Raw genomic sequence first — 72,089 nt, forward strand, 5'->3', positions numbered from 1 at the left:
GGGGTGGGCTGCCCTGAGGAGAGAGGACTGCCCCAGCTCTCTCTTACCGCAGCAGCTTGGGGCCAGATGGAAGATTCCTCTTCATGGCTGCTGCATGTCCAGAGTGCACAGCCAGGGGAGGGGCGTATGTCTCCCAGCTCGAGCAGTTCCAGGTTCATCTGCCCCTCCCTGCCCAGCCAGAGTGAGAACTGCAGCAAACGGTGCACTTTCTCCTTGTTTCCTGGCACAGGGGAGCAGCCTGCAATGGCCCAATGTGAATGGGGTGGGAAGCTTCACCCTCTTCCCTTAGAGGGTGCTTTGGGGCTGGAAGGGTTGGGGCTGGGGCAGGCCTGGAGGAGGGGGTGCACCCCAGCCAGTCCCTTTCACCTGCCTAGTGAGTCCATCTCTTTTTGTATGTTTTTATGAACAGCAATCCCATTGCAGGCATTCCACATTTTCCTGGGGCAACCAAACGCCAGCCTTGCTTTAATTATGGAAGAGGAAGCTGTGTACTGAATGTGGTGGTTCCAGCTCTTAGTGTTTAGGAGTTCTTGAATAAGCATAAAGACAGACAGACAAACTCTCTCAAATATATAGCAGATACTGTGTTTGTCAGGCAGTGTGTAAGCCTTGCCTGTCTTCAACAAAGGAGAACTCCTTCTCAGGCTTGACTGTACCTCCAGTCTAAGTTAAACAAAGTGAAACCAAAGACAATGAAAAGCTTATTTACAAGCGAGCTAAACACAGCCCCCAGGGGAGCAAGTGGAGAAGAGGGCCACTCAACAGTCTTGATGGGGAGTTGAGCCTCGTCTCCAGACTTCCTGCATCTTGGAACAAGGGTCACTTCAGGAAGATAAAAGCAAAGGCAAAAAGCCATTTTTGCCATCCATCACTAGATGTGGACAAGGGGGAGAACTCTGTACTGTAACCCAAAAAACTAGATCCTTCAGCCCAACAGGTTTGGAGTCTCTGAGAACTGACATAGGCGAGGAACCTGCTTAAAAAAGACTGTAAGTTTTAGTCCTTAGAAAGAGTGTTTTGTTTAATTTTTCTTGTAACCATATCTGCGACTTCTATTCTTATATGTTATCATGTAAATATCTGTTCTCAGTTGACAGACTTAGGGTTGTTTTATTACAAGACCATCTCAGTCGTAGATATCAACTGAAGACTCAAATCCTCAGTCAAATTAACAGGCTTGTGCATCTTCTGTCTTGTGAAGGCAGTGAATGCAGTAACTTCTGTGAGGGTCCAGAGAGAAGGGCTGGGCACTGCAGAAGGATGTCCTGGGGAACCTGGGAATTGGGGTTTGCTAATACTGGGAAGGCAGGCTTTGGACTGGCAGAGTCCCAAGGAGTTTGCTAGCATAGCAGACAAGCTGGTGTGTCAGGGAGCTGACTCATAGCTTAGTGGCAGCAAAGCTCAGTTCACTGAGCAACACAGTGTCTCACTGTTCTGGTTGACCTCCTAATGATGGTCCTTGATTCAAGCCCAGAAAGGACCAATGTGATGATCACATCCAACGTTCTGTATAGCAAAGTTGATACAATGGCCCAAAATAATTCCTAGAGAAGCTCTTTTAGGAAAAGCTACAAAACTTGATTAAAAAATTGCCAGTCATCCATCACTAACCTTGATTAATGGTTCTCCCTCTAGGTGGGCTTGGCTCATCATGCAAGCACCGCTCTCTTTGTCTGAGGCAGCGTTAGGAGGATTCTACTTCTGTTTGATGCATTCCATCCATCACTTCCTCAGCTTTCCTAGGGTAGCATTCGTGTCACTCTTTCCTCCCATGCTTTTCTCATTAGCATCCATCCCCTGCATGCGTCCAAACTAGAGAAGTTACATTTACATCAAAACAAAAAAGCAGTCAAGTAACACTTTAAAGACTAATAAAGTAATTTAGTAGTCTTTAAAGTGCTACTTGACTGCTTTTTTGTTTTGATAGTATATAAACTGGCACGGCTTTCTCTCTCTTACTTTACATTTCCATGTTTTTGTCAGGCACAACTGGTAAATTGTTCAATGAATTAATTATTTTGACTGCCAAAATTGAAGGCCTATTTCCACTTTGAATTTGTCTGGCTTCATCTTCCAGTAATTGGATTGTGTCATACCTTTCCCTGCTAGACTGAAGAGCCAATTTGTTCCTCACAAAGGTACACAAATAATCAAGTCATGCCTTAATCTCCTTTTTCTTAAATTACATTGATAGTCTCAATCAGCTCCATCAGTGCTAGGCAGGTTTTCTAATACTTTAATCATTCTTATGGCTCTCCTCTGAGACATCAACATACTTAGTGAATTACAAACACTAGATCTGGACACTGTATTCTTGCAGCAGTTGCACCAGTGCCAATCGCAGATGTAAAATAACCTCGCTACTTCTGCTCAAGCTCCCCCTGCTTATGCACCCAAGGGTTGACTAAAGGTTTGTCTACACTTCCGGTAGATCAACCCAGTCATGGTTGACCTTCCGGAGTTCGATTTCACGTGTGTGGTGGAGACACAGAAAATTGATCTGTCTGGGGACAATGGTCAACATTGCTAGCTATTGCGAGGAGTAAGGGTGGTCGACGGGAGAAATGCTCCCATTGACTTCCCTCAGTGAGGAGAGTCAGGTAAGTCAATTGCAGATATGTTGATTCTAGCTACGCAGTTGCTGTAGCTAGAATTGCGTATCTGAAATCAACTTACCTGCCTAGTACAGACCAAGCCTTAGTGTTTTTGGCCGCAGCATTATATTAGGAGCACATGTTCATCTGATTATCTCCCACAATCCTGACTCTTTTTCAGAGTCACTGCTTCCCAGGATAAGAATCCCATCTCTCAAGTGTGCTGTGCTACGTGGTGTATACATTTACAGGTAACTGTATTAAAACACATATTGTCTGCTTGCACGCAGTTGGCCACAAATCCAGATCACTCTGGGTAGTGACCCATTCTCCTCATTGTTTACTGATCCACCAGGTTTTGCGTCATCTTCAGTCTTTGCCAGTAATGATTTTATATTTTCTTCCAGGTCATTGATTAAAAGGTTAAATAGCATAGGGCCAAGAACTGAGCCTGAAGAGAACTCCACTAGAAACACAGCTGCTAAATAATTATTCCCCACTTAACAATTATACCTGGAGACCTCTCAGTCAGCCAACTTTTAATCCAATTAAACTAGGCAAGGGTGAGTTGGGCTTTCTGTATTTTAAAAATATTTCCAACTTGTCAGTTTCACAGAAGAGCTCACTGACTATTTGTTCAAACCAAGGAAAACGTATGATGGCTTTTCCACATTTTGAAGTGTTTTGACAATGTCTTAATTCCGATGGGATTTGAAGTCCTTATTGATGATATATTTTCATAGGAGTGTGCATGTGAGAGAGTTTCACAGCACACCAGTGGATCAGAATTCTTAGGTATGATTTTTTTTGTGTTATGCAGGACGTCAGACTAGATAATTACATTTATCTCTTCAGGCCCTAAAAATCTATAAATCCTGGCATATTGTAAAATGAACTAAAATAGAAAGACATGGGGGGACATCACAAACGTCTGAACTGTAGCACCCCTGAACTATGTATGTGGGAGTCTGGAAATCTGAACATGCACATTTTTTAAATAGCCCGTATTTTATGTGTACTGAGTAGAAATCCCTGCAAACCAGGATTTTGCAGTAGTCAGAAACCAAATTCACATAGTACAAGTTATATCCCTTTTTATTAAAAGATCATGGATGGCTTTTTAATAGCACATTGCTATGGCAATATTTAGGAGTAGGGAGGAGGCTGGGGTGTTGGGTGGAAGCTCAGAAGGTCTGACTCCATAGATTCCAAGGCCAGATGAGATCATTGTGATAATTTGTAGTCTGATCTCCTGTATAGCACAGCCCAGAGAACTGGACCAAAACTAAGTGGGAAGCAGATCTTTTGGAGAAAACATCAAATCTTGATTTAAACATTAAAAGTGATGAAAAATCCACCAGGATCGTTGGTAAATTGTCCCACTGGTTCTGTACCCTCATTGTCAAAAAATGTACCCCTATTTCCACTCGGAATTTTGTCTGGATTCAGTTTCCAGCCATTAATCATGTCACATCTTTCTATGGTAGATTGAAGAGAATGTTACCAGATATCTGTTCCCCATGTGGGTAATTGATAACTGTTCAGGACGCCCATTAACCTTCTCTTTGTTAAGCAAACAGACTGAGCTTCTCTGGCGTGTCACTTTCAGGCATGTTTTTTAAGAGTTTCACTGCTCTCTTGGCTTTTCTCTGAGTCTGTTCCAATTTATTAACATCCTTCTTGAATTGTGGGCACCAGAAATGAACACAGGATTCCAGCCACGATTGCACCTGTGCCAAGTACAGAGATAACGTAATCTCTTGACTCCTTCTTGAGATTCCTATTTCTACGTCCTAGCATCACATTCCCTCTTTTGGCCATGGTGTCACATTAGAAAATCCTGGTCTGCTGAATATCCACCATGACCACCAGATCTTTTTCAGAATCTGTTTTCCAGGACAGGGTCCCACATTCCCTGTGTATGGCCTACGTTCATAGCTCCTAGAGATAAACATTTACTTTGAGATGTATTAAAATGCATGTTGTTTGCTAGTGCCTAACTTATCCAGTGATCCCGATTGCTCTGTATCACTAACATGTCCTCTTCATTCTTTACCCGTGCCCCACCCCCCAATGTTTGAGTCATCTGCAAATTTTAGCAGTGATTATTTTTGGTTTTTCAAGTCACAGATAAAAGAGGTTAAATAATGTAGGGCCAAGAATTGGTCCCTCTAGGATGCTAATGGAGCCACACCTGCTGGATGACAATTCCCTGTTTACCATTAAATTTGAGATCTATCAATTAGCCAGTTTTTAATTCACCAAATGTGTGCCAGGTTATTATTATATCATGCTAGTATTTTTAATCAAAATGTCATGCAATGCTAAGTTAAATGCACTACTGAAGTCTATAATGTTAGTACTGTTATGTTTATCAATCAAATTTGTAGTAGCATCAAAAAATATGTTAAGCTAGTTTTGACAGGAATTACAGCAAACCCTTGAGTTACACAAGGATTGCATTCTTGCAAACCCAGTGTAACTCCAATTTTTGCACAAGTTGTGGGGAGAGTGAACTAGGCTGCTGCCTGGTTCCTGGCTCCCCTGGGCTTACAGGAGCTGGAAAGCAGGACAGCCCACCAGGACTGTTCAGTTTCCTGGCTCCCAAAGTGGTGGGGAGCCAGGAACCAGAGGACAGCCATGGCTGGTCAGTTTCCTGGTTCTGCCACTGCAGGGCAGCTGGAAAGGAGGCTGCTGCTTGGTTCCCAGCTCTCCTCCACTTGTGGGACTGGGAAACTGACCTGTCTGCTTCTCCCTGCTTTCCTCCAGTGGCCTGGCTGTCAGCCTGACAGCTGTGCCATTGGGGGGAAGGCAGGGGGAAGGCTTTTAGCTTACCTAGCTGCCTGCGTGGCTGGTGGAAAGCAGGGGGAAGGGTAGGGCAGCTCGGGCATGCTAAAAGCCCCTTCTCCTGTGTACAGCTGGAGAAAAGCAGGGTGACAGGGGAAGGCAGGGGGAAGGGGCCACTGAGCAGCTTCAAGCTGTGCTTAACTTGTGTTAAAGCGAGTTACACACAACTTGAAGCTGCCTATTTTGAGGGTTTACTATATTTTGATTTGCATTAATTACATAACCCTCCATTCACTCTTATTGAGTCCCATATCAGCTGGTCCTTTACCTTGCCTAGGACTGATGTCTGGCTGACAGGTCTATCACCACCCAGGTCATCCTTTTTAAAAACTGGCACAACATTAACTTTCTTTCAGTCTTCTGCAACTTTGCCAGTACGCCAGGGCTATATCTACTCTCGCCCCCGTCTTTGAAGGGGGAATGGTAATCAGCCTGACCGGCGAATACTAATGAAGTGGGGCGGTGAATATGCAGCACCTCATTAGGCTCATTCGCCCCATGGCAACTTCGAATTGGCAAACTTCAAAGTGCTGGCATGCCGGGTAGCTGTGGTACTTCACAGTGCCTGTGATACTTCCAAGTGCCTTTACTCCCCAAAACCAGGCCCGGGAATATTATGCCAGCCTATTAATCAGTGGTGCATATTCATTGCAGCACTTCATTAGTGTTCTCTGATCAGGCTGATTACCACCCCCCCATTCGAAGAAGGGGGCTGGCGTAGACATGACCCCTGATTTTGATAAGGTTTTCTAAACAATATAGTAATACAAATAATAGGCGCCAGATAAAATAGCTTTGCAGATTTGTAAAACGCTGCTGCCACCAGACAGGTGAGAGAGTATAAAGAAATTAGCATATGCTGTGCTGAAAGTCCCATTCTGATGATTTATGAACAATTCACAAGTTACTTATTGATGACCAGTTTCTGAGTCACACTCATCTCCACAATACAAAACCACCGAGAAGGTGAGAAATGTTAATGAACACAGCTTGTGGTGCAAAATTCTCACCCTGCTGCCTGTGGTAGCAGGGAACGGATGGTCCAGAGGCCAGGGTGCTAGCCAGGCTCTTTGAAGAGGTGGGTTCAGTTCTCTGAACTGCTGATGCCTTCATGTGTGACCTTGGTCAAATCACTTCATCATCAGCATCTTCATCGTCAATAACCGTAGGCTCAGCACCCGTTGGTGTCTGATGCCTCTCTCACTGTTTCCTTCCATCTTTCCTTGTCCAGTGCATTGTGGCTTAGCTTCTGTAGACTAGCTCCACACCACTCTACTACATCATCTCTCTATTCTCTGTGGGGTCTGCCTCTCCTATCCGAACTGTCCATTATGCCAAATACTAGGGTCTTGATTTTTCGTTTGTCGTTCATGCTGCATCAAATCACTTAGTCTCTGCTTTCCCCCACCTCATGGAGGGGGGTTCAGAAGATTTAAAAGCATGAAAGAAAGGCAAGTGGTTCCATACGGTAGTAGTGGGGGGCATAGACAAGCACCTTAGATAGATAGCACTGTACATGCAGGATAGAGCCTCCTGAGCCCAAAATGGCAATTGGCATAATCCCAAAGCTCTCAGCCTTTCAGGGAGCAAATCAGGGGTAGCTTTTATTCTTGGCTTCCTTTTGTCCTGTCTCCTCGTGGTTCTCCCCCTTTACAGTTGGTCTTTCTCCACTTGTCAAAAGCCCTCTCTTGACCCCGACTCTATCTCTGACGTCTATCCCACCTTCAGTAGCAGCTCTCAGGCCAGGCCGCTAGTAACCTTTTCCGGCTGCACATAAGAGCTCTTCTGATGGTGCCTGGTCTTTATGCTTGTGCAGTGGCTATTGGCCTGTGTGGGCACGCTGGAGTCTCACTGAGGTGTTTCTGTTGCTCCCAAGAAGGCTGATCTTTGGAATGTGCTCTACCCGGGACACCCCCTGAAGCTCTGAGCCAGGTCATGGAAGCCCTCTGCTAATTACTGAACAGCTGTAAAGAACACACAACAGGAGGATGAAAAGGTATTAACTTGACTGTGATTTAATCTTCCAGTGGTTTGAGTGGAGGCAGTGCTTATGGTGTCAGTCTCTGCCCCCCCCTTCTTTGCAAAGGACCTGAGAATTGAGCTCTGTCTGCCCCCGCCCCCGTCACCTCTCCTGTGACACTCTTGGATGGAGGGAGGGGATTTGGATTTTACTGAGGGCGGATTGTAGAAGGGGCTGTCCTGGTAGGCAACAGCTCCCACTACTCACTCTCCCTCCCCTGTCTGAGTCACATTGCTTCATTTATGTCCACCTCTGACTCAGCCTCAGGGTGGGGCTGCCCCACGTCAGGGTTTGCTCTCTGAAGTACTGGAGCACAGTAGGGATGGTGCCGTCTCCCCCAGGGCCCTTTTGGAGTGGCTCTGTTCCCTAGTGGTCCGGTGACTGCAGCCGTGCCTGGCCCTTCCCAAAGGTTAGAAGGCCAGAAGTGGCTCCTTGTGCCTGTCAGACAAGGCTTTTGCACAAAGGTCGAACACAGCCAGCCCTGTGGGGGAGGTGAGCTCCTCACATCTCTCCATTCATGCGGCCCCCGAGCAGCCCCTCTAGGTGCGGCTGATGGACGTGGCACAAATCCTCTCTACTTCCGCCCGATGCAGAATTAACTGTAGCTGCTGAAGAACTGCAGCTGGGGGGCGGGGGTGTCGGGGGAGGAGTGCCAATGTGGGCATCTCCGTGCAAACCCCAGCTCAGGGTGAAGCCCCAGCAGGAAAGCAAATGAAATGGTAAGATCCATAAGGTGTGGGATGAAAACCAGGCCTGGGAACATTACGCCAGCCTGTAAATCAGTGGTGCATCCCCTTTGGAGTGCAGCGTTTGGTGTCCGTCACCCCATCCCAAGGAGACCTCGGAGGAGAAGCAGGGGAGCTGGCACAGGAAACGGAAAAGATCGAAGGTGCCATATGAAGAGAGCTGGAAACACCGGGACGGCTTAGTTCAGACAGGAGACAAGTGAGGGGTGGGTTAAAAATAATGAATGGGTTCGAACAGTGGTGCAGAGGGGGGAGGAATGTGGGGTCACATGACCCCCAGTGTTCTGCATGGGCTGAGCTGCTTTGCAGGGCTTGCTGGGCTTGGCCTGCCAGCAAGGAGGGGATCCGGCAGGGAAACAGGCTCCGTCCTGCTGCTGTGCCTCCGCCACCCGCTTTCAACAGCTGCTTCTCATGCTGCTGACTCCGCTCAGGGTCACTGCCTGCCTGTGAGATCCCGGCTGGGCTGTGAAGACAGCGGCAGCCCTACTTGCCTGGGTCTGGCTGCCGGGACCTGGGCAGAGCGAGCTGGAAACGTGCCAAGGGGGTGAGAGAGGTGCCGTGGGGCCGTGTGGTGGCCCAGGCTGCATGCCGGGTGGGGGGGTCACAAGGGAAGCACTGGGAGCAAGTTCTGAATTAGGAGCTCTGGGGAGACACTGGAGGGCTGGGATTGCCCTTCTGGCGGCACATGAGCCCCACTCTTGCGGCCCCAGCTCCAGGCGCCAGTGGGACTCGCTGCACTGGGCTGAGGAGGTGGGCTGGAAGGTTCTTTACGGAGGCAACACATGGGGTGGTCGTGTGGCCCCCACTTTAACTTTGCAGCCCCCACCACCCATCAGCAGGTGCAAGTTGCCTCTGGTCTCAGGACTCATTTGCGAATGTTTATGGCCTGTTGCAATGCAGCTAATAGTCTGGGGGTGGAGGCCCTGGGGTGATTTTGGTCAGACCCTGCCCCCCCGCACCCCTGTATGAGATTGGGTCCTACCGGGCAGTCACCCTGCAGCGGTGGCTCCTGGAGTTCCTGTGCTGTGGGGCTGGCTGGGCTTATTGTAGCAGTCTCTGGGATTGCTGTGAGGCACAGTCTGGCCCTGCCCCTCAAACCGGACCAAATTTCTGAGTGGAGTTGTGACCTGGCTCCCGGCATGGCCATGCCGCTCACTCGCACTTGGCATCCCTGGTCCCTGACTCCCAGCCTCGGAACAGCTCAGCTAAGCCTACTGGGAGCCCCAGTTGCAGTGCTTGGTGCAGGCAGCCCCCACAGGACAGGAGCCACCACACAGCATTTTGAGACATTCTGGGGACTCAGTTTTGGGTTCAGAGTCCTCCCAAGCTGAGAGGTTCAGGAGAATAACTCATTCTTAGATTCCGAGAAAGAGGGAGAAAAGTTGTTCTCCTGAACCTCTCAGGCAGGGTGGGAAACCTTTTCCCATAGACGAATCAGTCAGAGGCCACCCAAGTGAGAAGGACGAGAAGAAAAAAATCCCAACCTTCACATTCCACTTGCATGCCAGTTCCAGAGCCAAAGGAGCCAGGGCTAGTACATTTTGTTGGCCCCTTTAGGCTTTGGGGTGGGGCCAAAATGAGGGGTTCAGTATGGGAAGGGACATGGGGAACCTCTTCTTAACCCTAAGCAGTTAGAAATTTCACTGATAGGTTATCCTGTAACTGTCCGAGATAGGGACAATTGCATCTTCCTCAGAATCATCTGATATTTGCTACTGGCAGAGGGAGGATGCTGTGCTAGCTGGATGACACCAACCTGATCTAAATGGTAACTCCTGTGTGGATGCTCTGATTCCAAAGCAAAGGAACAAAACGTGCAGTTAATAATCCGAACGTCTTTACTTGTTTGTTGGAGAAATTAACTACAGATTGAACCTCTCTAACCTGGCACTCTCTCATCCAGCAACATCTGTAATCTGGCATGATTTTAGTTAGCTAGACAAATGCTTATGAGTGTGGCCAAGTTTTCTGTGGTCCCATAAAGTTTGTTTCCAGCTACCAGTCCTGGCTTTCAGTGTTCTGTGCTGTTATGTAGCTGTCATTTACCCCTAAATGTCCTCTAAGAGTCCAGTAAGTAGTGAAAGTGTTGATAATGTGCTAAAAATATTGACCTCCCATGGTCTGGCAAATTTTCTCATTCTGCACCTGTCAGGTCCCAAGGCTACCAGACTAGAGAAGTTCAATCTGTACAACTGGGGGAACAGCCGGTCCTTTATTTCTCCCGCAGTTTGAAATATTTATCTAGGAAGTGAAAACAAGAGCCATGTGCTAAATGGCAGAATAGCTACCTCAGCTCATGCTCATTCCAGGATAAAGACCTATATTTTGAGAATTCAAAGTATTAGATACACATTAAGTTGACAAATGTGCTGGGAAAATTTCCAAACAATCAGATTTTCTAACCAAGTCAAATATTCTAGTTGCAAGAGATCTAAAATAGTGTGTTCCTATCCTCACACCCAATTCTGCCTCTGCTTAAGATCAATTTTAGGGTGAAATGTTTGATACGATATGATGCCATGGCAGGTATATTTAGTTTACTGTGTTTGATTTAATTTGGTGTGTGTGCTCATGGATATAGGAGAGCAGAATTTGGTTTATTATTTTGGCAGCTCTTTAAAAATCTGTTTTGAAGGGAGACATACAAAGTCATGTGATACAGATGTGTGACATCCTTTATGCTCTAGAGAGCTCACACTTAATCACTGAAGAATTTAGGATCTTTAGGCTATGTCTACACTATATAATAAAGTCAATTTTAAGGCACTTATCTCAATTTTACAATGTCGCTGTCAATACCATTAGCTCCATTTTAGGGAGCGCTAAAGTCGATATCATAACACTGTCAGAAGTGCCTGTGTGTAGCGTCAAGTTCGAATGAGGGCCAGTGGGGAAGCGCCATGTCTTTGAGTTGAATTCCTTAGCCTCCAGAGGTGTCCTGTATGCATCCCACAATGCCCCACAGTTCTCCACTCTGGCCATTTCCATCTCCTCTGCTCTCAGATGTGCAAGAATTAGGTAACAGGAAGCCTGTCCATTTGAATTTTGCACTAGGAAGGCTGCAGCTGTGTGGTCATGTTTGTATGAGAGGCCGAGAAACTCCTTTAGTTCTTTGCTATCAGTGCTGTGAGCGCATCTACCTGTTAAAAATAGCTCCAACATGGAGTTCATGGTTCTGTTTCTACCTCTGAAAGCTGAGTGGCTAAGGTCTTTAGGGCTTTGCAGCCACCAGGGGGCCATCTCAACTGGCCCTCGAGCTCGGAACCCCACAGTCCTCCACCAAAAAGATTTTTGGGGCCTTGCTGCTGCTGGGAGGAAATCTCCACCGACAGCTAAGACTTTCGGAGGCTTGCTGCCACCGGGGGGGGGAGGGGCATTTCAGCTTCAACTGGCCCTCAAGCCACAGACCCTGCAACCCCTCTGCCCAAAAAGATTTCCAGAGACCACATCAACTGGCCCTTCATCCTCCGATTCACTCAACCTCTCCCAACGGGATGGGGGGTCTGACCCCCACCAGTAAATCAGGGCTGCCCTCCCCACTATCTGACCACCACAGCTTGTTGAAATTTGGTGAGCCCCATCCCCCATGTTGGACAACTTTGTGTAGGTAGTGGGAAGTCAAACATTTTTTCTCTAACCTTTTCTATCCTCTTTCTTCAGACTTTGGCCCCCTTAACACAGGGAAGAGTGGCTGGAGGGCCAGTTGAGAAGACACAGACACTTTGCTGCACTTTAAGCTGATTGCAGACACCTTATCCCATGTTGGACATGCCTGTGTAATGAAGTGGGAAGCCAAAAATCCTGCATCACAAATTGTCTTTTTTCTTCAACTTTACTATCCTTCTCTTTCTTCAGGCTGTGCTCTGTTCCTGTAATATTTCAGGGATGATGTTTCTGGAGAGGTGGTGGATTCTCCATCCCTGGAGGTTTTTAAGTCCCATCTTGACAAGGTCCTGGCTGGGATGACTTAGTTGGGGTTGATCCTGCTTGAAGCAGGGGTTTGGACTAGATGACCTCCTGAGGTCCCTTCCAGCCTTATAATTCTATGATGCAAGAGCGGGAAGTGGCTGGAGGGCCACTTGAGATGACAGATACACCTGGGTGATCCCAGGACAGTATGACAGACCCCCTGCCTGGTGAACTACACCATCAGCCTATTGGTTTTCCTTCACCTGGGATTCCCTAATTTTCCTTGTTTCATTTGGAAAGAATGGCTGTTTGCTTTGCACTGGAGGGGAATGAGGACAATGCAATGTGGGAAGATGACATCACATACCCACAATCACTTGCGGGGCCTTTTTTCCCATAGTGCACCAGCAAAAAAACCCCAGAATGCTGTGGAGCTCAGCGACCTGTGGGATAGGTTCCCACGATGCATTGCTGCAACAGTTGCTGTTTAGTGATTAAGTGTGGCAGCAATAAGTCGACTTTATGGAAACTTTGTGGGGAGGTGAGGATAGTCAAATTTGAATTTAGAAAACCCAGTATTATAAAATTGATTTTAATACATTTGAATTTATCTCATAGGGTAGTCACAGATGTAGATTCTCGTGGTCATTAATTTACAGATGTCTCAAGTGGACTATGACAGGCATGTTGAGTTGCATATTGTGTCTGCATTAGGGGATGAAATCATGTGTTCCTTTTGTATTTATCTACCAGGCTATGACAGCAGAACTCACAGCAACTGCTATAAAGTTCTATCTTCCCTCCTTTTCAGACACTCATAATTTTGTCATATTCCTTTAGACTGACATTTTTGAGGCTTGCTGTCTGCCCAGGAGCAATCTTTTGGTGGAAGAAAATGTCAGACTTTACCCTCACCATTATTGCAGTAGACCCTATCAGTTCTTCCCTGCCATTTTGCTACTTTGTTTGGTGCCTCTTTGTTAAGAGTAAAACAAACCAAGCAGTTATGTAGCATCTTAAAGACTAACAATATTATTTATTAAGTAATGAGCTTTTGTGGGAAAGACTCACTTTCTGAGAGTTCTCAGTTCTGCTCCAGAATCTGAAGAAGTGGGTCTTTCCCACGAAAGCTCATTACCTAATAAATAATATTGTTAGTCTTTAAGGTGCTACAGGGACTGCTTGCTTTGTTTTGCTAAGATACAGACTAACACACTACCCCTCTGAGACTGTTTAAGAGTAGATTGCAAATTCTTCTAGATGGGAATCTACTTTTCTTAGCTGTAGTTAGAAGAATCTGGCACATCTGAAGGATTGTACAGTAATAACAATGATTCATCAATTTAAAAACCACACAATCCTTTAATTAGAAATATTGTTCATTCAGAGATCAAAAAAGGCCTGAATATATTTTTTTCAAACTTGACTTGAATTTTACAGCTCATCGAGATCTAACTAACTGGATTTGAAGGAGATTAAGTGAGCATATTTGAAGTTACAGTGTTGATGTATTTTAATGCCTGCATCATAGGTTCCCTTATTTCATGTAAACATAGAACACAGGTGTGTGCGAGAGGTATGCCTTGTTGTGGGTTCTTCTGGATAGTCGACAGCAACTTTGGAGACACAATGAGATATATTAACATAATAGAAGCTGAGAGACCATAAAACAAATCTGCCAAACTGATGAATCCTTCAGGAAACCTGGGATGCTGTAAAATCAGAAAGAAAAGCAATGTTTAGATCACCCAGCAGGCAAACCACACTGTTGAGATCCACCAATAGGCTATATTAATACTTTGTACTTTTATAACATTTTGTAAATATTGTTAGCTTCTGAGGCAAGGATTCACCCATTATTTGGCTAGGCCTCATGATCCCCTGCCCCCATTAATTAGATAAACTGAGACTCAGCAACAAGATCTACATATTAAAAAATTCATTAAATTTTGATGCTCAAAATGAGACACCTACTGTGTCCACAGTACAAAATAACTTTGAAGTTGCTTACTTTGAAGTAAGCAACTTTGGAGTAGAGCATCTGCACACAAAATGCGCCCCCCCCGCCCCCCGCCCTAACTTCAAAGTAGGCTTCCCCATACTTCAAAGTTAAACATCTACACACAAACAGCTCCTACTTCGAAGTAAGGGGCCAGGAAATGATGCAGGCATGGGGTCGCATGACCAACAAGCCCTTCCAAGTTCACAGCCAGCCGGCCCCTTAAAGAGCCCCTCCCAACACCCCCACCTTGCATGTGGTCAGGACTGCCAGGCTGTGAACAGCAGCAGAGCATGTGCTGGGGAGAGGAGCTGAACAACATGCCCACTCCTGCCCTCCCTGAGGACGAGGCCTTCTCCACCCTGGCCAGCCTTCTGGCTATGCTACTTACCCTTGTCTTCCAGTGGTGCAGCCAGGTCGCCCGCATAGAACCCACAGCACTGCTGTCCTTTCCCCGGAACCTCCTGGGACTGGCTGCTGCTGGAGGACAGGGACAACAAGTAGTGGCTGAGGAATTTTTGGATGACCCACCAGACATTTGAAGACCTCTGCCACTGGCTCTCCCCAGTCCTCAAGTATGGAGACACCCGGATGCAGCCAGCAACCCTGGTGTGGAAGAGAGTGGCCATCGCACTATGGAGGCTGGCCTCTTGGGGATTCAGGCTGGGGTGATGGGTTGGCCTCCTGGCCCCCTGCAGCTGTGGCCCACTCTGGTGGGCTGTGGCACCCTCCTGATGATGGACATGTGGAGACAGAAGGGAACAGGGGGATGGCCCTTTAGTACTGGGTCCCAACCCTGGGTGGGCCAGGATCCCAGCTATCCTGGCCTCTACCCTGCTCCCCTGCCACCCAATGGCCCATGAGCCCCATGTGATCCCAGGTGCCCAGAGGTTCCCACTTGGTGAGGGTCAGCCCATGTTCCCTCCCCCTCCCCATCCCCAGGCATATGGGCTGTGGGGCTGTTCCAAGGGAGGGGGGCCCATTCCCCATCCATGGCGACATCCCACTCATCCCGTACGTACTGGCTGCCATGTCTGGAAGCTTGGGTGAGGCTCAGCTGGAGAAGGCTATGCTGGTGTCTCAGCGGGGACAGTGACAATGAAGGTCCCATTGCTGGAGCCCTTGTCATTGCCCTCGGTCTCAGTTGGCCACTCTCTGCTTGAAGGGCTCATGGTGTTGGAGGAGCCTGCCTTGTCCTCCCTGTCCATGTGGGGGGACCAGCAGTGTCTACCAGATGATCTGGGGTGGCCACCTCCCTTGGACCCAGGCGCCTGTGCAGCTCCTGGTAGTGTGGGCAGTGGATAGGCCATGCCCCTGACTGGCTGGCAGCATCACGGACCTTGAAGTAGGTCTGACGGAGTTCTTCAACTTTTAAGTGCATGCTGCTGCCAGTGCGGTCGGGGTGGCCTCAGGTGGTGAGGCCATTGGCCAGTCAGTCAAAGGCCTCTGCATTCCTCTGCCAGGCACCAGTTTGGTGAAGGACCTCCTTTCCCTCACAGAGGTCCTTCAGCTCGTCCTTGGTCCACAAGTGTCCCCTCCTGCCACGGTCCTTTCCTGGGTGCTGTGAGCCCTCAGACTTCTCATCTGGGGCCCCTGGGCCAGGAGGAGGGGAGAGACAGGGGGTCCTGGTGCGCTGTCATGGTGGCCGGGGGTGCGGAGGTGGGCTGGTGCTTCGAGCAGGGGCAGTCTGAGGGTAAGCTTATGCTGCCCCTGCCTGTGGCACAGTCTCCACTTCCTGCTAGAGGAAAATAATTCAGTGAGGGTAAATATGTTTTGTTCAGAATAATTGCAAAGACACTCTGGCAGCATCCCTTTATGTAGTTTTAGTGCTGTATGTAAAGTAGTTGCATGCTTGCCATGAGAAGCCAGGAAGCTGTTTCTTTTAAGGTGGTGGTAGGGACCATAGAGCCCTGCCTGAGCTGGCCAAGCTGTCTCCATCCTCCGGGGGGGGCCACCTCCTTGGCGGACCCCTTACTTCGAAGTAAGGAGTGCAGAGTGTCTACACACACTCAACTTAAAAATAAACTACTACCCCATTCCCGGGAATGAAGTAGTGACTTGGAAGTTAGCCTCCCTTACTTCAAAGTTAACTTCAAAGTAAGGAAAAGTGTGTGTAGACACTCTGCATGCTACTTTGAAGTAGCAGCTTACTTCAAAGTTAACTTCCAAGTAAGTTTGTAGCATAGACACAGCCCTAAAATATCAGCTCAGACATCTGAGATCCCCATTAGCAGTCATCTTTGAAAAAATGACTTAAAAAGCTGCCCAAGCACCGTTATAACACAGATCTCTCAACTGCTAGGCATAAGGGCTCTGATCTTCAAAGGTATTTAAATTCTGGCAGTTTAGAACCTACATATTTGAGGATCTGAGCCTAGCCAACTCCAGCAGACCATGCTGCCTCCTAGGTGAGATGCTCTCATGGTTTCATTTTTCCCTTCTGTATGCTTATCTTTAATAAGGGCATTCCAATACAATTCACATACCAAACCACTGTGCGGATATAACAGAGGAAAATAATTCAGTGAGGGTAAATATGTTTTGCTCGGAACAATTGCAAAGCACTCTGGCAGCATCCCTTTACATAGTTTTAGTGCTCTATGTAAAGTAGTTGCACTCTTGCCATGAGAAGACTTTGCACAGACTTGTCCTATTGCTGTTGTCAGTGTGAGCTGAACAAAAATAAAACAAAGCACTTTTATGTAAGAAGAGATTATTGCAGTGAATGCAACACCCAAATCTCTTTTATATAAACCACTTTGACCGACCCAGAACGTTCATATTTAACAAAATTTTAATTCTCTACAATAGTGTCACATAGCTGCTGCTCCAGCCTGTGGAAGTACCTTCCTTTGTGCCTGGCTTAGTACCTATTAGTCCTCCTCAGTATCTCTTTTTTTTTCAATCAGAACTTTTTTTCTTATATTCCTTTTTGGGGCCTGATCCTTAAGTTTGGGAAAGACAAAGAGCTGCTTTGCTAGTTTGGCCATTTTGCAGTTGGTGACTGCTTATTACTGCTCGCTCAGGTAAATTTTCTTAATTGCTATTATTTTCTTTTCTCTGGTTCATTTTGCTGTTAAGTCCTTTAACATCTTTTAAACACTGTCAGCATTTCTAGTCTCTCAAGTGACTCGGCCACGAACGGCATAGTAGGATGCCATGTATTCTGGCTCAGTGATTTCTGGTTTACAAGAAATATGAGATTTTTTTTGTTCATATTGCCAGCCTTGCAAACTCAACCAGGGCGCAGACAGCTGAGCTGCGCTCTTTCCTTGTCATGCTATTAGTGAAGGCTTTGCAATCAGGATTTATTGTAGCAATTCCACCGATGATGTGTAAGTTAAAATAGACTCCTGCTCACTCTCTTATAGTAGCAACTCTGCAGTGCTTGCAGGAGTAACCATCCACTGCAGTCAATAAAGTAAGTAGATGTCTGGGATGGGATATATGTGGAAGGCCTGAGTCATATCTTGCATGCACTAGCATCACTTCACTGACTATAGAGAGTTTGACATGAGTAAAAACTTGTAACACTTTCCACAGGTAGATAATAATGTTTTCAGGATTTGCAAAACTCTGTTCCTTTAGGGAAACCCTTTTCCCCCGCCCCTCTTTGTTCAATGAAACAGAATGCTCTGCTCAGATCTTTTCCAAAAGTGGAAACCCCAGAGTAATTTGCACACTGTCAAAACTAAACTCTTTTGAGCTCTGCTCTAAAAGGACTTTATGAGTTTTTTGCAAGATTGCACAGTTAACTTGCAAGCAGACCACAAAGGAGACGGGTTTGTCTGGATTGTGCATGCTGCTGTCTGACCTAATGCTGTGTCTTGCGTGTCTGTGTCTCTCTAGGGCAGGTGTAGACTCAGATTCGTACACATAGGCAAATGATGAAAAGTACTGCTAAGCATATCTATATTTCTTAATCTATGTTTATTTTGATTGTGGGCATGGCTACACTATAAACTTCACGCCACCTACATTTGGTCAATTTACTATGGTAGTTCATGTCCACACAGCCCTTCTTCCATCAGTTGTGTATGGCGTGATCAGGAGCATGTCTACCAACTTAAGAAAGGCCGTGTTGGGGGCTTAGAGTCAGGGCACTCAGCTGCATGCACAGCTTCCCATTGACAGTTCAGCTGTAACCCCTTTGGTTCCCCTCCATGAACAGGGCAGTTGACCAGATGATGGCCACTGCACATAGCCATGCTTGCAGTGGGGAGCAGGGAGCTGAGATCTGTGCCAAGTGGGGAGATCTGTGCTTGGAGTCAGGTCAGTGGCTGTGCTCCTTCCAGGGCAAGGCAGGGCAGGGGAGGGGAGGGCAGGGTGCACACACATGCATGCATGAGTGTAGCAGCCTGAACCAGGAGCCTGGGTGGCAGCCTGGTTTAGAGTGACAATCAGGCAGCAGCCCATCTGGGGATCTGGGAGCTGGCATTCCAGTCAATATCCTGGCTCCAGGGGAAGTGAAATTGAGAAGGATGACAGCCAATACTGGCATGTAATGAAGTACCTGTAGGGACGCTGTGTTGCAAGGCACCTACATCAGTGGAGAAAGCCTGCAGTGTGTACACTGATGTAACCAGGTCGCTATAAACTGCTATACACTGCTCTAAATGTTCCTGTAGACCAGGGCTGACTGTCTGACTCCCTCATCCACAGCTGGATCTAGGAATTATTTCAGTTCTTAGCCCAAGGACCACATGCTTGAGATATAGCTCACCTTTCTGGTGGCTGAGTGGTGTGTATTGCTCTCTCTATACTATGCTCAGATGGTTGTGATTTTATCCCTGATATTCCCAGTCAGACTGTAAATGGCATCCACAGTTTGCAGAAACAGCTTTCTGTGCTTGAAAGCAACTGACAAGGGAGCCGCTTTTCAGAAGAATTTCCCACAGGAAGAGAGATGTTTGCATTGACTTTCACTGATGAAATCATTGGCTAACATGGACGAGTTTCAGCTTTTGGAACAGTAGCGGTAAAGTGACATCCTCTAGATTCCATGGAACATGACTGTGGTTGCAGATTCCTATAACTTCATGATTCAAAGCCAAAAAAAGACTAAATGAATACTGCCCTTTTTGTACCCCTAAAGGAAGAGCTGATATCGCAGTCAAAAAGCAAGCATTGTTACAGCTGTTAATTAGTTCCATATGTTTATTGGATTTAGTAATGGGTGGCTGAGGAGGAACTTATACAGAATTCTGAGATGTGTTTTAAAAGGATTCACCCTTAAAAGTTATTTTTCATGGATGTTTGACATAGCAGAAAGAGTCCAGAGACTGAAATAACATGGTAGAACAGGAACTAAAAATATAAAATATTTTATATCAAAGGTTTATATCACAGTTCTAAATTTTACATCCTAGATTAAAAAAAGAGGTACAATCGGTGAGTGATACTGAGCACTACAGATACAACCATATTAGCTGTGTCCTTTACTGAAAAAGAGCTTTGTGTAATATTTACATTGAACTTGGAAGCCATTTGAACATAGGATCAATGTTAATGTGAACCTCCAGCCCATGTTTGTTTTAACTCTCCAAATCAGCCTGAAGTGGTAAGTTTATTAATTCATTGTTAATCTAAACTTACATGATTCACAAAGACCTGGACTAAATCTAAGCAGAATATATACAGGTATATTTTGCCTTTGAAGTAAGCACAACCAAAAAATTGGTTAATAAAGTGAAATGAAAAATCTTTGTTAATTGGTTAATAAAGTGAAATGAAAAATCTTTCAAGACAGCTTGAGTTTTCAAAGAGTTCAATCTGGAAAAATCTTTGCTCTGAAATGAAAAGCCTTACCTAAAAATCACAGAGTTGGGACAGGCAAAAGTGAAGCTGCCACTAGTAATATTAACTTACCTTATTAAGTTTTTTTTAGGAAATATGTTTTATGACATTAACAAGAGCATGCAGTTAAAAGTTTAACAAGAAAAAATAGAAAACACTACATATGCGGAAAGTAGCTAACTTTGCTGTTGGCATCGGGACTGTTGTATTTCCTGTGTTCTGTGATAAATCCTTAGAATGAAATCCTGGTTACAGTAAAGTTAAAGGTCCAATGCCCGCTGACTTTAACGGGGCACAGGTTGGATCCTTAATATTTCTTGTTTTTAAGAAGGCAGACTGAACTATCCCATCGTTTACAAAGTTCGGATTCTCAAGAGCAAGGAAATGAATGGTTAAGGACATAATAAAATAGATAATACCCACAATATGAACAAGCATATTATTTTTATCCATGATGAAAAAAATTATATTTTCTGTGGGCAAGATAATCTTTGTAATGTCTTGTAACTCAAAAATTATTTGATGAATTTTCTTCAAACTTTGCACCAAGATTGGCCTTCATCTACAGAGGAAATCTAGCTTTTTTTGTTTTGTTTTTGCATGCAAGCCTATTTTCTAAGCCAAAATTACACCAGGATAAATTCAGGCATTAGAACAGAAACTTGTTTCAGCTCAAATAATGGATAACTTACCTCATCAGTATACAGTTCTTTTCCATGCGGGGCCTGTAGACATCTTCTTACAAACAAGGTTCCCAGCTCTATCTACATCATTAGGAATTGATTGGCATGGAGGAGCATTGGTATCTTTTAGCAGGTCCACCTCTCATGAATGAGGGTGGATGGGGTTAATCTTTTCCTAACCTGAGTCCAGGTGAACCAATGGGAGTGGAGTGACTTGTTTTGATCTGAGAACAATTGCAGTTTTGGGGACTTTTTTTCTGCTGGGACAGCAGCGAGAAAGATGGAGGGAGGAGATGTCTCCCAGATAATTGGAATGAAACTCATAAATATCCTGACTGTCGCAAGATCAGCCATAGAGGTGTAAGTAAAAAGGAAATATATAGTTGGATGCAATCAGGTTATGGTTATTTTGAATTGGGTTGGACTGGCTAGCTGCTGTTTGCTTGTTACCTTGCTTTGTTGTTTGCTGCTCTGTTCTTTTTTGTTGTTTTGACTTGATGTTTTTCACCCTGTAACTTTTAAGCTGAATCCCAGGGAAACAGTTTTCTCTGTGTGAAACTACATGATTATTTTCTCTCAATTTTGTGAATAAATCACTTTTTAAGCAAATGTTCTGATTCCTGTGACCTGAGAAAGGTCTGTCTTCGTGTGTGTGCCTTAGGCCACATAAATATCAAGTTACAGCTTGCTGTTCTCAAGTCCTATGTGGAGGGGAGAATGGTGCTGGAGTTCTCCCCACGGGGGCATTCCCCAGTGTGCCTACCTGGGCTAAAGGGTGTCCAAGGATCAGGGTGGTGGTAGCCTACCTTCTGGGAGATCTGTGACCTTGGGAAGTTTTCAAGTAAAGCCGGTGTATCGGCAAGGTGGTTTTGCGGGCGCCCACATTCTCCACTCGGCATGCCAGTGGGGAAGGAGACCTGACAGCACACCTTATTGCCTTTGAACTCTGAGTTAGCCTTGTGAAAGCTAACATGAATTAGCTAGCAATACATGCATGCAGTGTGAACACTCACAGATTTAAGAGCATTGTTTCCTTATGCAGTCATTTTAGTTTTAAAATGGAGGTTGTATTTTTTCAGCTCCAGGTAATTGATTGTTCCAGTGAGGGATACATGTATGTCAACTTTGCTGTTTCTGCTATCACAATTGTGTGCTATATTTTTGAAAAATGCATCTGGGAAAGGATGTATTATTTCCACTCTGCTATCATTGGTATGATTGTATTCTGAAAAGTGATTTTGTAAGATGGCCCCTTCTTATATGTCAGCTTTGCTCCCTGAGTGTGTTGCCAGTCCACTTCCTTTAGTGACAAAAGCTTTTATTTAATTTTTTCTATTCCTTCAGCACTGCAGAAGCAACAAAGTTACAGAAGAGTAAGTTGAATACTGTTCTAACTTCTGCATAATCAATAGTTGCTATGTTCCCATTGCATACCATTCATCTGAAGGTGTATAGATGATGCATACTTGAATAGCACTTTGACTTTCAAGACAGCTTGAGTTTTCAAAGAGTTCAGTTTGGAAAAAAATATCCCGTAAAAATGATAAGTAACAAAGCATGGAATTCTATGGTGCCAATTCTCCAGTGGCTTTTCAGAGTGAAACCGCAATTAAAAGATATGGAGAGAATGTTTATTCCAAATTTCCAATCACATTTCACTTTTGGTGTATAACCCAATCGTGGAAAATGTGAGTGATGATAGACACAAGTTTGAAAAGTGAACACTTCACACACAAACTTTCTGAATCAAAGTTGTTGCAACAAAAACAGCTTTGTCGTAAATCTAGCAGCCCGTCCTAGCAGCTGCTACCATATTGCCTATGCACTCTTCCATCAACAGTTACATGTTGGTTAAAAGCAACTGGCTGATTCTTGAGTCTCACTTGCTATAGTTTGTCATTCAAAGTGTTCAGAGAGTGTAATCACTGGGTTTTCACTTTGTAGGGGAAGACCAATCCAGACCATTGTTCCAAATAGGTCTGCTCAGCACATTTTTGTCCAGATGAAATTTTGGTGACATATGCTCTTTTTGGAAGCTGACACGTTTCATAGCAATGTATGAGTTTTGACAGAAGGTTTCTCAGGAAGGACAGATGTTTTAAGGTATCTGGCTACAATTTTGGTCTGGGATGTGGGCAAACCAGGTTTGAGTCCCTGCTGTGCCTCAACCAGGGTAATCTGAACTGAAAAACTTGATAGTGAATTGGGTAGAGCAGTAACTTGAACCTGAGGCTCCCATAAGCCAGGCTAGACACACACTTGCAATTTACAAAAATATTCATGGAGTTTTGGCCTCATGCCTTGAAAGTTGCTACCAAATGAAATTGCTTTCTGGTCAGCTCTACTTCCAAATCAACAACAAAAGAGAAAAGCTATGTAATAGATATTGACTATTTTTTATTACGGCATGTGGCAAAGTAGCATTGTCTGTAGATTTCTCTCTGTCTTTCTTTTTGGGGGGGCTACTTAGGATATTTTAAAGTGCTAGTGAAAGCTGTTTATTCCATCATATTTTAAAGGCTGCTGGCTTCTGTTAATGCATTAACTATTAAATCAGTCTAGTTCACAGAAGTTCAATAGAAGCTGAAGATAATTTCAGAGTCTGTATGGAATTAGCACACAGATGAGAACTTTTTGATAACCAGATATGTGTGCTAGATTTTGATCTTGGATCATTTAAATATTATATATAATACTTGAAGCTAGAATGAAGTTTAAGGAAGACTGGCTGGCTCCCTTTAAATAATAAGAAACTGATAGTTTAATCTCTTTCTGGTTTAAATTGATAAGAGGCAGAGAGACAGACTGGCTGGTACAAAAATTAATTCTTTCAGCGCTGTATTAGATTGCCCCTTTAGAATGAGCAGGTTGGTTACTCATGTGTGAGACTGTGTTGTATGTACTCATGGAGGAAGGGAACCCAAACCACACACAATCAGGGGCTTCCTTGGCAACTTGCCGAGAGCCTGCAAGAGCCACGTACTGTGAATAAAGCGGAGAAGACTGGAACAGCCTTGATCTCTAATATTTAAGTGTGGCCCATGGAGATTACATATTCTAGCATCTCTATCATAGGCGGTGTCTACACTGTGAGATAAAATTGAATTTCAGAGAGTTAGCTCGATCTTAAAACACTGTCTTCACAGTTAATGCCATTATCCCGATTTATTGAGCTGCAATCCCAATTACAAAATATCGATCTTAGAGGAAGGGTATAGTGTCAAATTCGAATTTAAAATATTGAATCAAGGCTGATGTGGAAGCTCCATGTCCTTAATTCAAATTTATTAGCCTCCAGAAGTGTCCCGTGTGTATCCCACAAAGCTATGCGGTGACCGTCCATGTATGGCTACTTTGTTGTATACTGCTTTCCACACAGGTGTGCAGGAAGAAGGTCACAGTAAGCCCCTGAAATTTTGATTGAATTTGAATTGGAATTTGATTTGGAATTCAGCAGTGCCCAGCACTGCAAATATAAAGGGCACCCATTATGAAAAAATTCCTTTGCTCATCACATCGCACTGCATCATCAGCAATTGCATCATTAGCCGTCTGTTGCAATCATGAGCACTCAGGGTAGTCATCTGCCCTGTACTTCTCAGGGTTGCTATTTTTGGAACAGTGCTTGGAATTTTGGGATTCAAACATGAAACACTCACAAGCAACCAAGGCTAAGGCATTGTGGGATAGGTACCCACAATGCACTGCTCATGCTGTCAAACTTGCATGGGGCAATGGGGACGTGGAGGATCGACATGGAAAAAAAGTGGGTTGATTTTCAAGAAGCTTTGCAGACACAATTCGAATTCATAATATCGAGATTAAATTTAATTTATCTCATAGTGTAGTAGCCGTGAAGCAAGATGAAGTATTATGTGATTTACTTCATAGTTTCCACAGGATGCCTTATTGTGTTAAAGATGAAGCTGTCCATGGACCATTTGGCCACATCCCTACCTGTAGGATGTTGCTTGGTATCTGAGGGCACCAGAAAGATGAACATATAGCATCTGAAACAGAACTGCAGTGATTCACACGCCTCGAGCTGTCCCTTGTATGGTGCATCTCATTCTGTGACTCTCTTGCTCCATGTTGGACTCATGCAAATAGGCACTATCCCCAGAACGATGTTGGAAAGCACAAAGTCTTTCATGCTGAGAGCTGGAAAAGAGCGTGGAGGCAGTACCTGACTGCTGGTTATGCTGATGTTACATTCATGTATTCCGTCTGAGGTGCGAAATTAGACACAGCCTTGACATCCTTTTGGACATAGTTCCTATGCTAGCAGTCCTGGGAGGACAGTACCTTTGTGGTACTGGGAGGAGGCTATCCCATCAACTTCCTTCAGTACCTGGATATTAGGCTGAGAACACTCGCTTTCTGAGCCTGCACAGTAACCAAGTTACAGTGCATTAACACAGGGGTTTATACGCTTTTGTTACAAATTGCCAGCTTATTGCAGAGTTCCTGAGCAAACTAACTTGGTTAAGAAATGTAGCTCCTCTCAGTTATAGGTACGGAATCAGTGGCAGATAAAATAAGGCCAGAAGGGGCTGTTGCCCCAGGGCCCCCAGGCATGAGGGGCCTCAAAGCTCCATAACTCCATTTTGTTTAAACAATTCGCATTAATGGAACAAAAGAAACATTATGGCTACGTCTACACGTGAAGCCTACATCGAAGTAGCCTATTTCGATGTGGTGACATCGAAATAGGCTATTTCGATGAATAACGTCTACACGTCCTCCAGGGCTGGCAACGTCGATGTTCAACATCGACGTTGCGCAGCACCACATCGAAGTAGGCGCTGCGAGGGAACGTCTACACGCCACAGTAGCACACATCGAAATAAGGGTGCCAGGCACAGCTGCAGACAGGGTCACAGGGCAGACTCAACAGCAAGCCGCTCCCTTAAGGGGCCCCTCCCAGACACACTTGCACTAAACAGCACAAGATCCACAGAGCCGACAATGAGTTGCAGACCCTGTGCCTGCAGCATGAATCCCCCGCTGCAGCAGCAGCAGCCAGAAGCCCTGGGCTAAAGGCTGCTGCACACGGTGACCATAGAGCCCCGCACGGGCTGGAGAGACAGCGTCTCTCAACCCCCCAGCTGATGGCCGCCATGGAGGACCCGGCAATTTCGACGTTGCGGGACGCGGATCGTCTACACGGTCCCTACTTCGACGTTGAACGTCAAAGTAGGGCGCTATTCCTATCTCCTCATGAGGTTAGCGACTTCGACGTCTCGCCGCCTAACGTCGAAGTTAACTTCGAAATAGCGCCCGACGCGTGTAGACGTGATGGGTGCTATTTCGAAGTTGGTGCCGCTACTTCGAAGTAGCGTGCACGTGTAGATGCAGCCTATGTCATCCTTATTTTAAAATTCATATTAGTGCAATTTTATTGGGCATCATGATTAATAATAAGCAGGAATAGATTTTAAAGCACAATTAATAACATTATCTTAATATATTGGGCAGGGAGGATGGGGGTGAGAGGGACTTGTAACTGTGTTGTCCCAGGCCTAGACCTGTTCTTAATCCTCCCCTGTAAGAAACAGAGGGATTTTGGTGCCAGTTCAGCAAAGCACTTAAGTGCATGTTTACCTTTAAGCGTGGGAGTGAATTGACTTCAGTAGAGCTCCTCAAGCACATATTTAATTAATTTGCTGAACAGGCACTTTTTTCAAGAGCATGCGGCTAGTTCCTCAAAAACTTGTTTTTTAAGCCAGTCAGTAGCAGCCTTTGGATCTTGTTTGAGGGATTTGCTGAGGGCTGTCAGATTACAGAGATCCTTATCAGAGGGGTAGCTGTGTTAGTCTGTATCTTCAAAAACAACAGGAAGTCCTGTGACACCTTATAGATGAACAGATATTTTGGAGCATAAGTTTTGTGGCAAAAGAACCTCTTCATCAGGTGCACACGTGCTGGTATGGTCGTTGCCCACGAAAGCTTATGCTCCAAAATATCTGTCAGTCTATAAGGTGCCAGAGGACTTCTTGTTGTTTTTGAAGATACAGACTAACTCAGCTACCTCCCGATATTTGTCATCATGCAAGGTGCTGTATGTAGCCGTACTGAGTGGAAATCCATCAACCTCATGAAAAAACTTGCAGAGATACAGGCAGACATCATCTTCCTCTCCAAATGCAAATGGATGGACATCATACCAGCACTTATGCATCGGACGAAGCAGGGCTTTGCCCATGAAAGCTTATGCTTCAAAATATGCTAGTCTATAAGGTGCCACAGGACTTCTTGTTGTTTTTAGAGATACCTGTGTAACCCTCTGGTAAGTGTGTCACAGGTCCTCCTCTGTGCCTGACCTGGAGAGGATGTGAGTTGCTCTATGCATAGCACAAGACTTTTGGTAGCTTGTGTTTTTTGCTCTAGAGGTCCTTGTTCCAGGGTGTTGCCAGGATGGTGGCTGTCACATTTATGAACTGTGTCAGACTTTTCATTCATTGGTTCCATCCCTGCAATGGACAAATAGAGAGCTAACTGTACTTTATAAAATAGGATCTGGCGGCTAATATTTCTAACAGAGATGTAGGTGCGACACTCAGCAAACAGTGAAAAACCAGAACAAGTAAGCCTCTTATTTTTCAGGCATCCGAGGGATAACTTTCATTCTTCTCTGTATTGTGGTGAATTGGGCCTTCTAAGAAACAGCTTCATATTTCATTGCACAAACCAGTTTGATAGAAATGCCTCCCTTTCTCCACTTGGTTGGCAGGGTGATTCCTCTCGTGGGCTGGCAATTTCAGATTGATAGTGAGGAGCAGTCATTCATTAAGAGAATGAGAAAGGCAGAATGGAGTGAGGGGGAGATCGATACACACCTCTCGCAGAGAGGATAAGTGAGGCTGCATTGATGGGTAGGGCTGGCATAGCAACACCAGCAGATGGAGAATGGGTTTGTTTCTGAAAGAAGAATCATCTAGGTTGATGCTTTTAATAATCATTTGTGGTTTGATTTGAAAAGCAATGTTTTCCTTCCACCCAGCATAATTAATGAGTGACAAGAGCCTGGTACGGGGCCAGGAGGAGTCATACCTCTTGAGAAAGGTGAGTCTCTGAAAAGCACCTTCCTGCCATGGAACTGTGTTGCTCAATTCGCATAAACAAGTTGGCCTGGCAAGCTGGAAAATAAGAGACAGAATGTTCAGCGGTGGGATGACTCAGGGCACTGCAAAAATCCAGGAACTCCTTCTCTTTTCAGCCTTTTTTTTTCAAAGACATGGTGCAATAACCGTGAATTTCCCCAGGTGCGGAGAGCAAGACGTCCTGCAGCTCTTAATCCCTAGGGAGGGAATCTGCTGGTTGTACAGACGTGCTGGCATGCATGCTCACACAGTCATTTCTGGTGCAGGAAGTCATGGTGAGGGGTGGGCCTGGAAATGTCTGTCAGTCGGCCAAGTGGAGAGGACTCTCTGGTCTAGCAACATCTGTGGTTTGGCAGGACCATGGATGTTGTGGGACCAGAGAGCCCTGGTGGCTGGGAGAAGGAACAAGCTGGGAGACTGGGAGTCCTGGCCAGGGCAGCCGTAGCTGGGTTGGTGGCAGGGGACTGGCTGTTGCTGGGGAGCTGCTCAGAGCAGTGCTGAACTGGAAAGCTGGCAGCTTGTGGCCAGGAAAGCTGGCATTTGGGGCAGCGGAACCATGTGTAGGGCCAGGAAGCTGGTGGCCCACAATTTTGTGGCTGGGATGCAAGCAGCCCATGGCCAGTTCCAGCCATGCCCAGGGCGTAGAGCAGGAAACCAGAGCTGGGGCCAGGGATCAGTGACTGAGAAGTAGGGGCAGGCAGCCAGCTGTGGCGGATTGACCTCCCCTGGTCTAGCAAAATCCCTGGGGAGGTCAAACCTCTCCCTCACTGCCGCCTGCCCTTAGTGTGTCTGTGCCTCCTGAGCATCAGCTCCCCAACAAGCAGTGCCCTTTGGGTCTCCCGGCTTCCACCCTGACTCTGCAGGTTAGCAGTAGGCACCCTCGAGCCCTTGGAGCACTTGTCCTGCTCCTGGTTCACAGTATTCACAGGTTCTCTGCTTCCAGAGAAACAGCAAACCCCTGGTTATCCGTTCTACCTCCGATCACTGCTCCACTTCATGCACCACAATGAGATCTGTTTATAGTGAAATCAAGTAGACGTTTATTTAACAAGCCATGGAGATTCAAGTAGTATCAAGTGGAAATACTGCAAACCGATGAGTACATATAAAATATCATAACAAGCATTCTAGAATTTAGACATCCAGATACAGTTGTGTCTTGTAGATTGTTACTGCTGCAAAATTCTTGCAGCACTTTACAGCGGGCTAGGTGTGATTCCTCTTCCGTGAGACAAGTTCACTGCAAATTTTCCTCATAGATGAGGGCTTCTCTGTGTGTCTGTGTACTTCCACATACACCACACCAGTCCTATGGCTTTACTCATAAGCAGGAGACCCCCTGCTGTTTCAGCCTGTAGATTTTCTGAAATCCCTCAATTCCTACCAAGCTCAGTATGTAAATAGGCTTATTGTGTGAGGCAGGGCATCTACCGGGGGTTAGACAGAGAGACAGGTGTGTCAGTTATCCTCTTGGGCCTGAAAGGAACATCTCCAAGTTAAAACAGCAGCCTGGTTTCACTTTAAAGAGTCACACAATGATTTATTAGGTGATGAGTTTCAGTGGGACACACCCACTTCTCCACAGCTGGAAATTCTGTTAAAAGTACTGTTCTGGCTTTTAACAGAATGTCCAGATCTGAAGAAGTGGGTCTGTCCCATGAAAGCTCATCACCTAATAAATCATTGTGTTCGTCTTTAAAGTGCTACCAGGCTGCTGTTTTGTTCTGTGAAGATACAGACTGACACGGCTACCTCTCTGTGACTGTCTCCAAGGTATTTCACCTTCTGGTGACCTGCCTTAACTCCAAGACCCTAAGAGCATCACTTTCAGTGCAGATACATAATTCCTTAAGTATGTTCTATACTGGTTCTTGGTCGGGAGCTCGTATGCTACTGGGTGGGTGATTATGCAGATGTCAGAGTCAAGGCTCCCTTTAGAACACTCTTCAGCCCCTGTGTCTTCTCGCAGCTGCCAGCATGGAGTCCCTGGGTCACAGAGCCTCCTGCTCTCTTTACTCAGTTTTTAGAAAGGCTGAATAGAGAAACTGAGCAAGCAGAACTAGCTATTTAAAAATGATTGAATGCCTAACTAGGTAAACTTGCTGAAAGGATTACTATGCAGGGACTTTGAAATGCCTCAGAAATTCAGGCCACAGTGAAAGAGAATAGGAAAGAAATAGCAAAGAGTAAAACACTTGCTGCTGTATTTATCAAGGGAAATAAAGCATTGAAATGCCCCTTGGACTGGATGGAAAATCAGGTGAGGATCAGAAATATTCATAGATTCGTACTCCTGATGAGTTTGGTGATTCCTTACCCAATTTCTTTTGTGGAAACCTGGCTCCCTAAGGCTCTGGGCTGAGATGCAGGCCGTGGCTACACTAGCCCCCTCCTTTCAGAAGGGGCATGGTAATGAGCCACTTTGGCAGATGGTAATGAGGTGCTGCTGTGAATATGCAGTGCCTCATTAGTATAATTGCAGCCATGCGTGTTTCCAAGGTGCTGCTTTTGAAATGCATGCCACTCATGTAGACGGGCCTTTTGAAAGGACCCCCTGATTTCGAAAGCCCCTTCTTCTCATTTGGTTTTGGGAAGAAGGGGCTTTTGAAGTCTGGGAGGTCCTTTTGAAAGGCCCCTATGTACACGGGTGGCCTGCATTTTGAGTGGCACTTTTGAAACATGCGTGGCTGCCATTATGCTAATGGGGCACTGTATATTCATGGCATCGCCTCATTATTGTCTACCAAAGTGGCTCGTTACCATGCCCCTTCTGAAAGGAGGGAGCTAGTGTAGCTGTGGCCACAGAGGATGACCTGCTGTGTATGAAGTACTGTTTCAGGGTCCCCACCAGGACAATGTGAAGTTGTTATGTTGAGGAGTATTTTCGTTTATTTCCAAATTGGTCCTACTACACAAGAGATGAGACCTCCCTGCTACCAAGTGGATCAAAGCCTTTGAGACTGTGCGATGCATTTCCCTTTGTTGCTAGTAAATGTCCCTACTTTCCCACACTCTCCCTTTACTTCCCAGATGCCTCCTCTCTTTCCCCCTTTCACTTGCTGAATTTCTCAGAAAGTTAACATCCAAGTTCCTTACAGGGGCAACTTCAGCTTCTTTGGACCAATTCCTCACAAGAGAGCATGAGATGCTTCCTGTGCAGAAACCCTAGGTTCTAGGTGATGTTCCCTGCTGTGGGTAGCTCTTCTTAATCTGTACTTTTACATGTTGTAAATCAGCTCCTACATACTTGGAGATACAGATGCCCTGTCAGGAAGCAAATGTATTATTCAGACAAAATCCTCACCTCTTGTGTGAAACCTGTTCTCAACACAGTGTTGTCTCTTCCTCAATATTTCCATATTTTGTCTGTGGCCAAAATGTGTAAAAAAGAAGGGAAAATCCAGCCCCAACTGTACTGTATGTGTGTGAACTGCACAGGTTGGACTTCTGTAATTCAGCAATCTCTGGTCTGGTAACATCCATAATTTGGCATGATTTTTAGTTAGCTGGGCAACCAGTTATTACGGGTGGCCATGTTTCCTGTGATCCCATAAAGTTTGTTCACAACCACCAGCCCCGGCTCTGTGTTCCATGCTGCTGTTTCGCTCTAATTTAAGCTTAAATGTATTCTGAGAGCCCAGTAAGCAGTGGAAGTTTTGGTAATGCTGCTAGACAATACTGACCTCCCATGGTTCAGCAAATTCTCTGGTTTGGCACTAGAGAGTTTCAGCCTGTAGTGGCTTAAGAGCTGGACTTAATGGTGTTCACAATGTTGTAAAGATGCACAAGAGCTCTTGATTGTTACCAATTTTTAGTCCTCTTATTTGAAAACAAATGAATTTTGAAAACATAAAGCACAATAGAACTTGCCCTAATAAGATCTTTAATTCCAATAATTGAATTCCATTCTAGCCGATTAGTCCATTTAACAGTTGTAGAGTAGATGAAGAGAGGAATTGTTTGTCTGAGTGAGCATATGTTGTAGCTCATAGCTGTTCCCAATATATAAATTATTAGGCTATATGTCACAGGACAATGTTGTCATCATCACCTTGCAAACATCATTCCAGGGGGCTATTTTGCATAAAAACTGCCAGTTGCATGCACATCAAATTGTAAGGAGGCAAGACGAGACAAGAATAAGGCAGGGAACTTACAAGCCTATGTCAATCATGTCTAGACCTAACCATGATTCACACAGTAAACACTAAGGCTATGTCTAAATTACAGTGATTTGTCAACAGAAGTTTTTCTTGGAAGATCTCTTCCAACAAAACTTTTGTTGACTGATCAGGGCCAAACTCCCAAGCAGGTTGCAAGAGCGATCTGCTCTGTTGACGGAGAGCAGCCAGAGTGCACGCGACTCTATCAGCAAAATGGCCAACCAGAAGCACACCAAACAGGGCTGCCCGGTGTCCTGGAAGCCCTGTTTGTTGACAGAGGGCCCAGAATATCCAGACTGGCTTTCTGTAGACAAAGGCTTAGTGCCTCGTGGGGAGCAGGATATGGCTATCGACAAAAATGCTGTGTTCTTTCAATTTATTGCCAACAGAACCCCTTGGGAATTTGGACACTCCCTGGGTTTCATTGACAAAAACATCAGTTTTGTCAACAAAACCTAGTGTACACATAGCCCAAAAGCAGATAAACCTATGCCGTCAGTATAATAATACCATTAATATTCAAACTTCAAAGCTTTCCACTTACTTTTGAGAGGATTAGCGGAAAAAGGAAAATAATATTCATGGATAGTGGAAAAACATTCAATACATTGTTTAGAAATAAATAGGTAGTTAGAAGAATAAAGTCACTTGTAACTAATATTCCCATGCAAGGGAACCAAGAAACTTTATTAAGACCCAGTAAAAAACCAATATTTTGTAAAAGGTCTTGTGTATCAGAGTAGGCCATCTGCTGCATGCCCTAAAGACATCTGCAATGTCCTCGTAGGGTTTGGCTTGTGCTGATATTCTGCTGCACTAGGATTGTTTTCAGTTTGTATTTAGGAACATCTTCAGGGCCAATACCCTTCCAAGGCAGGTAGGATATTACAAAGGAAGCTGCCGGTCTTGTGACTAACCACTGTTTTGTAAATTAAATCAGCAACCAAGAATTCTGAATGCAGCTTATGAAAACAAACTCTGTTTATTTGGCTTTGTAGGATGTGCCATAGAAACATACCTGTGTTTCTAACGTGGACATTTTGTTAGAGATGCAGAAGGGTATCAAAAGAAATGTGCAAAGCAACCTTATTGCTTTCCTAACTCTGATACCTGCAATAATGCCACACAAAGGTGAACACTTTCCCCCCAAATGTCTCTGTCAATGTTTAGTCCTTTACCAAGTGATTACCTGGTCTGTGTAAGCCCCCATTACAGCCTTTTTGTGTCTTCATTGCTACAGCAATGACAGTGCACTGAATGTGAAATGGTGGAAATTCCCAAACTTTTGTCAGTGAATAAAGTCCTCTTGCATGAGTAATTTAGCTTGAAAGTTTCTGTGTAAGATTGTTGCATGAAATTGCCCCAGGAGCTGTACATTATATATTGTATAAATGCTACATAATCTACCTAAGAAGTCTGAATATTTTATACAAATAAGTGTTGCTGGGAGAATAATTTGCAATAAATAACAGCCAACAAATTCCTCTTCATCTGCTCTCCGTGAATTATCCATGAAGAGACTGTAATTACCTTGACCTGTTTGCTGAATAACTTCTGGGATTCATTCTTTCTCTGTAGATTCTAGGAGAGCAATTTATTGTGGATCAGCTGGAGTTAGTCCTATTTGATGTGTCAGTGGGCTGGTAGGTTCCAGTTCCCTGGCTGGATGACTATATTTCTTAGACTTGAGTTTCTGATATGAGTAATCCCAATTATGAACTTGAATTGTGATACTTCCAAGGAGTGTCCAGGACTATTTGTTTAATATGGGCTGATTTGACAATAGTGGTAATATAGTTAAAGAAAGCAAAAATGAACACATCTGAAGCAAATTCGTTTAAAAATTGAAATGGATGACCATTGACCACTCTGTTTTGCTGTGATCAGGCCTAGTTCTTTGTGCAAGATAGCTTATTACTCACCCACAACCAGTCCTGCTGAGTCTAATGGCTTTTTGAAAACTGCATTATTGAAAAGGTAGAGAGAAAATTAAATGTAATAGGAGACTGGAATAGGTAGAAAATGTAATCTCTGGAGGAGATCATTCTGATCCTGTTGCTTAAAATATCTTAGCACACATAGGGTCTGACCTGACCTTGCTTCACCATAGCAATTCCATTGACTTCAACTGCATCTCTCATGATTTACGCCAGTGCTCCTTCATGTTTGCTGAAAACAAATCTCATTGCAAACTTGCCTCATCTGAGGCAATTGTTAAGCCAAAGCCTAGCCTGAAATGAAGTCTTCCCAGGGTGCAGACAGCCTGCCAAATGCTAGCTGAGAGAATATTCTGCTCTGTTAAGATTCTCTCTGTGGTGCTGATGGTGGATAAAAACAAAGGAGGAGGATCACAAGGAAAAGCTAACACTGCAATTGACAGCATTCATAACATTGCATCTATGAGTTTTTACTACCAGTTACACAATCCAGCCTTTCATTTGGTCCAACTTTTGCCCTAGCATCTTATCTTGAAGAACATATGTTCAGATTGAAGGTAACCTTGAATAGGTTGTATTTTTGTCCTCTGATTCACAGCTGCCTCGAGTCAGTTGACCTTTTATAGTTACTGAGGATTCAATAATCAAAACTAAGCTCTAAAGAAGGGACAGCGTTCCAACCTCCTGTTGAGTGCAAATATATAGGTCTATATGCTGTTCTGTTTAGCAATCGGATACTAGAAAGCTCTGGGGGTTTTGGACAGGTCACTGATAAGGAAGTAAAGAAAAATGACCAAATTGTTTTTGAAGTTGTGCTCAAATACATCTTTACAGCAAGCGAGTCAGAGGAAGGAAGTTGAATATAAGGCACATAGGTTTCTTACACTGGAAAGAAAGTAAAGCCTTTTATATCACTGGCCTCTGGGTCCCAAATCTGCGCTTATCATGCAGAGAGAATGTAAGAGAAGGAGACATTAAGCCCAGAAAGATCTAATTTCTGGATAATAATATAACTATTGACAAGGCTTTAAAACCTCCCTGTGAAAAGTGTGCAATTAAAAGTTAGCACACCAACAAGCTGGAAAAAGCAAAAGGCTCTGCAGCCATCCTTTCCATCAGAAGCTAGTGTCCCTGAGTACCTTTATGTAGTCACCTATTGAAGATGAGATGCCAATTGGCATCCGTGTTCTGCCCGGAGATGGGCAAAAATGAGCCCCATGAATTTTGATACAGACTGGGCTAAGCACTTGGAGCAGCAAAAGAAAATGTTCAATTAGAGATGTTCAGAATTCAGCCAGCAGCTTTTGCTAATGGATGCACTATTGGCCTCCCTCAAGCCCAAGCTCCATAGTTAAAAAGGCTGGCAATTACTGCAATAATCATTGCATAAATGTATGTGTCCAGGTAATGATTCTCTGTCTGACACCTTTCTGCTTCCATTAAACCATTATGGCTTCAAAACCTAATTCTTCATATTAAGCCTTTTGATCCCTCAGTACCATGTTGTAGGAAAAGATCTTATTTAAAAAGAAAAACAGGTCCCTCCATCAGAGGCCACTGGAGTTGAATATTGTTTATCTTACTCGTTTAAGCAGTATTCACATTCACCATATGCATAAATGGATGCCTCTTTCTTGAAATCAATAGTATTTCACCTGCTCACATCACTGGTCTCTCTTCAGACAGAAGGGAAGCAGGATTTGGCCATAGCACTGCACGAATCTGTTATACGATGATCAAGGGTGAAAGGGGCAGAGGACATAGTATAAAAATTGCAATCTTTATTTTTTTCATTAATTTTCCATTTTGTAGGAGAAAAATTAAAAAAAAAAGCACCGGCAAACCCCAGGAGAACAGTATAATTTGGATGAACAAGACAGCCTATCTGTGTGTCTATAGGGGGTGAAGGTGCCTATTGGAAAATGTCTCTGAAGACAATTGTTACCCTGGTGTGTTCATTTTACTGTGCTCCTCCCATTCTTGATTTTTCGTTGTTTCCATGGGTGGCAAGTGAAGGCCCAGCTGGGGAAGGTAAGCCACAGCCCCACCCCTTGAGCCTGAAGCTCCTCCCCTTTTACCCCTAAGGCCCTACCCCCTGTGGAGCCAAGCATCTCTGATCCCAGCCTCATCTTTCTGTGCCATCTGGAGGGCTGGGACTGCCACTGCCACAACCCCAGCCCTCGTGGGCGTTCAAGGAGCCAGGCTGCGCTGCAGGAGGAATGTAGGCAATTTTGAGAAGGCTTTGCCTACCTTACCCACTGCTCATGATTCTGCAGAATAAGCTCTGAATGACATAGGACTAGAAAGCATGTATCATATTATTGCTAGTGTGCCAGTTTTGAAAGTATGTAATTTTTCAGTCGTCTGCAAGGATTACAAGCACTAATCCAGTTATTGGGAATAAGCTCCATGAGCACATCGTCCACATACTGTTTTAAAGGGATTCACGTTTGTCAGATTTAATTCCCCTCTGAGATCGCAGCATTAGGCCCATATATAACATACCACTTTCAAGTAGCCTCAGACAGATAGCTGTGTTAGTTTGTAGCTTCACCCCAAAACAAAAACAAAAACAAATCAGTCCTGTAGCACCTTAAAGACTAACAATTTTATTTATTAGGTAATGAGCTTTCCTGGTAGTGATTGGAAGCCTTTGTCATTCTGTCATGTTATAAATGTATGCAAATGCGTGAAATTGCTGAAATGATGCAAATGAATTCTGTGAACTGTTATGAGGGAAAATTGCTTTTGCTTACTGTGTCAGCAGGTTAGCCCCAGGTTTCGAAACCTGTTTCAATAAAGTTACCCCTTTAAAAAAAATGAAAAGTATCCCCAGACTTCTCTCACCGGTTGAGAAGCATGGCCCCAAGGTAATCTGAGGTCTTGAAACGAGTAGCATTCAATCTTTCGGGATTACTGTACCATTTTCCAGAATCAGATTTGTTTTGCATACTGCAATGTTACACCTCACTTAAAAACTACTTATTTACAAAATCATGCAAAAATATCGCAGAAGAATACTACTGAAAACTTGCTGACTTTCTTACCATCTTATTATTAAATAAATGAACTGGAATAGAAATATTGTACTCACATTTCAGCATAAGGCATATAAAGCAGTAGAAACAAGAATGAACTTTTAGATTATACTGACTTTACTAGTGTTTTTTCACGTATCTTGTTGTAAAACCAGGCAAGTATCTAGATGAGTTGATGTGCTCCCTGGAAGACCTCAATGTAACCCCAAGGGTACACATACCCCTGGCTGAGAATCATAGAATCCTAGGTCTGGAAGGGAACTTACGAGGTCATCTAGTCCAGCCTCCTGCCTGAAGCAGGATCAACCCTAACTAAATCATCCCAACCAGGACTTTATCAAGCTGGGACTTAAATATCTGTATGGATGGAGATTCCACTGCCTCTCTAGGGGTGCATCTACACTAGCCGGCTACTTCGAAGTAGCTGGCACAACGTCAAAACAGTACGCGTCGCGTCTACATGCGCCGTGCGCTATTTTGATGTTGAAATCGACGTTAGGTGGCAAGATGTCGAAATCACCATTCCTATCCGAAGATGGGAATAGCACCCTACTTTGATGTTCAATGTCGAAGTAGGGCGTGTGTAGACGATCCATGTCCCACTACGTCGAAATAGCAGGGTCCTCCATGGCAGCCATCAGCTGAGGGGTTGAGAGACGCTCCGTCCAGCCCCTGCGGGGCTCTATGGTCGCTGCTTGCAGCAGCCCTTAACCCAGGGCTTCTGGCTGCTGCTGCTACTGCTGCTGCTGCTGCTGCAGCTGGGGGGGCCATGCTGCGTGCATGGGATCTGCAAACCGTTGTTGGGTCTGTGGATTTCGTGCTGTGCAGGTTGAGTGTGTTGGGGAAGGGCCCTTTAAGGGAGCAGCTTGGGGCTTTGCTGGGCCCTTATTTCAACGGGGAAAGCTTGTGTGTGTGGACACTCTGCATTTCCTTTGGGGGCGTCTCCTTTCGACATTCTCCGCCGCTCCTTTGACGTTGAACGTCGATGGCACCAGCCCTGGAAGATGTGTAGATGATACACGTCGAAGTAGGCTATTTCGATGTTCTTACGTCGAAATAGGCTACTTTGACGTAGTTTGCTGGTGTAGATGTAGCCTAGGTAATGCATTCCAGTGCTTCACCACCCTCCTGGTGAAATAGTTTTTCCTAATATCCAACCTACACCTCTTGCTCTGTAACTTCAGACCATTGATCCTTGTTTTGCCATCGGTCACTACTGAGAAGAGTTTCTCTTCATCCTCTTTAGAGCTCACCTTCAGGAATTTGAAGGCTGCTATCAACTTGCCTCTCACTCTTCTCTTCTGTAAACTAAATAAGCCCAAGTCCCTCAGCCTCTCCTCATAGCTCATGTGCTCCAGCCCCCTAATCATTTTCTTTGCCCTGTCCTGGATCTGCTCTGATGCATCCACATCCTTTCTATACTAGGGGGGCCCAGAACTAAACACAATACTCCAGATGTGGCCTCACCAGTGCTGAATAGAGGGGAATAACTTCTCTAGATCTGCTGGAAATGCTTCTCCTAATGCACCCCAATATGCTATTAGCCTTCTTGGCTACAAAACACGGTGTTGACTCATATCCAGCCTCTTATCCACCATAATTTCTAGGTCCTTTTCTGCTGCATTGTTACTTAGCCAGTCAGCATACAGCCTGTAACAGTACTTGAGAGTCTTCCATCCCAAGTGCAGGACTCTGCACTGGTCCTTGTTGAACCTCATCAGATTTCTTTTGCTCCAATCCTCCACTTTATCTAGGCCACTCTGGACCCTATCCCTACCCTCCAATTTATCCACCTGTCCCTCTGGCACACTGGCTTAGCCTGACTGCAGCTTTATCAGCTACAAAGGGAAAACTTTTGGTGTTGCAAATTATTATCTGCAAAGGAATGCATCCCTCATAGGATGAGCCTATACTTGTCACAAACTTTCAGTGACCCATGCAGCTACACTACACAAATAAACATCTGACCAGTTTTCGCCCCCAGGCACTGTGTGCATGTTGAGCAGATGGGCAACAGCCTATTGGATTTACTATATACCTTTATATATTTTTTCAGTATGATATTTAATGCTTCTTACATAACATCAAGTTCCTTTGGGTTCCAGCAAAAGGTAAAACAACATTAAATAAGATGTCTGGCATAAGAGGAGAAAAAGACTCACATTCAGCATAGCAATAACAAGATTTTTAGCTCTAACTGGAACTGACCAGTATTTTATGAATGCATATTAATTCATTAGACCTGGTTGATTTGCTTTAAAAAATCAAAACTCTCAAATAGATTTTTCCATATAAATGTTTTTGGGTTTTTTCTGTTTTTGTTTTTTGGGAAACTAATATTTGTTGTTTTTGAGTATTCAGATAAACTGTGGGTATTTTTGATGAAATGTGAGTATCCTGAAGGTTTTTGCATGCCTTAGCACAGGATTGAAAATCATTGTCATTTGCTAGTCCCCTGCTTTAAGAATGTTCAGTCAGCCAATCAGGGAGCAAAAGCAAGACCCTCTGCTTCAACTCACCAATCACAAGATATATTTATTGAATATTTAAAGCAAATAGTTTGCAAACAGCTAAGAAGCTAAAAAGTAGTGGCTGAAACTGATTAAGAATGGCACTGGCAGAAACCAGAAGGGTCAGTTTGCTCATGATTCACTAACTGTTTAAGGTGTTGAATTCACAACATCTGGTAACTAGGTTGACCAGCTCTGTAAATTGTGTTTACCAAGATTCACTTCATGTGATAGCTCCTTAAATGCTACTGGCAGTTTTCAGTGTCATGGTTTCTCAAATGACTGTGGAGGGGAACAGAGAATATAATTTTTTTTTTAAATTGGAGATGCACATCTCCTAGAACTGGAAGGGACCTCAGGAGATCATCTAGTCCAGTCCCCTGCCCTTTGGGCAGGACCAAGCACCATCCCTGACATCTATTTGCTCCAATCTCTAAATGGCCTCCTCAGGGATTGAGCTCACAAACATGGGTTTAGCAGGCCCGTGCTCAAACCACTGAGCTAGATAGGTCCAAATTTTGTTTTTATATGAGTCCATCTTTCCATCAAATACTGGCATCAAAATTTTGTCATCAATCCCTTTCAGATGAGAGAGATCCTTTTCTGCTGTGGTTGAATAATTCAGGCTAAGCCATTTCCAGTGTGAGTGAAAGCCTGACTCCTTCAATGTCAGTGGCAAATCGCCCAACAGTGTCCAGGTGGTGGGGGGGTCCAGATTTCACCGTGTGTGTGTGCATGAGTGAACTGTCTTGGGGACTTCAGGCACAACAGGAAACAACTGATCGTCTCCCAGGATGCTCAAAACATCACTTGAGAAGAGTTTAAGTTACATAAGCATGGCCCTTCCCGAGGGCTCAAGGCATGTATGTCTGTACAGTGCTCCTCAATCGCTTCTGTTCAGGTATCATGTTTATGTTTGAGGGAAATGGATAAGGCTTTTGAACTGGTGATGTAGTTAGAATTCATCAGTCCAGAAATAGGGTGACTGTATTGCCCTATGGAAAATACAGGATGCCCGCCCCAAGCGTTGGGGGTGGGGCTGCTGTCCCATGTCAGGGCTACCCAGCGATGGGGGAGGTTTCCTCATGGTGAGACACCGGGACCTAAGGCTCAGCAGCCTCCCTTTGGAGTTGGGGGGTAAAAGAGGGGGCGGGGGAGCTCCACAGGCTTCTGGCAGGGAGGTGCCAAGATTAGTGACTTTGTAGCCTTCCAGCAGTAGGTGAAGGGGTAGGGAATGCAGAAGTCACCCTGTGACAGGGGTCTCTCTCCGCAGGGGCTGCAGCCTCAGAGAATGGGATAGCTGCTCCATGGAGGAGTTTTTCCCAAAGCAGGATCTCCTGAGGCGCTGAGTGCCAGGGAACAAGGAAGCTGTCCTGTGAAGGGGCTCCCTGGCAGTGGGAGGTGCCTCTCCTAGGCGTGGGACACCAGGGAATGAGGCAGTTGCCCCATGGCGGAGCTCGCCGGCAGCAGGGGCTGCTGCTGTGGGGTGCTGGGAAATGGGGCAACTGCATCATGGAGGAGGTTCTGAGGCATAGAGTACCAGGGAACAGGGCGGCCACCCAGTGGGGAAGCTCCCTAGCAGTGGGGGCTACAGTCCTGAGACACCAGGTGCTGCAGAGCAAGAGTCCAGAAAAATACGGGAAAATTTGCTTAGATACAGGTCTGTCCTGGGAAAAACAGGACAGATGGTCACTTAATCCACAAAGGAACCTAATGATGGCGAAGACAGAGAAATGCGGAAATTACTGTTTGCAGGAGCACTAGTTTTTCTAGCGAAGAAACGTCATTGCTAGCAGGTCTCTCTCTTTCTCTTGTATTAAACTTGCTGAATCTGTACTGTTCTGGCCACAAGATTAATGATGCCAACACAAATATTATGCCTGGGCTTAAAGGTCACAAATGATCTCCACCCTTTATCAGTTGTTTTTCATTTCTGTTACCACCGAGGCATTTTTACAGAAATTAATATATATGCAGGTTATAAGAAGATTAAAGTAAACAATGGTCATTGTTCATGGTATAGGTCTCATTAGCATAAACTTGTTGCTGCTGGCACAAAGTAGTTTAATTAAACTGGCAGTACAGCTTTAATGTGAAACAAGTTAGGAATCCTTTGATCATGACTTGGGAGATACATTCAGAGCTGTAAAGGCGCCATCCCGAGTGGCACCTTGGATGGAGATCACATCAGAGGCTACCTCTACACCAGAAGCATCTGGCGACACACAGCCCGACAAAACTTCTGTCGCCAGATCACATCTACACATTAAAGTGAACCGCTATGTCAACAGAACCAGCCCTGAAACCCTGGAGGACAGGGCTGTGTGGATGGCCAGCCCCTCCAGGACCTCCGGCCAGGCTTACCCTTAAAAGTCCTCCACCCCCCAACCCACAGTGGCAGCCCATGCTGAGGCTTGCCTACCTTCTCGAGGGAAAACAAAGCTGTTGTAGGGCTCCTTAGCCCTCTGTGAGAGACCCAGTTCTTCCCTGAGTGCAAACATCCCATGAGTACAATGGGGGGAGGGGCTTGAGACGGGGGTGAGGGGTCATTAGGTCAAGGAGGGGGGTGGAGGGGTGTGGGCCCATGGGGGAGTTGGCTGCATTGGGGGTACCTCCTCCACCGTGTCCATGGCTTCTCTGTTGGGGGGGCACCATCCTCATCCCCCCAGGAGCTGGTGTAGCTCGGTGTAATAGGGTGGGTGTCTGACCCTGCTCCTGACCTCTGCTACTTGTAGCCCTGATGGAACTCCTTCACTTTGGCCCACACCTGTTGCAGGGTGGCCATGCTCTGCTAGGGCTGCAGCAAGGCAGGCATACCCTGGGGCGTCCTGATGCTTGGCCTCCTCGCCCCAGAGGGTCAGCACGGCCCGGTCCAGGAGGGGGCCTGCTTCTTTGACCCCTGGGGTGAGTTCTTAGACCCCTTGCACATGTCCTGCAAGGAACCAGAGGGGTCTTGGGCAACTTCTGTCATTTTTTTGTGTCTGGGAAGTGGCTGCGAGGGTCTGGAGCTGGCAGAGTGGTGGGTCTGCTGCTGGCACATTCTCAGCTTCCTGCCACGGGCTTTCCAGGGCTCCCTGTGCCTCTAAAAGTGGCTGGCGGCAGAGATTATAGAGCTCTGATTGTGGTGCAGGGGGCGCCTCTCAGGTCCAGCTGGCTGGCAACATGGAGGACCCCTCTGTTGACAAAAAGGTCCCCTAGAGCATCTACACGGCACTTTTGCTGACAGACGATCGACAAAGAAGTTCTTCCTTATGGCGGAGAGGCAGACCACTGTCAGGGGAAGTGCTGAGTTTGTTAACAATCTATTGATAAACCGCATTTTGTGTGTAGATGATCCCTGGGTTTTGTTGACAAAAGCCTCTTTCATTGACCTAGCCAGAGAGGCCAAGGACTGACTGGATCATCTCACCTCTCAAAATAGTCCTTCTGGGCTGGGCTGAGGCACTTGGGGTTGCAGATTGTATAAGGAAGCATGCTGTGCGTCTGCTCCCATTCTACCTGTTGCATTGCTCCAGCACTATCTATACAGACAGACCCATTCCACCAGCACTATCCGTTGTCACATGGCTCTGGGGTGTTTTGATTAGTAGGCTTACAAAAGCAAGAATTATGCTGTAAGCACAAACTCAATAAGCAGCAGAACTACATCCACATTTACTGGAAGCGGGTCCCTAGTAGCAGCCCTCCTGTTCCCAGTGTTTCTGACAGCTAGGAATTAGGGCCTGTTGGAAAGCAACGACTCAGCTTTGGGAAAACTTTTGAAACATGACAGAGAGACGCTCCATTGTAGCAAATGCCCAGAAGCATTCTTCAAATTAGACCAAGTGGAGACTGAACCTAGGTCTACCACATCCCACACGTGGGCCCCAACCACAAGGCAACAGATTGTCTCTCACTGGCACTTGACCCTGGATCTCCCACAGGAGTGCCCAACCAGTTCAATTTCTCATTCAATTTTCTCTTGAACCTGAGAAACATTGAGATGAAAGGGCATTTCCTGACAGGAAAAGGTTCTGTCAATTTATATATATATATTTTTTTGACCAACTCTGCTAGATATGCACTTTAAAAGTTGAGCTAAGTAAAATCATAGGGTTCCAAGTGCTGGGGCTTTAAGAAAAATACCTGATTTTGCTATAAGATGGGTAATGAGCTTGAGAGAACAGAACACCCCATGTTCCCCTTCTCTCAGTGGCAGACAGCACAGACATGCCTGGACATCTCCTCAGCGTTACTTCCTCAGGATTCCCATTCCGTCTGGTAGTTTGTGCCCCCTTCGTCTGAGTGTCTACAAAAAGCTCACTCCAGCCAGCCAGTTGAGTAACTGTGTCCCGGGTTACAATATTGCAGTTATTGTAATGCATGGAAACCGGCCGAGCCTTATGGCAAGGTGAGCAAGGCAAGGTGAACACTCCAGTTGAAAACAGCATCCGCTGCCCACTGACCGAGTCCTGCTGTCAGCGTACCACCTTGGGCTCCACCCACTGGCCGAGCCCTGCTGTCACTATGCCACTTTGGGCTTCGCTCACTGGCCAAGCCCCACCAGGCTGTCTCTGCATGGAAGCCTGGCTCATACTGGGGAATGCATTGATATATGCATTGTGTAAACACATTAATGATACAATCCTTGCCCCCCCCATAAGCTTACGAGCTGAACAGATGAAAAGGGAAAACACAGTTGACATGACGTGCTCAAGGGCACTTAGTAGGCCATTGAGTGAGCTGGGAATAGAATGTGGGTTTCTATATTTTCAATCTGTGCCCTACTTACTAGGCCATGCTGTCTCCCTGCTCATTTTAGAAAGAACAATAACATTTGTCTTACAATTTCCTAGTCATTATTTCTATGACAACACTCCCTTTGCCAACATACATACATATTGGAGGGGAGGTGGAGAACAGTGAATTCAGGGACCTGTCTAGGGTGGTATTTGTTTGGATAAGTAATTTTTACTAAAATATAACAGAGGTAAAACACGACATAAATTCACTCACTGACTGTTTTGTGCCCGTGGCTTGGCACAAGACCCATGGTCCAAAATCTCTCATGTGTGGAAAATGTAACACCAGGAAAGAGTAAACATACAAGCCCCTCTGCTGTGTCCTTACACCAATGTTAATCTGTAACAGGATACGGGCAAGGGCTCTTTGGAATATGGATTGGCATCAGAAGTTGCGTTTGTTTGGTGGCGTGACTGAATTGATTAGTATCCCCTAGGTAAAGAGAAATATTTTAACCAGCTGGAACAATGAATGCTTCAAACCTACAGAGCATTCAGTGGTGGTAGTGTTGCTGATTGGTGGTAGCTTGTATATGTAAAAAGACAGAAGTTTCCATATGTAAAACACAATGGTTTAGCACGGCTGTCATAAGAATTTGGATTACTATTTACTGAATTGCAGCAGTGCCTACTATCTTTACAGAAACTAAGCCACTCTGCGCTGCACAGGGAAAGATGGAAAGGAATGGTGAGAGAGGCATCAGACACCAACGTGCGCTGAGCCCATGGTTATTGATGCTGCTGCTACTATCTTTGGGTATATCTATACTTATTAGAAGATCGACCCTGTCACATGCAAAATTGAAGTATCAGGGCTCAACAGTCATGCCTGGTACTCCTCATCCTCAGGAGGAGTAAGGGAGGTTGACCAGAGAGCTTCTTCTGTTGACCTCCTTCTGTGAGGATGGCCTGATAAGTTGATCATAGATACATTGATTCCAGCTGCAACAATTGCATAGCTGGAATAGCAGATCTAGGATCGACTTTTAGGTCTAGTGCAGACCTAGCTTTTGGGTGGGGACCTGTCCTGCTAAGGGCTGTACAAACAGTCTCTGCCCCTACGAGTTTACAAGCCAAGTAGAAGATAAGAGACAGAAGGTGGATACAAGTAGAGGACGGGAGCACAGAGTAGCAATGGAGTAATTATGAGTTGGTCTGATAAGTCCTCTAGCCACTGTCAAACCTTTTAAAGCTGTCCCAGGAGAGGTGAGTGCTAATGAGGACTGGAAGAAAGACATTGAGGTGGCTTTTCAGCTGTTTGTAGGAAGCTCTGTCCATGTGCAAAGGGCAGACTGGGAGAGAACATCAAGGTGCCTGCTGGAAAATTTGAGAAGAAGTGCTGAGGGCAGGCTCCTCAGCTGGAGCAGAAGGAGTTAGGGTCTCCATAGCAAATAGCTTTATGCGAGAAGTGAAGGTAAGTCACACAATGGAGAAGGGGGAGCTGGGGGTAGAGAAAGCAGTTATGTGATTGAGGTGCCAAATCATGGAAATGATCATACTTCAGCAGTATTTTAAACAGATAAAACAGGGTCAGATGGGACTAGTCTAGGCCAGGATTTGATGGACTTACTGAGAAATCCTAAAATACACTGTCCAAATTATTGTTGAGTTTTCTGGATTGGTCACTTTTCAGTGGTTGAGAAATATCCAGAGAAGCTCCCTGATTTCTGGTTTCTATCTTGGTTTGGAGCCATGAGTCCTTGGGCAAACCCTGTTCTGAGGGTGAGATTTCACACTTAAGCTTTAGCTAAAACATCCAGGAGTAAAAGCTAGATTCCAAATCATGCGAGTTTTCTCCTATTACTCACCAGTGCGTCTCCGTAAAATGATTTCCAATGAACATGAAATGTTCAATTAAAACTGGATACATTCTACGTAAGGGCACTTTTTTCTGCCATTAAGACCTGATGTGAAGCTCAGACAAGTTTTTTTCCATTGTTTAGTACCACATCGCTAAGGCCAGGCTAGTCTACAAAGTTTTGTTGGAACATAATTGCCAGCAAAACCTTTAGTGTAGGCACAGCTGTACAATGGCACAAGGCTTCCATTGGCATATCTGACTTTGCTTTGGAAGATGGTATTACTGTGTGAGCAGAACAGTCCCTCCCGTCAGTAGATGCAGTGTCTATGCTACGGGGCATGTTAGGATGGGTTTGCTGACATAGGTCAAGTTTACACTTCAGACCCCAAGTCCTCAATGAGGATGAAAGAGAGAGAATTAAAATCTGCAAGTTATATTATTAGTTAGGTCTTGGCAATCAGAAACTCTCGTTGCAGTCAGCTTCAATGTTTGTCTCCCTTGTTCCTTCTGCCCTCATTGGTCTAATTCTGGTGCAAAATATGCACATATATCCATCTTGTATATGATGGAGTCAATTCACCTCTGCTTGCACCACGGATGCATACTGTATTCCCCTCCACCCACGGGGAGGGCTGCTAGGTTGAGCAACCCTCACTGACATGCACAGCACACAGCTGGCAGTGCACCAACCATTATATTTGGTAGGAACTCAGCTGCAGGTGGCTGGCCATGGGAAGTGCTTATCCAGTGCTCCCTCTGGTACCTGGCCAGCTCTCCTGAGGCAGCAGTGCCCACTTTGGAGGCTTTGCTGGCTGCCATGGGGACTACAGATCCTGTACACAGCTGTGATCCTCCTGTCCCCTTCCAGTCAGTCTTTCTGCTGCCAGTGACTCCCACCTCCGGGGTTCTGCACTGATGGGAGCTGGTACTGATGCTCAGCACTCTGCTCCTGGTTTGGCATCTATCCTAGTGCTATCAGGAGTTCTGGTATCAGAGCTCGCTCACTATACATGGATCAGCTGAATCAAGGCCTGAAACTATCCTTTTCCAGATTGGTGCAGACATCTCTGCTCTCAGGGGTTTGTCACAGAGGTGATGGACAAGCTTGAGGAAGATCAGACATTTTGGGAGGGGCTCTCTGGTATAGAGAAGAGTGAGTTTCCTGCCTGACGGATGGTCTGTGCTGTCCCTAGACATGGGAGATGGGAAAGGGGGCCCTGGTCCATTCCAGCACCACCCCATCGTGTGTTTCCCTTTCAAGTGTCCAGTCTCTGTAGCTTGGAGGATCTGAGACATATTTCCATAAGGCAGCTCATTCTGTTCCTCTTTGGTTGATCCACTGCAGACATGAGTCCGCTCCCCAGAATGGCTTTGTCGTTGGTCATTTATAATAATATCTAGGCAAAATCTGACATGCACTGCTCACAGAGGAAGTAAAGAGCAATGGAGAGGAACTCCTGTTTTATCTCATACATATCCAGTGCTATTTCTTTTTTTTAAAAAAAAGACTTCTCAGCCAGCTCCCAGCTCACCTCCCATAGCCAATCCTGTGGCTGGGACTGCCAAGATCCTGGTACTAGCACAAAGAAACCATTGTACATACCATGCTGATCTCCCATCGTCAAGAAATGCATTCCCTTCAGAGAAGCATTAGACTCGAATACTACTTTTTATTTCTGTGTCACTTCCACAAGGCTGTTGTCTTATCTCATTAGAGGGAACATTTTCTTGCAATACCAGCATAATAATTGGACATCTCAGTCATTTTTTACCAGAAGCTTGCAAAAAGCTGTATTTTTGCTCATTTGATGATGCTAAAATAGCACCCCCTGGAGTGTGGGAGAAGCGTATTGTGTGGCTTTCTTTTGTGTTAGCAGTAAAGTAAAAAGCGATTCCCCATGGTAAAGCTGAAAGTGTCACACAAAGAGGACTGGAACCAAATCACTTCATAACTATTCCTTTTAGGTCCCCAGTTTAACAAAATGAATAGGGTATAAATTTCCTTGAAATTGACACCCACATTTATCTCAGTGACACTTGTTACATTGAGGTGGGTATTATAAATCCATTACTGATTGTGAGGGCCTGTTGCAATGGCAGATGGATAAGACAAATTTTGAGGCACTTTCTGCACCTGTGGGTAGGTCAAGCAGAGCTGAGTCTACAGTGCAAGGGGAAGAAAGCAGCAGATGCTCCGCACTGGGGAGCTCTTCCTTCTCCGCACTGCAGAGGTGTGGTTAGTGCCTGTAAAACGCCATGATGCATGAGGATGCTGGTGTATTGGGGGGCCCAGCCAGATCCACACGACCATAGACTTTCATGGAGCAGAAGGTAGCATCAAGCAATGCCCAGTATTTCTACCCTTTGTGGTGGCTAGATGTAGCCCAGGTATGCCAGACCCTTCATTTTCATGCGGGCTTATAGATATCTAGGGCCACTGTGGTCCTCTAGATTGACCTCCTGCACAACAGAAGCCAGACAATCTCCTCCAGGACTCTTTCCATCAAGCCAGAAGAAATACAAAAAGATCTCTCAATTTAAAATTTTCAGGTGATGGGGAATCTGTCATATCCGTAGGTAAGTCATTCCACTAGTTAACAACTCTCAGTATTAAAAATCGGGGGGGTTTTGCTAGACACAAATTTTATGTAGCTTAAATTTCCAGCCATAGGATCTTGATATGTCTTTGTCCCCTTTATTAAAGAGTCCGTTGCCATCACAGTTATCCCCACAGAGACAGTTTGCAGAGGTAGCCTTTTTCGTCTATTTTGGCAAAACCAGCAAGGGGTCTAGTAACACCTTAAAGACCAACAATTTTATGATGGCATAAGCTTTCATGAGTTGCAACTAGCTTCATCAGAAGCATGAAGGGAAATAAAAAGGAACAGAAAGTAGGGCTGTCGAGATAGTGGTGTTGCGTCAGAGCTAATTCAGTCAGGGTGGATGTGGATAAGAAAGTGAGAATACCTAATACCATTCCCAATTCCTATTCATAACCATATTTGACACCATTACAGTGGGTCTGATAGGAACTGAGAAGAGCTTTTTTTGTTATCATAAGCAGTGTCTTTTTTGTGTTAAAAAAAGAGGAGCTGGTACTCAGCTGGCTCCCCATCCCCCACCCAATCCCATGGCTGGGGCTGCTGAGATTCTGGTACTAAGTACTGGAAAGTATCAGGTCAAAAAAAGCACTGATCACTGTGGACCAGAGAATTTTCACACTTCCACACCATTCCAGGCCTGGGAATCTTGACAGCCCTTTTGTGTGTGTGTGTGTGTCCATACCTGTGCCCCAAGCCCCACCCCTTCCTGCCATTGCCCCACCCATTTCCCCCGTTGCATTCCTTCCTCTGCAGGAGGCAGCCTTTTCAGGTACTGCTATCAGGGTATGGTCCCCTTCTTGTAACTGTGACACACATTCTTTGTTCCGAGATGTAAGCGGTTGCATTTGGTGGTATTATCACTAGACTTGGTAAAATTAGATTTATATTTTTTGGACAGATAATGTTGACGTTTGTTTATTTTTATATATTTTTAAGTTTAATTGATTTTGAGTTTTCATAATTGTGAAAAATTATCCAAGGAGCAGACAATATTTATTTAATTACAGTAGATGTTGAGCTTCAAAACATTAAAGCATTGTAACTGTTAAAACACAAATTGTCAACATCAGAATATACAAAATAAATATCCTGAAACCAAATTTCTAAGAATTTTTCTAGCAGCAAGTTCTTTATTTTCCTTTCTGTGAATTTTGATGACTATCAGTGGAAATATTTTTGTTGGTTTGCCTGTGTATGGTGAAATCAATGTTTTAGGTAAGTGCCAATCTAAAACTTTAAAGCTTAATTAAAATTCATGTTGTTCAAATGAACCCATCTTACCAACTGATCCAGACTGACCTAAGAAACTGACTTATGTGTACTTATTATTTACCATCCACTAAATTTTGTGTTATCAGCAATGATTTTTTATTTTCTGCCAGATAATTAATGGCCCAATGCTATTCATGGTCTTAAGACCAGATCCCATTTACAGTTGCTTTACAAAGTCTTTTATTCGCCATCTTTTAATCCCTATAACATGGGCTACATTAATTTTTGTACAGTGCTACTTTATAAAAATCAGAATGTTGTGCACTATTGTGTTAAACACATTATAGACGTCTCATATCAACAAAAATTTCCTCTATCAACCAAACTTGTGATCTCAAAAAACTTTATGCAGTCTGTTTGACAAAACATATTCCATAAAACCATTTTGATTGGTATCATTTATACTCTCATCCTATAATTCTTTACTGATTGTGTCCCTTGTCTCACCTTCCAAGAATTTTCCAGGGATGAATTTCAGGTTAAATGGCCTATTAGTACACAGCCCCTCTCATCAGCTCTATTTAAATACGAACATAACCTGAGCTTCTGCCAGTTCTCTGGAACTTCACCAGTGTACCAAGATCTGTTAAGAGTCAATATCAATGATTCAGAAAGCTCCTATTGTAATAACTAGAGCTTACCAGGCCTGCTCTGAGACATGGATAAACAGTTCATGAAATGTCACAAAGATGGGTTATGCAAAACGGCTTAGGAAGAGATGTAAGGAGGAGACAGAGACTGAATTATTTTAATCAGAAAGGAGCCATTAACACCACTTCAGGGCTGCAGCAAGATTTTGACTAGTAAACATTGATTTTCAAACCTCTACTTCTGAACCAAAATTGGTGCATTAAAAAATTAAGCCTCCCTGGTGGACAAACTAAAGAGATGATGGATTATTCAACCCACTGCCTGTGTGAGAGCCCTTAAAATTGACTTTGGGATAGAAGAAAGCAAGACGTTTTCTTTTACCATCACCCCAGTTGCAGCAGCTGAATTGTTGCCGTGACATCAGATCTAGCTCTATCAATGAGGACACTTGACCTTGATTTCTGAACCAGCAAGGACCCTAACCCCAATACATGTGATATCCTACTGTCTTCCCCTCCTTTCTGTGCTCCTTTCTGCCCTACCCAATCTTCCTTCTCTCCTCTGCCTCTTCGCTTTTGACCTGATCCAGAAATCCACTCTACTGCACAGCACCAACATCGTGCAATGAGATGGCCCAGCCAGTATTGCCTCGCATGATAAAGACCAGTGAAGAAGAGGGATCTGAGCAACCAGGTGATGTCCCTGACTGGGGAAGTGAGTCAGCGGTCCAGAGCAACAACTGTTATGATTGTCATTCCTGACTCAGAATTGAACAACAAAACTAAACACTTCCCCACCAAGAAGATCTGTTTGACGGAATATAAAATACTGGTTTAAAGTCTCTGTCTTCAAGAAGGATTCTTCTTGTTTTGCATAAACAATTTCAGAGTCAATGTTCTTGACTTCATTTTGGTTACTCCGTGTGTTTCAGTCAATAGGTCACTTTCTCTAAACCTTTAATCATTCTTGTCACTCTTTTCCAGAAAAGAGGGTCCAGAAAAGAGCAACAAGAATGATGAAAGGTCTAGAGAATGTGACCTATGAAGAAAGGCTGAAAGAATTGGGCTTGTTTAGTTTGGAAAAGAGAAGATTGAGGGGAGACATGATAGCGGTTTTCAAGTATCTAAAAGGGTGTCATAAGGAGGAGAGAGAAAACTTGTTCTTTTTGGCCTCTGAGGAGAGAACAAGGGGCAATGGACTTAAACTGCAGCAAGGGAGGTTTAGGCTGGACATTAGGAAAAAGTTCCTAACGGTCAGTGTGGTCAAACAGCGGAATAAATTGCCAAGGGAAGTTGTAGAATCTCCATTGCTGGAGATATTTAAGAACAGGTTAGAGAGATGTCTATCAGGGATGGTTTAGACAGTACTTGGTCCTGCCATTGGGGCAGGGGACTGGACTCGATGGCCTCTCGAGGTCCCTTCCAGTCCTAGTATTCTATGATTCTATGAATAAACTTCTGCATTTTGGCATGATTTTTATAGCATGTTTGTTTCTCATGACACAAAGCAGGCTGAGGTCTCTTATGACTGGATCCTCTTTAACACTGTGGAATGTTGGATAAATGATGGGGTTACGTTAACTCCTACTCCATACAGTCTATCTAAAATAACTCAATGCTCCTTGGACAATTCTTTTTGAGTGCACTTTATCAGGTCAAGATTAGGAAGGTAGGGGAAGGATTAGATTCGCAGAGTCAAATGTTTCGCAACCAGTATCCAAATAAATTTTAGAAATAAGTCCCACACATTAGAATTGATGGGAATCTTACTCTGAGGGTTGTTTGGGGAAAAACAAACAAACAAACAAACAAACATGTTTTAAACTTGTCCTCATTACTGTCTCACAAGTCTCAGTCTGTCTAAAGCAACCATTCTCATCGTCACTGAGAACTCCACTCAGGGCTAATTTAGTCTTCTGAGGATTATTCTGCTATTTTGCCTTTCTTCTCTATCTCTTTTATAAATGCTCAGGCAAAACCCAGCTTTTTCAGCCTTCATAACATAAAGTCTAATCTTCATGTCATTTGGTAGATTAGAGCTCAACAAACAGATTTACTGGGGGCTGTTATGCTAATTTCACATGGTCTAAAGTACAGTAACATATGAAGTGGCAAAATTCTTTATTCTAATAAGAGAAGCCAGTTATTTTGTGATGTTTTATGGGCAGAATTTGGGTTTCATGTAAATAACTGCATTAAATGGGAAACATTGTGATTGTCCATGATCTCCTTTGCATTGGCCCAGCATCTCTCTGCCTATCTTGAAGGAAGTTCTCCAGGGAAAGGGGGATTTTGTCTTCTATGGGATCTTAGTTTGCATAATCTGGTTAAATAAAACCAGAAGATAGACAAAGGATTGTGGAGAAAAACAGTAGTAATAGCCAGGCCCAGTTTCTCTGTCTAATCTGACAACAATGTAACATATAGCTTATTTGTGTACATTGGAATAACTCCTTGGGACCAAGTGCTTTTGCTGTTTCCCAACAACACTGTCATTAAAACAATGGGCACTGTAATCACTGTGGTAGAAGGGCATTATGGCTTCATTTCTTCATCTGGACTGTATGCAGAAGGAAGAATTTGTCTTTGTAATCTCCCTCCATAAGGAGTACACAGAGCAGAAGGCTTCTTCTACTACTGTCTCTGTACGTACAAAAGAGCTTTCCACGCAGGAGACTGCAGTGTGAGAGCTTTTGTTTTAAATGAAAAGGGCATAACACAAGCCTTCTGTCAGTGCTGCCTGCGAATGAAAGAGGAGCCTCTATGCACCAGCTAACTGCTGAACTGCACACAATACTGTAAACTCTGTACTTTTCTATTACCTCAGCTGGACTCATTGTGTATCAGTATTACTGAACCTGAACCAGTGGCAGTCCCAGTATGTGGTGTGGCAGCCTTGCAAAATCACTGTGAAAGTTTCTGAGCCCCAGCAGAAAATCTGCTCACCCTGCCTTACCAGCCTGATCATGAAGATAAAGGGACAAATATTTTTTTCCTCCTTTGACAACAGTTGCTCTGGGGCACAAGTAGAAACTCGTACAGCCACGCCATTTGCTTTTAGCAAATTGCAGAGTTCTGAGTGACTCTTCTGAGTCTGAGTTTCAAACACAATAGCTTTGCAGGTAATTTTCCAGTGACTGACAACTATATGCCGCAAACTCAGACTTCTCTGCCATTAATAACAGCAAAACAATGTGAGATGGAGCTAGGCTTATATACCTCTCATGCATTGTCACATAAGCTACATTGTCTGAAACTGTCCCACTAGTTAAGGGAAAAAACCATGAATAATGCAAACCATGTGGTCAGACTTTCAGCAGGTGTAGGAGCGCTGTTGACTTCAGAACAGGCATGCCAGCTTACACTCGCTATGATCTTGCCTGTGTCCTTTATCATGAGTCTTAATGCCTAAGCAGTTACTTAAGCTGGATAGAGTTTGACTGATAGAATTTAAAATGTGATCAATTTAGTTGAAAGATGAAAGATGCCTCTGCCTGCTAGGTTCAAGTAGGAGAGATTTTAGAGCTGTCTCTTCCCTAGTGAGTCTGCCTTAGGGGATTTTATAATGTGTATTGCTGAGAGCCATCAGCTCCTGTCGGCTCCAGTCCAGTTTGAGGAGGCTCATCACCGTCTAGATTGCACTGGCCAACTCCCAAAATAAGGAGCAAGGGCAACAAAATGTTCTGTGGTTTTCTGCAATGTGAGAAACTGCAGGCTGGGCAGCTGAAAATATCACTGCTGTTCCGAGTGCCCCGTTTAGGAAAATTTACACCCCACTGCAAGCATCAGCGATGTAAATTGGACATGTCAGCCTGAATAAAACACCAGCTCCCTCCTCTGGAACTCTTCTCCCCTCACCTGGCAGCATACAAACAGAATGCCCAGTCAGATGTAAGCAAACGGTACCAACCGCTTCGTCAGAAAGCAGAAGCCAGCGTGGTAAAATCTGTCACGTGCCAGGACTTGACAGTGCTGTGAAATGTAAATGATCTCCAAGAGGGCAGCGCCTGTTTTGATTGCTGGTAAACAACTTCCCTCATTAAAGAAATGACAGCCCAGGATTATGAGAATATATTGTTATATTACTTCTCAGTAGGGGATCACAAAGCACTTTTCAGCATTTACTGGTAGTGTCCATGTGGTACCACCCACAGGCAGACTCAAACCTGGGACCTCTGGAACTTAGCACATGAGCCTCTGCAGTTTGTGCTAAAAGTTAGCGGGCTCCCAGCTGAGGCTGTAAAGGAGACTTTCTCTGCATAAGTGACAAATCAAAAAAAAAGCAGTCCTGTACCACCTTACAGACTAACAATATTATTCACTAGGTGATGAGCTTTTGTGGAACAGACCCACTTCATCAGATCTGGGGGATAACTGATAGAAAAAAAACCCTGAGGAACGGGCTAGATTGAGGGTGGGAGGAGAGAGGGAGAAAAAAACCTCTGCAAGCTTCTGTTAAGTAATATTGTTAGTGTTTAAGGTGCTACAGGATTGCTTTTTTAGTTTTGTAAAGATACAGACTAACACAGCTACCTCTCTGAGTCTGTGCAAATGATCTAAGTGCCACTACATGGACAGTGAACAACATCCTTAGGTGTGTGGATTAAAACATACATCTCTTCTCAATTGATTAAGAGTCATCCCTGAGCTGGTAGCTAGCAATAGCAAGACCACCACCTCCTCGCTTTACCCCCCGCAGGCCGCACAACCCCTCCCCCTCTACCCACGGCAAGCCCCAGATCTGGCCAATGCCGGGTAAGTCATCTAGTAATAAGTGTTCACAAGTGGTCAGTGCCATACTTCTGTCTCATCTGAAAGTCAGCAATCCCCTGCCCCAGGCTATCCTAGTGTGTGTTGGGAAATGACTCATGGAAGAGTGACCCTTACTAAGTCACCAACAGCACTTCCTCTAGTGTCTGGGTTTTCCTGGGAGATCACCCACTGACGTACTGACTTCATCTTCTCTTCCCAGAGCAGATGAGGTGAAAGCTGGAGGTAGCACGGCTGCTGTTTATTTGTAGAGGTTCCATATGCACCGTAGAGTGAGTCAGATTGAAAAAGAATGAGCTATAGAGCCATAACATATGTTGGATGTATTTCTCAAATGTAAGAACATTCGTATCAGATAGTGCCTGAAGTACTATGAGTAAGAATAGTCTCATATTGTGACCAATTTGGCAGGATGAATGTGTTTTGTATCATCATCTCATTGTGTTTAGCTGAGCTTTGTTGTGGTTCACCCTGACAATGCAGCCATTATTTTCTTGGCCAACAGATTTAGACAGGGTTTTATTTGAAGATTTTCTGTTTTGATTTTACTTAGATTTAAGATTTTGTATGGTTCAAAACTAGCACTCTAACCAAAATGTGAAATTTGCCAGTGGGCTTGTTGAAAGACTGTTGAAAAGAGGAAATTTTTCATGTGGCTCAATGCTTAGGTTGACTCGTATTCAGTGTGATAATGGAAGACACTTTTGTCTTTATGTGATTACATCTAGAACTGGCTCGAATGCAGCAGTTCTGATCTGTGGGAAATTTCACATTATCAAAATTGGTTTCTGAATCAGAATAAAATATCAGGGCAATTGTTTATGATTTATGTACTGCTGTGGCCTCTATCTGCTTGGCCCAAAATAATTCCTGGGTCACATATATTTTATGAACCCCTTGAAGCAAAAACTGTCCTTACATGTGTAAAAAGGACCTAGCCCAGGGGTCTGCAACCAAAATAGTGAGAAGAGACATTTTTTCAAATTTAGCTACAAAATCAATACTTCAAGAGCTGCAATGCACATGAATACTAAACAGTCCTTAATAAAGAATATCAAACCGTACTTTTTGTAACCCCTATTTTAAGAACAGTGAACACACAATGATTTGTACCACTTAGAAAGTTGTTACCCCCATCTCCAGGTTTTATCCGCTTCACCCCCAAATCCAGGTTTCCAAGCCCTGACCTAGCTTATAGTGGACACTACCTCAGATAACAAATACTAACAACACAGAACAGGAATATTTCATTGTCTGCCCACATGTAGACACGTTTACCCAGTCGTGTGTGAGGCTCCTTTTCTTGTTTTAGTGAAGTGTTATTAGGAAAGAATCTTTGATGCAACTGTTTTGCTCTTTTGTAAATTTTATAAAAAAGCTTTTTAATTCATTTTGTTGAAAGTTATACACCTGATGAATGTAATCTGACATGTAGCCCAGAGCTGTCAAGAATTGTGCTAAGGTGTAAATGAAAAGCTTACGCTGATAAAGGAATCCTTACTAAAAGAGCTGATTTCCTTAGGCAAGTTCAAGTGTGCTCTGTTGACAATTGTGCAATGTTACCCAAGAGCACCACACCCTGAACTTCTCAGTAAGGTTTTAGTCTTAATGCTCTACTGTTGTTCTGATCATTTAGCTGTGTTTAAAATGGAGCGAAACCTCTTCCAGTGCCCAAAAGCAATTAGAGTTAAGTGAGTTTGAAAATAAAGCCTACCTGAGATCTTCTCCCTGTGGTGGATTGAAAAAGGGTGAAACACCTACAAACTGTCACTTTTAAGCCCAAGAGGTTTTCTGGACTTGCTTGCAGGCAAGGCTCTGTGACGCAGTGTGTGGTCTGTGTCCTCACAGCCAGTCTGCAGAGTGCCAGCCTAGAGCAAGGTGGGTTGAGCTGTGTTTCTGTTTTTGAAAGCTGCCAGTCTCTTTCAGGGTTTCTTTTGTGTGTTCCTTCTGAATTCCAAGAAATAAAGGCATGTACACTGCAACCTTCCAAAAGCGTATAAGTTCAAAATACTCTATAAACCAGGAACATAACACTCCACATTCGCAGCTCCTCCAAAAAGGATCTGCAAGTGTGGTAGACTTGAGGACAATGTTACTGTAAGTCACTGGAGGAAAATACAAATACAGTGCTTCCAAATGTTTCTTGTGATAGAATCATAGAATTCTAGGGCTGGAAGGGACCTCAGGAGGTCATCTAGGCTACGTCTACACGTGAAGCCTACATCGAAGTAGCTTATTTCGTCTACTATGTCCTCCAGGGCCGGCAACGTCGATATTCAACTTCGACGTTGCTCAGGCCAACATTGAAATAGGTGCAGCGAGGGAACGTCTACACGCCCAAGTAGCACACATCGAAATAGGGATGCCAGGCACAGCTGCAGACAGGGTCAACAGGCGGACTAGCGTTTCCAGGGCAACAGCTAGCTGCTCCCTTAAAGGGCCCCTCCCACATACACTCAGCCTGCACAGCACGCGGTCTGAGGAGCCATAGGCACACAGACCCCGGGCGGCGCAGTCATGGACCCCCAGCAGCAGCAGCAGCAGCAGCAGCAGCAGCAGCAGCAGCTAGAGGTCCACCCAGCCCTCCCGGCAGGAGCAGGGCTTGCCCTGGCCCATGCCATGTGGGAGGCAGCTGAGCACCTCCTTGCCCCAGGGGAGGAGATGCCCCCAGGGCAGCAGGGCTCAACCCCTACCCCTGCAGCACCCCGCTCCACCCCCCCGCCTCACACGCCGGCGGCTGTGGAGCTACCCCACCAGCACCAACTGGTGGGAGCGGCTGGTGCTTGGGGAGTGGGACGACGACCACTGGCTCAGGAACTTCAGGATGAGCCGGCAGACATTTCTGGAGCGGTGCCAGTGGCTCACCCCCGCACTCAGGCACCAGGACACTGCCATGCGGCGTGCCCTCACGGTGCAGAAACGGGTCGGCATCGCTGTCTGGAAGCTGGCCACTCCGGACAGCTACCGATCCGTGGGACAGCAGTTTGGTGTCGGAAAGGCCACCGTCGGGGCTGTCTTCATGGAGGTAAGAGAACCCACAGGGGGAGGCCAGGGCAGGGCAGGGGGGCCAGAGCAGGGCAGGGGGGCCAGGGCAGGGGGGCCAGAGCAGGGCAGGCCAGGGCAGGGGGGCCAGAGCAGGCCAGGGCAGGGCAGGGGGCCCAGGGCAGGGGGGCCAGAGCAGGGCAGGGCCACGCACACCCTGCTCACCCCTCATTCGGGCTGTCCCATGTGCTTTCTCTGCAGGTCGTGCGTGCCATCAACGCCATGCTCCTGCACAGGCTCGTGAGGCTGGGGGACCCAGATGCCACCGTTGCCGCCTTTGCCACCCTGGGCTTCCCCAACTGCTTCGGGGCTCTGGATGGGACTCACATCCCCATCCGCGCCCTGCATCACAGTGGCGGACGATACCTCAATCGAAAGGGCTACCATTCTGTCGTCCTGAAGGCCTTGGTGGACAGCCGGGGACGTTTCCAGGACATTTACGTGGGCTGGCCTGGCAGCACCCACGACGCCCGGGTTTTCCGGAACTCGGGCCTGTGCCGCCGGCTGGAGGCGGGGACCTACATCCCCCAGCGGGAGATCCCTCTGGGGGACACCACCATGCCCTTCTGCGTCATCGCAGATGCGGCCTACCCCCTCCGGCCGTGGCTCATCCACCCCTACACGGGCCATCTCTCCGCTAGCCAGGAGCGCTTCAACGAGCGCCTGAACCGTGCGCGCCAGGTGGTGGAGCGCTCATTTGGCCGCCTGAAGGGACGCTGGAGATGTCTCCTGACCCGCCTGGATGCGGGCCCCAACAACATCCCCCAGATTGTGGGTGCCTGCTGTGCCCTGCACAACCTCGAGGAGAGCAAGGGGGAGACCTTTCTGCAGGGCTGGGCCGCGGAGGCCGGCAGGGTACACGTCCAGCCACCTGCTGCCCCCAGTCGGCAGGTGGACCCCGAGGGGACCCGGGTCCGGGAGGCCCTGCGGGCCCACTTTGACCAACAGGCCGCGGGGTGAACTCTGCCCAGGCCCCCTACTGCCTGCTCCTTCCTCCCCCACACTCCTGCCCCAACGCCCACACCATGGAGCACCGCCCCCCCCCCCCCCCACTTGTCCTGGACAAATGACAGCACGAACTTGTGGCTGAACGTAAATTTTTTTTTTTCTGGCCGAACCTTTTTTTTTGGGTGTAAATAAGTATGTGAAGCACAAACAGAAAACTAGGTACAAACGTTCAACCAAAGCAATATGTACACAAATAAAACAATCCAAAGAAACAACTGTGTGGCATACATAATAAAAAGAAAACCAGGGAGGAGAAAGGGGAGAACTATTCACATGGGGGGGACGGGGCAAACGGGGGGACCAAAAAAACAGGGTCCAACTATATACAAGGGAGGGGCCACGTCCCGGGCCCCTCGCCCCTATAGCCCGGCACTGGGCGTGCCTGGCTGGGAGCCCCGCCGCGCTCGCAGCCTGGTCCGCAGCTGGGTGGGAGCGGGCTGGACCGGAAGGTATCGGGGCCGGTGAGTCTCAGGTGGCTCCAGGGGTCCCTTGGCGCTCTGGCCCTCGCGGGTGGGTGGTGGGGCGACGGCGGACGGGCCGGCGATGGGCGGAGCAGCTGGTGGTGGGGCTGCAGGAGCGGGCAGGGCGGGCGATGGGTCGGCCGGCGCGGCATGGGGGGCCAGGTAGTCCACCAGCCGGTTAAATGTCTGCATATAGGCCCCCCATGCCTCCTGGCGCCAGGCCAGTGCCTGCTCCTGCAGCTGGAGGTGCTGCTCCGAGACCTCCAGCTGCCGGCGGAGGATGGCCAGCAGCTGGGGGTCCGTTGCCGTCGGCGGTAGTAGGCGCGGGGTCCGCCGTCTAGCCCTCCGTGGGGCCGGTCGTTCCTCGGCCGAGGGGCTGCCCTGGAGCGATGGTCCCGGAGGGCTCTCCGGGACAACTGAGGCCTCGCTGGCGCTCTCTTCCGGTCCTTCTGATGGTGCAGGTGCAGGACACAGGAGAGGAGGGGGGAAAGAAGAATGGAGACAGGCGTTAGTGTGGGCCCCGCGCCGTGGCCTTTGTCCCCCCCGCCCTGTGCTGCAGGTTCCCCATCCCCGTCCCCGGGAGATGCTGCTGTGATGGATGGGGTTCAGAGGTCCCCCTGCCCTGCACCCCGTCCCCTGGTGGGAGCGACTCTCACTTCACCCCGCAGGGTCTGAGAGCAGGAGAGGTTTCTTAGGCCACAGATGGCCACTTTCTGGCAGGAGTGACAGCACCAGCTGTCGGAAGAGACAATCCTTCCAACCCGTCGTGGGGAGAAGACCCCAAGGGGGGCCCCTCTGGGATGCAGCTTTCCCCCTCCTCAGGCTGGCTGCCTACCAGCTCTCCCTTCCCCTAGCCTCTACCTGTGGCCCCCGCCCTCGCCCCCCAATTCCAAGCCAGCTCGGCTCCTCCCTCCTGTTTGTTCAGGGCAGAGGTGTCACCTGCCAGCTGTAGCGCCAGGATCCTCCTTTGGTCCTGGGAGCTCTTCGGCTCTTGTGGCTCATATGTAGCCTGAGTCTCCCTTTGGCACTCCCCACACTCCATCACATGCTGCTGCTGCGGGGTGTCCCACCCCCTCCGCCTGGGAGCCCCTCGAGGTTCCGCTCCCCCCTGGCCCGGGGATGGGGCATGGCACTGTCATGCAGGGTGGTGGGGGGCAGGGGCTGATGGCTGCAGTGCTGTGAGGGCCATGGCCCTGGTGTCCTTGGGGCCATGGCCATGTGAGCGTGTGCGGGGCCCTGGACACATCTCTGTTACCCCCACCCCTCAAGCCCAGGGGTGTCCACCAGAGAGGGGTACCTACCTGTGGGTCCGCTCCCATGGTCCGAAGATCCCCGGGGGTCGGAGGCCCTGCTGCTGCTCCAGGATGGCAGGAGGAGGATCTGCAGGCTGGATTCTGCGGAGGAGGAGCCCCCCCCACTCCTCCTCCTCCTCCTCCTGCTGCGATGTCCCGGGGATGGCCTCCGGGGGGGGCCCCCGGGGTGCGGGGCTTGCCTCCAGGGCGGACTCCGGCTGCAGGGCCTGCTCGGGCTCGTCAGCCGAGGTGTCAAGGGTGGCCGGAGGGGAGGAGGTGTGCCGGGAGCCCAGGATGTCCCTGAGCTCCCTGTAAAAGGGGCAAGTGACGGGGGCGGCCCCAGATTGGCTGGCCGCATCCCGGGCCCGGGCATAACCCTGCCGCAGCTCCTTCACCTTACTCCTCACATGATCAGGAGTGCGGGCAGGGTGACCCCGGGCAGCCAGGCCATCGGCCAGCCGAGCGAACGCATCCGCGTTCCGCCTCTTGCTCCCCATTACCTGGAGCACCTCCTCCTCGCTCCAGAGCCCCAGCAGGTCCCGCAGCTCGGCCTCCGTCCAGGAGGGACCCCACTGCCGCTTCCCAGCCTGGCTGGCCCTCTGGCTGGGCTGGCTGCCCTGGTTCCCCTTGGGGGGGATCCCCTGGGGGCGCTGGGGAGGCTGCCGGCTAGCCATTGCCGCTGGGTGGGTGGCTGAGGTTGCAGCAGGCTGCCCGCGTGTGCAGGCTGCAGCCTGCACGTTGCCTCAGCTTCCTGCAGAGGCAGGGAGGGGGAGGGGACCTTTAAGGGGCCGCTCCACGCGGCCACCAGTGAGCTGAGGGGCTGGAGAGAGCGTCTCTCAACCCCCCAGCTGACGGCCGCCATGGAGGACCCGGCAATTTCGATGTTGCGGGACGCGGATCGTCTACACTGTCCCTACTTCGACGTTGAACGTCGAAGTAGGGCGCTATTCCTATCCCCTCATGGGGTTAGTGACTTCGACGTCTCGCCGCCTAACGTCGAAGTTAACTTCGAAATAGCGCCCGACGCGTGTAGCCGCGACGGGCGCTATTTTGAAGTTAGTGCCGCTACTTCGAAGTAGCGTGCACGTGTAGACACAGCTCTAGTCCATCCCCCTGCCCAAAGCAGGATCAACCCTAACTACTTCATCCCAGCCAGGGCTTTGTCATGCCTGGACTTAAAAATCTCTAGGGATGGAGATACTCACAGTAACTCTGAATAGATTAAAAAAAAGGGCATCATTTCTAATGTCTTTCTTATTCAACAGCTTTTTTAAAATAGAGCACGTTTGTATTACATTGTTGTTTGTGAATCAGTCCATGCTGTCCCTGTTCTCTCTGCCCCTCTGATCCTCCCAGCAATTGAGATTTGGCCCCATGTGCAGCAGAAGAGACTATCCTATTTAAATGAAGAACATTTCCAATGAAATTCTAAGGCACCTCTGACTTATATAGCTTAGAACCAGGTGTTTCTGACAGCTTCATGGCATTAACGTTTCCACCTTCTTAACACTGTCCTACATGACAGAGTCTTCTGCTCACAGCATTGTGGCATGTGCACTGTGACATGCAATACAAAGGTGACACATCAGACTGGGTTGTCAGCACTTGACATGTTACATGCGGTGTTAGACTCTGGAGAGAATTTCAGGCCCTTAATGACATGGAAGCTGGCTTGCAGGTGTGGAATACCATGTACCCTTTAGAACAGAAACTGACCTGAGACAAGGACATAGAGCAATCGGCATCCCCAGGTTTAAAGTGATTCATGAAGTTATGTGGTTGTTAGTGTCTTTCCCTGCAGTTGTCTATACCACATTCCTCCAGTGTGTAGTGTGAATTCTACACCAGGCTGAACCTCTGTCATCCAGCACCCTCAGGACCTGACCGGTGCTGGCTGAGAGAATTTGTCAGATGACAAGAGGTTGATATTTTCAAGCAGCATTACCAACACTTCCACTGCTTACTGGGCTCTTGAAAAACGTTTAGGGGTAAATGACAGCTAAAAAACAGCACACAACACTGAAAGCCAGGATTGGTGCTGCAAACAAATTTTATGGGACCACAGGAAACTTGACCACAACCCAGATAAGTGGTCATCTGGCTAACTAGAATCATGATGGATTATGGAGTTTGCCAGACGAGAGAGTTCCAGATTAGAAAGGTTCAACCTGTATTCTGATTAAATTGCAGTGTCTATGTAGTGTGAAAAGAAATTTGCAATAATTCTGTTTAACATACAGACATTGTTTAGAGAAGATCTCAAACTAAAAAAGAACCTAAGTAGAACTGAGATATTACTGTTAATGTAATAAAATTATACACACCAAAGTACATCAGCAGCATATTACTCCTCTTCTTAAAATATTTTTTCACCAAAAAGTGTAATTAAATGAAAAAGCAAACATTCCACTCAGATTAGAAAATTCCCTCTTCTTAGAAATATTATGGCATAGACCTCTGAAATCCCCAAAAGCAAAACTTTAATGTCGTCTTTTCAGCAAAATTGTTTACATAGTAAAAACAAAAAAAAGCAGTCCAGTAGCACTTTAAAGACTAACAGAATAATTTATTAGATGATGAGCTTTCGTGGGACAGACCCACTTCTTCAGATCATAGCTGTATCAGAAGGTGGGTCTGTCCCACGAAAGCTCATCACCTAATAAATTATTCTGTTGGTCTTTAAAGTGCTACTGGACTGCTTTTTTGTTTTGATAGCATATAGACTAGCACGGCTTTCTCTCTGTTACTGCTTCCATAATGTATCAGAACAAAGGAGAAGTGAGATGTTTACTTCTCATTCACAAAGAAAATGACTAAGTGGCTCCTCGCCTGTTATTTGTTTGATGACTGCGGATGGAGACTATTTCAGCATGTAGCTCATGTTCTGTGAACTTACACGCTCTTTCACAAGTTCCTGCAATGCATAACTAGGCTGTGCAGCTCATTGCTACAGGACGTCATTCAGGTTAAGAACTTAAGATTGCCAGAGGGACTGCATACTTACATGGATAGTAAGAACCTCAAGAGTTATAATAGTAAATACTAAGAGTTTTGGGTTATACAATCTCACACTGAAATGTAGGGTTAGGAGTCTTTGCTTTTGAATTTCAGTTTCTCTTGTTTTGTGGAAAACATACAGCACCATTTGACTAATTCTCATCAGCACATTATGAGCAATGCTCTGAAAAGCATGCATGAAATCAGAATGTCTGCTGGGAACTGTGAAACAATAGAAACTAAAAGCTGGTGTGAAAAAAAATCTGGCTTGTGTTGGGGGTGGGTGGATAAGGGGTTCGTCTCTCTTAAGAAATTCATCAGACTGCGTGCTCAGTCTTATCCCACTGGAGGGGTCCCAAGGGGAATCAGACCTATTTAAATCTACTGCTTTTTGGCTCTGGCAGGGGTTGGTGGAAGGGGGATGTAGGATCAGAACATGTAGTGCTCTGGCTAATCCAAGGCAGTCAGCCGTTCTTGCTGGCATAAATAAGGTTATGTCTATGCTTATGGGGAAGTGTGGAATAGAAACTCTGCCACTGCATGCCCCCAGAACGGACTTTAATAGCAATGTGGACAGCAAGGCACAGCTTAGATGAGTAGAGCAAAGATGGACTCAAACTTTAGGTTATATCCTCTTCTGGCTCTGCGCACATCCTAGCATTCCTTTACACTTCCACACTGCTGCAATGTGTAACTGCACATCACAGTGTCGAGGCAGCCTGCATTTCACTGCAACATATAGCTATGTACACCCTATGTGCCGCTGCCAGCATAGACAAGGCCGAACAGTTGCCCTAAGGATTTTCTAATTTAGTAAGTTCCCAGATGGCCCCAGAACTGTGGAGGATGGGAAAATCTCCAATTCAGACTCTGCCTCAAGGAGGAGCACAAGAGCTTTCTTCTTGTGGAAAGATTCCAGTGTGTTTGAGATGAGGGTGAAGAAAGTTTTGATGGAGTAGAACTGAAAATTATTGTTCGAAACCCAAGAATCCTCTTTTCTCCTTTCTTCCTCTCCCTGCCATGAGCATCTTTGTTCTTCAGCCTTCATCCACGGGTTCTGGAATTGCTCTTATATAAATAATCCAACATAAAATTAAACTTCACACATCAGCTCCAGCTTGTCCAAAATGTCACTGCTAGCTGGGCTTTTGATTCAGAGTGAACACTCCTCTCTGATCAAGTTTTAGTTGTGTTGAGACAACCTTGAAATGATGCTCGATTGCATTAAAACAGCACATTTAGGCTACCTCCATAAATAAGACACACTATACATGTCAAAACAAGTTCTTATGTAATGGAGATCTCTGTGGTTTCATTTATTAGTAACATCCTTCATCAGTCATAATGAGGAAAGAACCAATCTCTGTGTTATGGAAATTTTCTCCTCAAGTGCATAAATTATGTCTTAATGCTTCAACTACTTGAAAAGTGGGACAGTCCCACAGGTCACCACTTCCATCCAAGAGATAAGATTTGCAAATATTAATGATGATTTCTACTTTATGCTAAGGATTAACTTCATGCTATTAGGGGTACAATTTACAGGAAGGAGAAAAGTCCCTCAAAGGCAATAAATTATCAAAGTCAAGTAGCGAAGGAGGACATTTATTTAGTTTGTCAAGTCTGAACTAATTTCAAAATGCCTAACAGCTGAAAGACAAAATCTTTAATACAACTTCTGAGTCAAAGCATGATGAATACGTGCATGAAGTAATGCCATCTGTTTTTCCCTTTTGGTTCAATTTTTGTCATTGGGTCAGATGCAGAAGACACATAAAAATGTGGAAGGCTAGCCTGGGTGTGACTCTAAACAGGGACACAGGCACAATTGCACTTGCTCCTGAGCTCTGCAGCAAACAGCTTGTGGGATTTCTGACTGGTCACTTAAGCCCCAGATCTTCAGACGTGTCCTATAATTTTAGTTGACTCATTTTGTTGTTGGCTGGATGGTTCCCGAATTTAGACATGTATAGCCAGACAGAAAGCATTCAGGCATTTGTAGGACTGGCTTCAATGGTGGCTATCCACATCTCTGACAATTTGGTCCACAGGCATATAAAGTTCAACTGTCAGAGAGACACCTCTGCACCCACAGAAATATGTGGGATATGCTGATTTTCTACTTACATTGTCACTAAAATACAAGAAAAAGGACTTGACAGTCCTAAGAAGAACTAATTGACATGGAGAGACATGAAGCTGACGAATATTGCATAATGTTGCACTCCAAAGAGCAACCAATGAAAAATCAGGGACCAGACAGTGCTCTTGGATTCACAGCTGCATGGATTTGGAGATTCCAAGGCCAGGAGGGACATGTGTGGTCCTCATTTTCACCTCTGAAAAATACAGGCCATAGAACTTTCCTGAACTAATTGTCAGGAGATGGGGAAGATGAGCAGCTACAGCCTCCTCCCCCACCTTCCCTGCTAACCAGGCTCCCTTCCCCACTCTTATCCCTATACACACCCCTGCTCTCTGCTCTGAGACCCCGCCTCTGCCCTGGCTTGTAAAACCCGCTACGCCTCCGACTTAACCTCTGCCCATTACATTCCCAGTCTCCTCTGAGCCCTGCCACCCCAGTCCTGATTTCTGCAATTCCCACCATCCACAGCCCCATCCCCTGAGACCCTCTTCATGCCCCCAGACCAGACTCCTGCACCCTCCACCATTAGCCCCTCCTCATGCCCCCAACCCTGATTCCTGCACTGTCCCCACACTCCAACCCTCTGCTCTGAGCCCCTTCTTACACCCCAGCCCTGACGCCTGCACCCCCACACACCCCAAACCCCTGCCCTGAGCCCCCCTTGCCTCCAAGCTCCTGTCCTGTCCCCCTCACCCTCCCACTTAACATTTCTTACAGGTACTGTTAGACGGCATCCATCTGCCCTGAATCTCCCCACACACCGCGGGGGTGTGACAACAATAATGGCAAGAAACTTAAATTGCCTTCACCTCTGCCTGTCAGTTAGCCAGTATGTAACCCGGTCAATGAGTGCCAGGTTCATTTTTATATCTTTCTAGTTTTCTTTAATCCACAGTGTCACCTGCACCTCATTAAATGCTAAGCAGACGTCTGTTAACATCAACACGATTCCCTTTAGCCCTAAAACTTGAAATCTCATTGCAAAAAAGATATCAAGTTAGCTTGACATAGGCTTATGGAAAACAGATTATGTTGATTGGCATTAATTACATTACCCTCCTTTAAATGCTTTATCAATTGAGACTCCTATCAAGCTGCTCCATTATCTTTCCTGTAATTAACAATTGGTATGACATTAGTTTCCTTTCTGTCTTTTGGAGCTTCCTCAGTAAATCGACACTAAAACAGCAAATTCCTCAGCCAGCTCTTTTCAAATGTTAGGATGCAAGTTACCTGGACCTGCTTGTCCAAATTTGGTAGCTGCTGTTTAAAATCCTTTTGAGCTACTAGTGGGAAGGAAAGAGCCTTAGATGATAACAAGAATTTCTGTATCAGAGGGGTAGCCGTGTTAGTCTGGATCTGTAACAGCAACAAAGGGTCCTGTGGCACCTTATAGACTAACAGAAAAGTTTTGAGCATGAGCTTTCGTGAGCACAGACTCACTTCATCAGATGCTGGTCTTAAATCTGCAGGGCCAGGCATAAATAAGCCAGAGCAAGGGTGGGGATGACAAGGTTAGCTCAGTCAGCAAGGGTGAGGCTTACTACCAGCAGTTGATCAGACTGTGAATGGCTGGCTAAATACAAAACCAGCTTCCCCTCCCTTGGAGTTCACACCTCCAGATCAACTGCTGGTAGTAAGCCTCACCCTTGCTGACTGAGCTAACCTTGTCATCCCCACCCTTGCTCTGGCTTATTTATACCTGGCCCTGCAGATTTCCATGACCAGCATCTGATGAAGTGAGTCTGTGCTCACGAAAGCTCATGCTCAAAACTTTTCTGTTAGTCTATAAGAATTTCTGTGGCACCTTACAGACTAGCAGATATTTTGGAGCATAAGCTTTCATGAGCAAAGACCCGCCCATGAAAGCTTATGCCCCAAAATATCTGTTAGTCTATAAGGTATTACAGGACTTCTTGTTGTCCTCGAAGATACAGACTAACACGGCTACTTCTGTGATACTTACCCGATGATAGGGGAACATTGTTTTACATCCCCCCACAATACAGAGCAGAAATATTTATTGAATGGTTGTGCCTTTTCTGCATTATTGATAATTCTACCACTTCCATCAATTAAGATTCTTTTTGTTCCTGGTAGAGTAAAAACCTCCTCATTATCGTGCTTAGCTCTCCTGCCCATCAATTTCTTCTTGTCTCCCTAGCTTCCCTTATTTTTTTTTGCGATTCCTTGCTTCTGATTAGTATTCATTACTATGGACAGCCCCGTTCTTCCATCGGCCATCTATAAACATACTTACAATTGTCTTCCCCTTTTTTTAACTATGCAATTATCTGCACCCACTATCCGTGGGTTGGGACACAAGGTGGAATTACTAGAACTAACTGGGTAAGCAGACAATTGTGATTGTACATGGCCACAATGAGCAGCAGGGAGTTGCACTCAGAGAGGGAGTCAGAGACTGTGGAGACTGTTGGGTGTAAGAGACATTCCCAAGACCTAGAATGACAGCTGGCAGCAAGTGGATGCCAGCATGGAACCCTGAGCTTTCAAGCAAAAAGGTTCCAAGCAGGGAGGACATGGGGGATCCCCAACAGGAAGATGAGAAAATTAATTTGATGGGGACCTGAAAATATTCATTTTGAATATTTTGTCATGTTGATAAATTCAGTCCCAGGAAGCCCTGAGGCAGAACTTGGGAAGACTTTGGTTGAGAGAGACCTTGAAAAGTGGGGAAACGGAGTCAAGGACCTGCCATGCAACCTCAATTATAAAACACATGCTTGGGAGGCAGCTGGCCTGTTTAGACTTCACAACTGGTTTTATGGCTCAATGAGTGATGTACAAAACTCCAGTCAAATGAAACATGAGCTCATTATTTAGTTCAGCGCTAAACAATTTTTGTACTTTGTCCACCAAAAATTCTGTTTGCCATTTGCTGTGAAAGAATTATTCCTACTGTTTAGAATTTCCAGCAAGCTGAAAACTCTGTTGTTTGCCCAGCTCTGCTATTGAGTGCTTTAAGTCAAGGCAGAACTGAACAAGATGTTTGGGGCTGTTAGGTCCTACAATTCCTACTCAGGAGAGAAATCTACTTACATGAGCAAAGGTTTTAGGGTTGTCTCTTTAACTGGGTCCTCAGAAAGCCTGCAGCACTGGCAGGGGAAGGGAAGCTCTTTCCTCTTCTCTGGAATTTCCAGTATTTCAAAATTCACATGTGGTTGTGGAGGTTGCTTTGTGAACATTGTGTGGCTCAGCTGCCCATTGCTCTCCCTCTGCCATATCTTCCTGCACATGTTGATCTCGTGCCTTTGGCGGGAGGCAAGAGTACATTTGAAACATTACCTGTTAATTTAAGTCTCCCTCTCTGCGGTGGCCTTTGAGAAACACATTTCATTTTCCCTGAACAGCCTCCAGGATGGCAATCAGGCAAAGCCACTCCAGCAAAACAACCCACCCAGTGCCTCACAGTCAGTCTAAACTAGCAGATGGGGCTGAACAGTGATGAGTTCAGTTCAGCACAAAGCATCTTAGCACGAGGAATTCAAGGGCAGTTTGGTAACACACTCTTTTTGAAATGAATAAACTTCATGCCATTGTTTTCGTTACTTTCCACTTAATTTGAGATCATGATTGCAGCTTTACTACCTGCTGCTTGTATGTGAAGGGAGAGAATAGGAGCGCTGCTTGGACACCTGGAACCTAAAGCAAACAAGTGGAGACTCGGGGACTAAGCTAGGACTCTGACTCTGATCTCCAATATTTCCTCCCTCCCACTCAGCCAGCTTTGTGGGAGGAAAAGGGGAGTCCCCTCACCCAGAGGACTATGGGTAAGAAACAGCAGAGCAACGACCTGTTCTGCTCTGATCTGACTTGCAGCTCCACCAGCCATTTGTAGAAAGTGAGGAATAATCCTCTCCGACTACAATGGCTAACACTGAACTCAGTGTTTCCTTCCAAACGCTTGTCCCTTCCTTAATGGGGCAGCACTCACCTCTCAAGAGTGCCCCACTTTGGCCAAGTGCATGTGCCTGAACTCTCTCTGTTTAAAGCCCTCTTTGGAAACTCTGCCATCTGGAACAGTCATGTGTACCTTGTGTGAGAAACCAACAAACCCCTTCTGGGTACGCACATCTCACAGGTGCCCATCTCAGTTGGTGCCCTCTGTTAGTGTCTCTCTGAGTCTGTTCCCCACTCTGGCAGAGAGTGGTGCCTCCAGGGTTTCTCTTATAGGCAGCATCCTCACCCTTACCTTAGGGCTTGACTTCAGCATTCCATCACAGTCCAGCCTTCAATAGCTCTCAACACAGAGTTGTCTTAATTGATGTTGCTCTGTGAGCCAACCAGTCTACCACTGTGCATACTTTGAAGTGTCTCCAGAGGCTAACTGCTGTCTGGTCCTGCAACTCCTTTTATAAGGCTTCTCTGGCCCCTGATTGGCTGCTTCCCCCACTGGCACTCTAGGCTGCTAGAGGAATTCTCTATTGCCTTTTCTGTCATAGTTGTGGCAAGGCCACAAACCTCCAGCAGGGGGCATTGGTGCCTCTTTCACCCAGTCAGACCTCCCCACTTTTCAGTGCCCTGCCCACCGAGGCAACTCCACTGAGATCCCACCCTCCATCTTACCACCTCTGTCTAACTGTTTATCCTTTGAGGCTATCAGACAAAACAAACATAATTTAATCCTTCAGCTTTTTTCTTTACTATGTACCCAAATTCATCCATTTTATTCCATCCCCAGAGCCACAAAGCTTGTCCAGACCCTGAGACCCTGATTCACTCTCAACTGGATAAGTGCTAATTCCTCATCTCTGACCTTTCGAATACTCATCTTGCCTCTTCCAGTCAGTCCAAAATGTGGCAACAGGCCTGTTCTGACCTTATCCACTCCCCCTTCAAGTCTCCTTGCTGTATGTCTATCACCCTCCTTGTGAAATTTTGGACAGGGACCTTTTAAAACTCTCTGTAAAGCCCGTTTTAAGCCAATAACTGTTCTGTGGTTTCCAAAGACCCTAATGCAGTGTGTTGGTCGAATATACTACCCTTATTATTACATGGTTCATAGCGGAGATAAAAGCCTACTACTGCTTCCAGTGTATGTTCAAATGTTAGAGACCTGAGCTAATGGCCTCAAGATTCTGTTCCCTCTGCCCATCTCTGCTAGGGAGCATTAGATGAGAACTTGCAATTCAAGCCGACATCAGGCACCAAACCATGGAAATGCTGGCACCAGTACACTGTGCACAACATAGAGACAGTAACAGTGCACTTGTGACAGTCATCACCACAAAGGGAGTGAAGGAAATGGCTGTGAAATATGAAGTCCTTAAGTGAAACGTGTATGTTGGGAGACCCCAAGGAAGCAGCAGTGGGTTACTATAGATAAACATTAATTTACTGGTGGAATCAAGACAATGAGACTCATTCTTCATCAGTGTCTCAAAACCTTCCAACCATACCACCATAACATCCCTTATTCTCTCATCATCTCCTATCAGCGTCTTACAGCTCAAGTTTCTGTACAAACAGCTGCCTTCATCTGGACCTGTGTTCTTATGAAAGGTGAATAAACAAACCAGCTTATAGATAGCAGGGGCACGGAGTTTGTCCTGATCACTAGAACAAAGGAACCAAAGACGGGACCTGCAGCTGAAATATCACCCTTAGGCTATGTCTACACAGCAGCACTATTCCCAGATAAATTATTCCAGAAGAGGTATTTCGGAATAGCTTATTCTGAAATAGTGCAGCTACATACAAAAATTTGCGAAGAAGGGAGCTTTCGAAATCAGGGCACCCTTTTGAAGGAACCCCACCTACATGGCTATTTTTAGTTCAAAATCAACACTTATGACAGGCCGGGGGGTAGGGGTGGGGTGAGGGCTGCCATTATGCAAATGAAGCGCTGAATATTCATGTCAGCACCTCATTTGCGTTTTCAAATGGCTGTAATTTACATGCCCCTTCCAAAAGGAAAGGCTAGTGTAGCAACGGCCACTGTATAGATGCTCACAAAGTTA

Source organism: Carettochelys insculpta, chromosome 6, assembly GCF_033958435.1.
Source record: "Carettochelys insculpta isolate YL-2023 chromosome 6, ASM3395843v1, whole genome shotgun sequence".
Classification (NCBI taxonomy): domain Eukaryota; kingdom Metazoa; phylum Chordata; order Testudines; family Carettochelyidae; genus Carettochelys; species Carettochelys insculpta.